The sequence below is a fragment of the Scyliorhinus canicula genome, chromosome 1 (assembly GCF_902713615.1).
Source record: "Scyliorhinus canicula chromosome 1, sScyCan1.1, whole genome shotgun sequence".
Taxonomy (NCBI): Eukaryota; Metazoa; Chordata; class Chondrichthyes; order Carcharhiniformes; family Scyliorhinidae; genus Scyliorhinus; species Scyliorhinus canicula.
The window spans coordinates 152,408,233-152,480,053 of NC_052146.1; the positions used below are offsets into that span (position 1 = coordinate 152,408,233).

The 71,821-nt window shown below is 45.0% G+C and overlaps 2 protein-coding genes across 5 annotated transcripts; one reads left to right on the forward strand and one right to left on the reverse strand.

The window, feature by feature from the left end:
- Window positions 1-8,884: 8,884 nt before the first annotated feature.
- c19h1orf109 (c19h1orf109 homolog (H. sapiens)) lies at window positions 8,885-19,508 on the reverse strand. The gene is made up of 5 exons (XM_038801233.1): window positions 19,428-19,508; window positions 15,663-15,953; window positions 14,322-14,501; window positions 12,404-12,522; window positions 8,885-10,121 (listed from the first exon to the last, which is right to left on the reverse strand). Exons 2-5 carry the CDS (start codon window positions 15,932-15,934, stop codon window positions 10,072-10,074), a joined length of 621 nt encoding a protein of 206 aa, XP_038657161.1. The 5' UTR covers window positions 15,935-15,953; window positions 19,428-19,508; the 3' UTR covers window positions 8,885-10,071.
- Window positions 19,509-19,780: 272 nt separating this feature from the next.
- cdca8 (cell division cycle associated 8) lies at window positions 19,781-58,922 on the forward strand. Of its 4 annotated transcripts, none has more exons than XM_038801241.1 (11): window positions 19,781-19,945; window positions 27,016-27,121; window positions 28,845-28,973; window positions 31,378-31,418; window positions 38,839-38,935; window positions 40,128-40,210; window positions 43,237-43,289; window positions 52,637-52,720; window positions 53,053-53,170; window positions 56,065-56,151; window positions 58,758-58,922. In XM_038801241.1, exons 2-11 carry the CDS (start codon window positions 27,022-27,024, stop codon window positions 58,791-58,793), a joined length of 828 nt encoding a protein of 275 aa, XP_038657169.1. In that variant the 5' UTR covers window positions 19,781-19,945; window positions 27,016-27,021; the 3' UTR covers window positions 58,794-58,922. The 4 variants fall into 4 exon arrangements, with proteins under 4 accessions (XP_038657169.1, XP_038657180.1, XP_038657164.1 ...); XM_038801252.1 differs by lacking the exon at window positions 19,781-19,945 and adding an exon at window positions 23,214-23,369; XM_038801236.1 differs by lacking the exon at window positions 19,781-19,945 and adding an exon at window positions 23,812-23,875.
- Window positions 58,923-71,821: the final 12,899 nt, after the last annotated feature.

Sequence of the window (71,821 nt, forward strand, 5' to 3'; positions counted from 1 at the left end):
AAAGTCTAATGATTTGTTGACTGTCCTAAAAAATCAACTGGTTCACAAATGTATTTTAAGGAAAGAAATCTGCCGTCCGTAGCTGGTCTGGCCTACATGAGTTCAGATACACAGCAATATGTGGTTGACTCTTAAATGCCCTCTGAAATGCCAGTTCAAGGAAAATTAAGGATGGGCAATAAATGTTGGCCCAGCCAGCGACACCCATATTCCATGAATGAAAAAAGCTGTTTTTTTCCAAGTTACTTAAGTAGTGATTTAAAGTTAGATGACAGTCAATATACTCAGATTAGAGAGAGGGGAGTGGCAGGCTAAGAACCCGAGAGACTAGTGTGGAACTATAGTGCTGAGGAGAGTGGAGGAAGAAAAACCCTCCAGAATGAACGACACAATGATTTATCACAAGATAAATATGGATGAGGAAAGATGGTTGACCCATCCTGGCTTGTCCACCCAGAAGGACCCTACAATTCCAGCCAATGTTTCTCGAAAGATTCCAGGGTTTTCACCTCTACCACTCAGAATTCTGCCCCATATGTTTAGCACATTTCTTTGTGGAGCGTACTGCTGTTAGCTCCAAATTAGCCTTTTTGGGTTGTATTTTGCCTTTCATAGCCTCACGGCTTCAGCCTTAGTTATGGTTATAGATTATAGAACAGTACAGCACAGAACAGGCCCTTCGGCCCTCGATGTTGTGCCGAGCAATGATCACCCTACTCAAACCCACGTATCCACCCTATACCCGTAACCCAACAACCCCCTTAACCTTACTTTTTAGGACACTACGGGCAATTTAGCATGGCCAATCCACCTAACCCGCACATCTTTGGAATGTGGGAGGAAACCGGAGCACCCGGAGGAAACCCACGCAAACACAGGGAGGACGTGCAGACTCCGCACAGACAGTGACCCAAGCCGGAATCGAACCTGGGACCCTGGAGCTGTGAAGCATTTATGCTAACCACCATGCTGCCCTATGATGTACTTTTGATGACAGTCAGAGTTGTGCTGAAGGTAACCTTCTATTCTCTCTGGGGACTGTCATTAGCACTCTTTTCCCTTGCTTTCTGTGGCTTTGAATCATCTTTCATTCCCTCACCCCACAGTATAAATATTTCCCACTTTCTATGTCTTTTAGCTTTGACAAAGTCTCATTTGGACTCGAAACGTTAGCTCTTTTCTCTCCCTACAGATGCTGCAGACCTGCTGAGATTTTCCAGCATTTTCTCTTTTGGTTTGTACTGACGGTAGCATGGCTGCAGATTTTCAGACACTAAGTTCCCATAAGTATTAATGTGATAATGACCAGATACTCCACTTCAGTGATGCTGTGTAAATATTGGCCAGGAAATGAGGGAGAACGCCCCTGATCAACCTCCAGTGCCATCTGATCTTTTATATCCAACCAGAGGGACATTTCATCTAAAAGACAGGACCATCAGCTGCATAGTAGCCCCTGAGTACTGTGACAATGTGTCACCCTAGACTTTGTATTCAAATTCCATTGCAGAAGGATGGGAAGCCACGAATTTCTAACTCAAGAGACAAGAGTGCTGTCAATGAGCCTGTGGATGCAGTACTAAAGATGGAGTCTGACCAGAGCACTCTTTAGTTGGTGTATCACTTCCTCAGCATTTACACACCTTGCTGTCTGTGGCTGTACATCATTGGCTATGCTGATTGTTCGCCTTCAAGACTGGCTTATCACTCCACCTCCGCAACATTACTTTTGGACGATGCCCTGTCCATCTGCATGCTGTTCCCTTGGTGATATTGTCCAGCTTCCACACATATGCTGGTGGCAGCCCACTCTTATCATCTCTCTCTGCTCCTCCACTGCTTCTGCACCGTGAAACTGCTTGCCCAACAGCCATCCCATGGTATGAACGCTTCCTTGTCTGATTAGATGATTCTTGAAGGTCAACAGCCTCCCCTGCCCCAACATTCAATAGTTTTTAACTCCATAATGGAAGCATTCAAATAAAATGAAGAAACAATTTTTTTTCCATACCCTTCAAATTTTCTCTAAGTTACTTGCAAGACCCCAGATTAAACACAAATTCCAAAAGACCCCAGGCCAACTCTGACTGGTTTGCATTTGTAAAAGCAGTGGTTAAGCAGTAAGTAACTACGAGCAGAGTAGCAATCCGACTTAACTGCCACTCCACCTGAAGTTACGGACATTTTTATTTTTCATTTTTGTTCAGTAAATAATTTCTAACGCCATGTTCTAAGATTTTCTCAGCAAAGGCCTTGTACCTGCTAAATCAATCATGTACCCAATGGATTATCTGTGAATTTGGTGATCCTCTTGGCTTCTGCACCATTAAAACTATTGTTATCTCTTGGTGCAACTGTTCACTGGTTTACCAGTGTTCAGCCATAGCTTGCCTTTCTGTCTTTTCTGAACTTAATCAAGGTGCTTGGATGTGGGAGTGAGTAAACTGCTGAGTATAGACATGGGACATAGAAAAACTTACAGAATCAGGAACCCCAACCTATTTTTTATCTATCTACAACATATAATTATATAGCGCCTTTAACATTGTAAAACTTTCTCTGGCATAGAAACATAGAAAATAGGAGCTGGAGGAGGCCATTCGGGCCATGCACTTTAATTTTACATGCTCATCTCTTGTGGGACTTTGTCGAAAGCCTTCTGAAAGTCTAAATAAACCACATCCACTGGCTCCCCTTCATCAACTCTATTAGTTACATCCTCGAAGAATTCCAGTAGATTTGTCAAGGATGATTTCCCTTTCATAAATCCATGCAAACTCTGTCTGATCCTGTCACTGTTTTCCAAGTGTTCTGCTATTAAATCTTTGTTAATGGATTCTAGAATCTTCCCCACTACCGACATCAGGCTTGGTCTATAATTACCCATTTTCTCTCTACCCCCTTTTTAAATAGTGGGGTTACTTTAGCTGCCCTCCCAGAGTCGATAGAATCTTGGAAGATGACCACCAATACATCCACTATTTCTAGATGCACTTCTTTAAGTGCTGGGATGTAGATTATCAGGCTCTGGGAATTTATTGGCCTTCAATTCCATCAATACCATTTCTCTACTAATTCTGATCTCCTTTAGTTGCTCCCAGTCACTAAGCCGTGTTCCCCAACATTTCTTGGATGTTATTTGTGTCCTCCTTTGTGAAGACTGAACCAAGGTATGTATTTAATTGGTCAGCCATTTATTTGGTCCCCATCATTGAATGGGTGTAAATTGAAGAGGTGGATACTCAGTGAGACCTTGGTGTCCTCGTTCTTCAGTCGCTGAAAGTAAGCGTGCAATACAGCAGACAGTAAAGAAGGCAAAAGGTATGTTGGCCTTCACAGCGAAAGGATTTGAGTATAGGAATCGAGATGTTTTACTGCAATTGTGTAGCACATTGATGAAGCCACACCTTGAGTTTTGGTGTCCTTATTGGAGGATGGATATTCTTGCCATGGAGGGTGTGCAGTGAAGGTTTACCAGGCTGATTCCGAAGATGGCAGGACTGTCATATATAACAGGAAGAAGTCTTACAACACCAGGTTAAAGTCCAACAGGTTTGTTTCAAACACGAGCTTTCGGAGCACGGCTCCTTCTTCAGGTGATCCACCTGATCACCTGATGATCCACATCATATATAACAGGATTAGACAGGGTAGATTCAGAAAGAATGTTCTCGATGTAGTCCAGAACCAGGGACCATAGTTTGAAGATAAGGGGTAAACATTTTAGTACTGAGGTGAGGAGACATTTCTTCACCCACAGAGTGGTGAATCTGTGGAATTCACAATAAGTAGTTGAGGCAAAAATGTTGGCCTGTAATTTCCTGCTAGCGGCAGAAAGCCACTGGCCGCCAATTTTAAAAGAGAAATCTGCGCACTTACCTGCGCTCCGATGATGTGATGAAACTTCTTTTCTCTGTGGCAGCCTAGGGCCTCCAACGTAGGAGTGCAGCCCCATCCCCTTATGAACCAGCCAGCTTGGGAACGCCCATTGAGGGCAGGCATTTAAACAGAAGATTTAAATGCAAAACAGGTAACTTTTTTTTAACAAGAGTGAAAACCTAGCCCATGGTTGTCCCTGGATGTTAGAATTCCTGATTGAGAACAAGTGGCCACTAAGCCCCTTGGACACCTCCACCCTTCAATTGGTTCAGTTTTTCTGTCCCTTTATTCACCTTTGCCCATGTCCCTCAAAACCTTTACTTGACTACAATGTACCTATCGCAATCTTGAAAGCTCCAGTTTTTAATTGCCCCCACCTGTCCATCTAAATGAGAGGACAGACAGGTAATGCTTCCAAGAGATGGCAAGTCAGTAACAAGCTGCTGGCGGGGCCCCATCCTATCTCTGTAACCTCCTCCAGCTCCAGTCCTCTAGCTCTGATAGTAGGTTGTACCCAATATTATTTGCATTTCTCAGAAAGCACTGCTAACAAACCCGTAGAACATGACACACTGAATCATTGCTGTAAGAAGGTTTGAAGCTTTAGAGGTGACATTTCTCAAGAGTCTCACATGCCAGGAACGTCCCCGATATCGTGATCTCTCGATATTTCAGATGGTTTACCTTGCACCAGGGATCATTTCTGTCAGCTAGGCCCCACTGACATCATTAACCAAAGTGTGAACTCTGCATCTGGCAATGTAACATTGCTCAGGGGTAGAACCAAACACATTTCTTAGTCACATACGGTGACGATTCTAAATGGGAAATTGACGTTAAGGAGAAACAGACAGACAAACGAGATGTTAAGCAACAAGATATTAACAGATATTATGCTTATTCCCCTAGGAAGATACAAAGCTATTTCCAGACGAAGAAAAGCCTGAACAAGGTGAAGATGACCCTGATGATCGGCATCATGATCGTCACTGGAACAGTACAGTTACACGCGTCACCTACCCCTACCTCCCTCACCACACAGGCCCCGAACACAACTACCCAACACAACACCCCCCAGCCTGGACACTACACTACACATAGACCCAGCCATCGATACCCACATGGTGTGAGAATCTCATTAAATGGTATTGCCTGTCCTACACAATGGAAGCCTTACTGGTGATAGCCATATTGTGCAGTGTCATCCAGACAATCAGATTGTGGAAATGGAGGAGAGCCTCCCGCCCTCCAGTATACACATTTAGAGCACCTTTCCTCGGACTCCAGCAAACCCCACACTCTTTCTGAACCTTTCTCTTTAGTAAAATTCCATGGTTGTTGTTTCGTCAATAAAGCTTATTTTTCTGTATATGAATGTTAGTGATAAGAAGAAATGTGTTGCTGCTATTGGATTTTTTGCATAGTAAGATAAGTTCTTTGATTGTTAAATTGCAGCATGAGTGTAGTCTAGTAAGAGACAGTTTTTATTTATAAGGAGAATGGAATATAGGATTGAATGTTAAGTGGCTCCTTAGGAATTTTTAGATATGTGTTGTATTAGGGAAATTTAGGTAAATGTTTTTGACCCATAGGAAAGAATAGGGTAGAACCTGTCCTTGATTGAGGGTATCCGGCATTCAGAAAACAGGAGAAGACCCAGTATTATGATCCTTCACGCTTCGCGTTGAGGATCAAGAGGATGGAGTGGAGCCATCTGGGACAGAGAAACTCGCAAAGCTTAGAGGGTAAAATGGACAAGGCAAGACTCAGGCAGGCTCGGAGCCTGAAATGTACATTTGCAAGCCAGAAGTCCAGACGGTATCAAAATCCGACCAATTAGTATTTTAATGGGGCTGATTAGCATTTGATTGCCCATCTCCACCAAGACAGAGGACTGGTACTCAAGCGACCAGTACAGTCGCAGACATTTCGGCACCACTCCCTGTCCAAGGGAAACACAAACAACGGGGTCAGTGAACGCTTGGAACACACTAAGCCATCCAGATCCCCGCCCACTTCTCGGTTAGGCATTGAACAGAGTGAGCAGGGATCACCCAATTAGTGGGGTGCAAACTGAAGGACCGCCCAAAGAGTGCAAAAACCCCCAAGTATAAGAAGAAGAGTTCGCCATATGTTTGTTCTCTCTTGGACCTGGTGCCCCGGCCACTTCCAAGTGCAGCAACACCAGAAGCAAGTCCAAGTTCAACGCTCGCTACCAGACGGATGAGCCTAGCTGAGCAGCAGTTACTTCTCCAGACTCGACAGTTCCAGAATCGGACAGCGGCCACTGTTCCTCTGACCCAAGCCGGGTGCCTGAAGTTAAGTACAGGTTGTCTTAGTCGATAGGTATAGTTAACTAATAGTATTTATGTTGCATGACTAATTGTGTGTAAATAAAGTACCCGTGACCTTGAACTAACTGGTGTTTGGTTCTTTGATCGATAGCCGGTTGAACCTTGTGGTGGTATCATTAGATACCTGGCGAGTCTGAGCATTAGAACATAGATATCAAAAGAAAGGAGGGCAAACTCACTGATTGCCCTAAATGGAACAGAGCCATAGAAAAGACAGAGGAAAAGAAAGCACCATAGTATCTGGCAATGTCACATTGCTCAGGGGTAGAACCAAACACATTTCTTCCTGCAGTTTATTTACTGTAATTGACAGAGCCATCTACAAGCCTTCCAGGAGCAGGAGAATCAACACAAACTATGTGAATCGGACTGTAAATTTGAAGTCAGGTTTATTAAAAGGCAAAAATTAAACTGGCAGAAAATCAGTACCATGGGTTTCACTTGATCACTGCACTTTTCAATTACCGTATATACTCGCGTATCCTTCGATCTCGCGTATCATGCGACCCCTAAATTTTCGTCCCCAAAACATGATTTTATGGTATACCTCATGTATCATGCGAGTCACTTTTTTGGAAATCTGAAGAGTAGTATTCTGATGGGAAGATTGGTTTCTGCTGTGAAAGCTGTTTGCGATTCGAACAGCTGTCCAGCTGGCTTTACTAGCGTCGTTCAGCCACTTGCCGTTTCCATTCATAAAAACATGAATGGAAACGTCAAGTGGCTGAACATCTTCCCATCAGAATGCTGTGGTCAAAATCTGAAGAGTAGTATTCTGATGGGAAGATGTTCAGCCACTTGACGTTTCCATTCGTGTTTTTATGAATGGAAACGGCAAGTGGCTGAACGACGCTAGTAAAGCCAGCTGGACAGCTGTTCGAATCGCGAACAGCTTTCACAGCAGAATCCACTCTTCCCATCAGAATACTACTCTTCAGATTTTGACCACAGCATTCTGATGGGAAGATGTTCAGCCACTTTACGTTTCCATTCATTTTTTTATGAATGGAAACGGCAAGTGGCTAAACGACGCGAGTAAAGCCAGCTGGAAGCTATGTGACTTATCTTGGCCAGCATTTCACACCGGCGATTTTTGTACCTCGCGTATCATGCGACCCCCGAAATTTAGGCTTCAAATTAGGTGCTCAAAAGTCGCATGTTACGCGAGTATATACGGTAAATTTCCACTTTGGAATAAAAATAATGGAAGAGTCTTCGCATAACTCTGGAGAAACCTGCAACATGTACACACACAAGCTTTGGTCTATTGTCATCGAGTCTCCAGCTGCTCGTCTCTATCTCATATAAAACAAAAGCAAAATACTGTGCCTCTGGGAAAGCTGAAATAAAACCAGAAAATGCTGGATAAATTCAGCAGGTTGGCAGCACCTGTGGAGAGAGAGAAGCAGAGATTTTTAAAAATAAATTTAAGAGTACCCAATTTTTTTCTTCCAATTACGGAGCAACTTAGTGTGGCCAATGCACCTACCTGGCATGTCTTTGGGGAGTGGAGGTGAGACCCATGTAGACATGGGGAAAATGAGAGAGAAGCAGAGTTAACCTTTCATGTCTGTATGACTCTTCAAGAAGAGTCAGATGCTGATTTTATCCAGCATTTGGTGTTTTATTTCAGGTCCCTATCTCAATGAACCTAGACAGTCAAGGGAGCTGCAGTAGCTAAGTTTCAAATTTGTCCCCTTTCCTTTCTGTGAAAAGTGTTACGCAGCGAATATTGATTTAGAATCCCTACAGTGTAGAAGGAGGCCATTCGGCACACTGGGTCCGCACCGACCCTCTGAAAGAGCACCCTGCCTGCCTAACCGTGCAACCCCACTTAACCTGCGCATTCCTGGAGATTAAGGGGCAACTTTATCATGGCCAATCCAACGAATCATTGGACTGTGGGAGGGAGCTGGAGTACCCGGAGGAGATCCCACACAGATACTGGGAGATTGTGAAAAATCCACAGTCACCCCAGGCCGGAATTGAACCCGGGTCCCTGGCGCTGTGAGGCAGCGGTGCGAGCCACTGTGGCGCCCCATTCGTTATGCATCTTGAGAAGAGTTGGCTCCATTTCTGGCTGGGGCGATGGATATTGTATGAGAAACAGACATCCTGGAATACAAATCAGGGTCAATGTGGTTCTCCTGGTCTGGTTTACCATTGCCTAAAAGGAGCACAGAAAGAAATTTAACAGAATATGCACCCCCACAAGCTCTTCCACTCTAATTGGCCTCGATTCGTGTCTGTTAATTCACCTCTCCGAGAGATTACCTGGCTCCGGGGTAAGGGCCGCCTGTCTCATGAGTCACAAGATAGTATGGCTATGGGGCACAGGCTGAATAGACCAGCTGGTCTTTTCCAGCCCGGCAGCAAGCTGTCAAACCAAAGCACTAACTTCCTAAAACTCACCAAGACATATTTCTATTTACAGTAAATAGATGATTTACAAAACACAAATGCCAGTAGCCTCTTTTAAGCGGTTTCTACCTGGTTTCCAATCAAAACAAATTCACTCAATAATAGATGCCTCCTTGACCTAATGTCCCAAATATTTGCCCGTGATGATTGTGTACTCTAGCCAGATTAACTGCTGCAATAAATAAAAGTGATAGTCAGGATCCCATACATATATAGTAAAACATACAGAATTATAATTTATGTTGATTTTATTGCAGACTAAGATTCACTTTTTAAAAAAACTTCTCCCTAGCCATGTATACACTGCACCATGCAACCATTTTCGTGTAATTCATTTGGTATCTCCTGTTTTCTCTATTATGTCAAGGATATTGCCTCAACAATTCTTAAAATCTGGAGTTTGGTTTTCCAAGTTGCAATGGCAGACTGAGGGGGTGTTTGGGTCAGGGCCTGAAATCACAAAAAGATTCTCTCCCTTTACAAAACCCCGTGCCCTCTCCACAAATCCTGCCACCCTGAGGGGTTGGTGTCTAAAGTGTCCATTCGCAATGGACAGCTGTATCAGAATGTCATGTGTACAAGCACTACACGTCATCCAGTTTCCTCATTCAGGCCCTGAGCAATGTTGTGGGGCAGGTGCTTGTGCCCCCTTGGTGTTGGGTATTCCTAGGGCTTTGGGAGCAGGGGGTTGAGGAATTTAAAATTTCTGGTACTGGTTCTAACTAGCGCAATCAGCTGTATTACCAAAATTGCAGATATAAAGAAACTGGGCCTCGGATCGCTAGCAGGACTCCTTTATTATGCGGCCGCAATCTACTACCCCAGTCAGGCAGGTGTCCCAGTTGCACTATCAGCAGTGTCAACGCCCACCACACATCTTTGGATGGGTTAGGGTCAGAGGCAATGGGCAGATGTGAGTGCCACTCCAATTCGAACCGTGTCCTCCTGACCCCCTACCCGCGACTCACTGCCAAGCTCTGCCAGTATTTTCAGGAAACTTTCTTCCGTTTCTTTCACCGCCATTTCAACTAATCTCTCTGGGGCACAATGTGAGGCAACTTTCCACTCCAAATGTTGCAGGACACTCCTCATCAGAGCAGTACGGCTGAGATGTCGAGTTGGAAATCATGGGCAGACCGCTGCTGTATTGGACTGGAGTTCAAACTATTCAAACATAGTGCTGCCTGTACTTTAATTGAAAAGGGATATTTTTACAGGGGCTGAAAAAGAGATAAAAATACCAACTAAGCCTGCTCTTGAGGATTAGTTCAGCCACGTTCATAGTACATACGGGGCCGAGGAAATCACCTCTGAACCATCTTCCACATCGGGATGTGCTGAATTGTCCCTTTTCAGAACAACTGGCTTCAAGTAGAAGTCGAAGTACTGGCAGCTCCAGCAAAGGGTTGTGGCCAAGCTAGAAGCCTTCAGGCGTTTCTATGAAGTATGTCACCTTTAGTAGAGTATCTGCATGAGTAAAACAAAGAGGCAACATCAGTGATCCTTTGAGTGGCAGAGGCGAACAAAACACTCATGCGAGTTCGAGCAATTCAGATTTGATAATATGGTTTTGTGCTGCTGATTTTGTTTTCATTTTCAAGGTGTGGACATCATTGCAAGGATTGCATTTATTGCCAATTCCTATTATTATAACTGAGTGGCTTGTCAGGTCACTTGAGAGGACAGATAAGAGTTAACCACATTGTGACAAACAAGAGTTTTTACAGGTTCAACATAACTTTCTTTTTTTGCACTAATAGCTCTATTTATGGAGCCCAAGGTCATGTATGCTTTGCTGACACTCATTCAATATACCCTGCCATCAAAGATCTAATCACCTGAACCCCAAGTCTCTCTGATCTTGCACACTTTTTAGAATTGTGCCATAAAGTCTCTAGCGCCTCTCCCTACCCCATCCATCTGCCATTTGGCTACCAATTCTGCTAGCCTGTGTCCTTTTGCAGTTGATTGATATCGTCCCCAGACCTTCTATGTTTTGCTATTTTTTGTTGTTGAAAATTTTGAAATTTTACCTTGCATTCTAATATTAAAGCCAAAGCTATTTTGATATAGCAACAAAAGTAGTGTTCTCAGCACTGACCCTTGGGGAACACCAGGTTCTATCATCCTCTGGTTTGATAAGCAACCATTCACCATGAATTGCAGTTTTCATTCTTTGTGCCAATTTTTTTATCCAAGCTGATACTAACCCTCCTTTCTCACAAACCTCAGTTTTGTTAAGTAATAATAATCTTTATTAGTATCACAAGTAGGCTTACATTAACACTGCAATGGGGCTGGTTTAGCTCACTGGGCTAAATCGCTGGCTTTTAAAGCAGACCAAGCAGGCCAGCAGCACGGTTCGATTCCCGTACCAGCCACCCCGGACAGGCGCCGGAATGTGGCGACTAGGGGCTTTTCACAGTAACTTCATTTGAAGCCTACTCGTGACAATAAGCGATTTTCATTTTTCAATGAAGTTACTGTGAAAATCCCCTAATCGCCACATTCCGGCGTCTGTTCGGGTACACAGCGGGACTTGTTGGAGGAAACCGGAGCACCCGACGGAAACCCACGCAAACACGGGGAAAATTTGCAGACTCCACACAGATAGTGACCCAAGCTGGGAATCGAACCCAGGTCTCAGGTGCTGTAAAGCAGCAGTGCTAGCCACCCAGGGCCGATTCCCGGCTTGAGTCACTGTCTGTGCGGAGTCTGCACGTTCTCCCCATGCTTGCGTGGGTTTCCTCCGGGTGCTCCGCTTTCCTCCCACAAGTCCCAAAAGACATGCTTGTTAGGCGAATTGGATATTCTGAATTTCCCCCCAGTGTAGCCTTTTATGTGATACTTTGTCAATCATTTTTTTAAAAATCCATACGGACATCATCAATTTCATTCTCTTCATGAACCTTCGCTGTTACTTTATCAAAAAATGCAATTGGATTAATCCAGGATAATTGCCTTTTACAAATGCTGTAAAAACTCCTTAATTTTTTGTTTTGATTCTAATTTTCTAGCAGTTGAGGACTCTGGGTCTGTTCTCATTGGAGTTTAGAAGGATGAGGGTGGATCTTATTGAAACTTACAGCATACTGAGAGACCTAGATAAAGTGGATGTGGAGAGGATGTTTCCACCAGTAGGACAAACTAGAACCCAAGGGCACCGCCTCAGACTGAAGGGGCGATCCTTTAAAACAGATGAGGAGGAATTACTTCAGGAGGGTAGTGAATCTGTGCCGCAGAAGGCTGTGGAGGCCAAATCACTGAGTGTCTTTAAGACAGAGATAGATAGGTTTTTGACTGATAAGGGGTTCAGGGGTTATAGGGAGAAGGCAGGAGAATGAGGATGAGAAACATATCAGCCATGATTGAATGGCAGAGTGGTTTAATCTGCTTCTCCAAGTGCCTGCTGATTTTATTTTGCTGATTATTGTTTCTAAAAACTTTACCATTACTGAAAGACCTGTCGTAATTTTATTTCCAGATATTTTGTAAAATGACATCTTTCTTCAACTGACTCCAGTAAAATCATTACTTTTGCTCCAGGTTTCAGATTTAAATATTTTTTTCCCTCCTCTTAGACCCCTCTCAATTTTGCTCCCCATCTCTTTTTGCCCCTCAAAAGGTGCTTAACCGGGTTAGAGTTCCACAGCTTCCGGAAGCTTCCAACTTGCCATTTTTTAAATCTGCTGGAGAAAATTGTCGAGGCAAGGTGTGAACAGGAAACCAAACAAGTGACTACAAATTACCTCGAACCAAGTCCTGATCCATTTGTTCTGACACACGGCTCCAGGATTGGGGAAGAGCCTGAATACTTGGCAGATTATCAGGGCTGATGTCTTGAAGTAAGAGTTTCCTGGATAGATATCTGCCATGGTTGTTAATGAAAGCACAGTAGTAGAGTGACAAGCAGTTCAAAGGTGAGATGGATGTCATTCACTGTCAGTGCCCTTAATCTTTAATAACCAAGAACTTACATTTATACATCCATCAATACATCCATAGGTACCAGCAGTTGGAGATCAGAAACTCAACTGGACTAGCCATACTAATACTGTGGCTATCAGTGCAGGTTAAAGGCGAGGAATCCTACGGAGAGTAACTCACCTCCTGACCCCCACTACAAGGCACAAGTCAGGACTGTAATGGAATACTCTCCACATGCCTGGATTAGTTCAGCTCCAACACTCAAGAAGCGCGACACCATCCAGGACAAAGCAGCCTGCTTGATTGCTCCTCCTTCCACATTCAAACCTTCCACCACTGACCAACAGTGGCAGCCATGTGTACCATCTACAAGATGCACTGCAGTAACTCGCCAAGATTCCTTAGACAGCACTTTCCAAACCACAACTATTACCATCTAGAAGGACAACAGCAGTAGACACCTGGGACTCCACCATCTGGAGGTTCCCAAGTCACTCACCACCCTGACTTGGAAATATATCGCTGGGCCAAAATCTTGGAACTCCCTTCCTACCAGCACTGTGGGTGTACCTACACCTCAGGGACTGCAGCGGTTCACAGCAACTCATGACCCCTTCTGAAGGGCAACTAGGGATGAGCAATAGATGCTGGCAGAACAAGCAATGCCCACATCCCGTAAATGAATAGAGAAAAGATTCAACACTGATATTATGGAAAAGCAAGGGTGATGGCTGCAAGTGTGGCTTTAAGGGTGATTGACTGGAGGTGGGGGACATATCGCAAGGGGAGGAGTTTCAAAAAAGAGGGGTTCATTTTCAGGCCTCCGTCCTGGAGAAAACACTGAACTGCCTGGAAAACCGGGGCAATGGAGCAATAAGATACAGCCCCGTTACCACAGTCATCGTGGCGACAGCACATTCACCCGGCCCTACCGCTGCAAGGCCAGTGGGCTGTGCATCACGTGAGCCCTTCTAAAATACTCATCTGAGGTCCTCTAACAACATAGGACTCCAGTTGCCACCCTGGAGTGCCTGCATTATCCATCCCAAAAACTGGATTTGGTTGCAAGACAGCTGAATGCTCTGTCACCAACAGTAGAGCAGAAAGGGGGAAAATAACTTAGAACATACAGTGCAGAAGGAGGCCATTAGGCCCATCGAGTCTGCACTGACCCACTTAAACCCTCACTTCCACCCTATCCCCGTAACCCAATAACCCCCCCTAACCTTTTTGGATACTAAGGGCAATTTAGCATGGCCAATCCACCTAACCTGCATGTCTTTGGACTGTGGGAGGAAACCGGAGCACCCGGAGGAAACCCACGCAGACATGGGGAGAACGTGCAGACTCCGCACAGACAGTGACCCAGCGGGGAATCGAACCTGGGACCATGGCGCTGTGAAGCCACAGTGCTATCCAATTGTGCTACCGCGTTGCCCTAGCAGGATCAATGGTTCACACCTGCCTGTCCATGGTGGGGAGCTGTTGGCTCAAAAGCATTACCATTCTCACCACCATCCCATTTGACTGTACCCTCCTCCTGCACCCCAGCCTTTACCCCTACCCCTACCACCACCCACCCAATCCTCTGCAATGACACTTGTTTTCGGAAACCCTCTTCCATCTTAAGAAAGAGTCTGGAATCGCCACATCACTTGTCCTACATCTCCTGTGAAGTTATAGGAGGACAACACCAGCCAGGAAGAGTCCGTGGGAACAAGGGCCAACATTAAAGGATACTGGCTTCTGTAAAACCGTTGAACATCTTGAAGCCATTCCAGCATATCTGCTATTGAAGGGCAGAGACATGAACGTTCAAGGACTGCAGTCAAACCAATGACATCAGCATGTCGTTCGTACATTTGGAAGCACGTTGCCACTTGATGATTCGTTGTGTTCCGCACCATTTTTAAAACACTCCTTGACAGATGTTAGAAAAAGACATCATTAGTTCAATCAAGATTAGTTACCAAACAAATCAGAGTTAAAGCCACATGGGCATTCCTCCCTGGCTCTCTGTGAAATTACCAGTCGAAATGTTACAGTTGAAGTCTGATTCCACAGGATTGCAGGTTCATCTTAGTATTCTAGAATCACTCATAAAAGAATATGGATTTTTCATTCAGCTTTAACATTGTTTTCATGCAGTGAACTTATATACTGTAGTCAAATCATTTATCCTAGTTGCTCTGACAGGTAAGCAAGCTTGGCTCCCTTGTTGGCACTCTTACCTTGGAGTCAGAAGATTGTGGGTTCAAGTCCCACTTCAGTACTTGAATGCCGTCTTGACTGACACTAAGAGAATGCTGCATTATCATAGGGTGCTGTCTTCCAGATCAGATGTTCAAAAATTTCATACAAACCACAGTGAGCTTTACCAGTTCTCAAACCCACCAGACCGACAGATTGCTGGTCAGATAATCTGTGACACACGGCCTAGTGCATCCATTTGGTTGGCCACCACTGCACTTCAGAAGTAACTTATTCAATATGGAGCACTTATGGACACCCCAAAGATGTGATAAAGCACCAAATAGATGAAAGCTACTTCTCAAGATGCCTTAATATTAGACTAAGTTTTACTTTCTTTGCTTCTACTGTCCACTACTCTCTGAACCTCACAAAATCACCCAAAGTCGATGTTAATATGCATCAGAACTGACAAGAATAGGAAGTACAGTCTCCTGAAGTGGGACATAGGCCCATCTCTGCCACAAAGTAGAGGATTTAGTTTGCATTTAAGTGCGCAATAATGACCTGGCATTATTCAATCCAGAGAATATGTGAACTGACACATGTTCCATTCTTCAAAACCAACATGTCAATTTTATGAACACAGATTTCAATAGAGAGCCCAGGTGTAATTTTGTTCATATTCTGCAGAAATGTGGACTCACTAACCCCCTTTAGGCCAGCCTTCCTGCAGATGCCATCCGCATTCCCCTAAAAATGAAACACCCATAAATGTATCCAATATCAGATCTAGCCTGATTTCAGCAATAAGTCAATGCTTGTATCGGTTAATGTCCCGATATGGTACTCTAGGCTTAAGTATCAATAGGCAAATGATGTGGAGCCTACATTTTTTCACCAAGTTGTTCCAAGCTGATTTCGATAGCCTGGGTGAGTTTGTACTTCAGACGGAGTTGCAGATCAGTGAATTCTCGAAAGGCAGTATTCTTGAACACAACTTTGTTGCACGCCTGGAGTTGCTCCACCAGGTTACTCAGTGAGCTCAGGATGGGGAGACATTCTGTCAATGTACTTTGCCATGAATTGTGTTGCTGCTCAATGACCTGGAAACATTTCTCCAGGGCTTGAAGAACAGCTAGCAATGCTTGTCTTGGAGCCATTACTTTCTGTTCCAGGGACCTGTCATTTAGAGAATCACAAGATATTAAATCCAATCAACAAGAAAAAATTATCCTTGTACAAGTGATTAAACTATTTAAATATATTTTACCAAATGTAATAATTGGCAAGCTAGGGTCTTTTAAAACTACAGATTGTAAACTGCTGCAAATGCCTGGACATTCAGCGTCAGTGATGAAACTTAAATGGGTCAAACTTGAAACATTGAGCGCGATTCTCCAGAAAAGTTCTAAATTGATTTGTGGCGGGTTTTTCAGAGAGTTTCCTGTCGGCTCAGCTGGCAAGTTCCCCAACACTATTCATTGACACTTATTCACATTTTTGGACCCTGGAGAGTTTCTCACCGGTTTAGCCCACACTTGGCACTGGAGAGTTGAATGCCAAGATCGGACCACCATTTTGAAAGGGTGTCCTGATCTCTAAGTGAGCTTATGGGTCCTCCATCCGTGGGCAATGTCACCCCCACACACACATGGGCACTATCCCATACCCCCCAAGTGAGGGCACCCGGCTATGTGGTCCCTGGTGTCCCCCGTCCCCCCCCCCTCCCAAGCCCCTTTAGAGCTACCCTTCCTTCCAGGGCTCCCATCCGTGACCACCCCCTCCCCCCCCTTCAACTTCCTGGAGGCCCCTACTTACCTGCTCTGCACACCCCCTCCTTTCATGCACATGGCCTCCTTGGCTCCTGGCAGTGTCACTCTGACACTGCTCCAGCCAACTTGGCAGTACCATCTGGGCACCTTGACAGTGCCAGGGTGGCAGTGACAAGGTGACCTGCTCCAGGGGGCCGGCCACCATGAACTGACCATGACCACTCAGGCGTCGCGAATGTTCTGGGAGACCCTCCGGGTGCCATTCCGCCTGGTCCACGTTTGTGTGGACCAGCACTGATCGGCGCCCAGCTGCAGCCTGCCTTGGGGGGCCGGTGAATGGATGGAGGCCGGTGTATCCGGGTGAGTAGGTCTCAAGTAGGTTTAAGACCGACTTCCAGGAGCACTGTTTGGTCTCATCCCTTTTGAGCGGCATTCTGACTCCGACATCTCGCGGGACATAGGTGAATCCCGTGTGGTGCAGAGGCTGCCAGGCGGCCCATGAAACAGCTCTCCTAAAATTCTCCAGCCGTGTTGTGCTCTTGCTTGAGCGCGACATGGCAAGAAAATCACGCCCATTAATTCCTTTGTTCACTTCTCTGGTGCTGACTGAGCTGTTGACTGTTTCCATTTTCGGTTCTTTAGTGGGTGTTAGCTCTCACCAGTTTGGTGAGGCCTTTCTAATCAAAGCATTGAATTAATTAATTATAGGATCTGGGCAAATATTGCACAAATTGACACAAGAATGCTGTATACAAAGGACACCACATTAGTGTCTACATCCATAAATCACTTCGGGAAAGTAAGTTCTCACAGACTAATAAAGCCTTTCTAACTCAGCCACACCAGATTATATTCTTCCGATGTATTAAGTGACTTGATGTCAGCCGCAGTTCACCCGAGTCAGAAGATTGTGGGTTGAAGTCCTACTCCAGGATATCAGCACACAATTCAAGGCTGACACTCCAGTGCAGTATTGAGGGAGTGCTGCACTGTCGGGGGGGCATTTTCTTTTAGCTAGAATGTTAAACCGAGGTCTTATCTGCCTGCTCAGGGGATGCAGAAGACCCCAATGGCACTACTTCAACACAAAGCAGGGTTAAGCTGCTTCCTGGTCAACATTTATTGTTGAATCAATATAACAAAAATACAATATCTGATTATCACATTACTGTTTGTAGGAATTTGCACGTGTGAAAAATGGCTACTGCATTTCTTGCGATCCATTTCAAAAGTACTTAATTGGCTGTTAGGGGTTCAAGACATCTGGTGATTGTGAACGGTGTTATACAAATGCAGATCTGACTACGGTTATAGTCAGACTGTTTTGTACATCGCTGAAAAATGAATTTTGCTTCTCAACAAAGTATGCAGTGTAGTTCTGGAGCATGATTAATGTTCGGACTCTGCAAATAGGATGCACAATGGCTTTAAATCTCTTTCCCAGTTTAGAGGCAGCAGTGCATAATTAGGTTACAACACAGGAAACCACTTGGCTCACTATGCCAGCTCTCTGAAATTCCAGCTCATCTCTGCAGCAACACCATAAGGCATGCTGACAGGTTCTACATGTATGCTGAGGAAATCCAGCTCGACATCACCAATATCGGCCCTCAACCTCACAACTGCCTTGGAGTTCTCAGCCTACTTGCCTGATATCCAGTCATGGATGAGTTGCAATCTACTCCAATTAAATACTGGAAGTACCAAACCAATTCTATTCTGTAGCCATCAAACACAACTCATCCATGTTGATTCCTTCACCCTCCCTGGCCACTGTCTCAGACTGAACTGGACTGTTCGCAATGGTGTCCTAACTTATGCCAAGCTGAGCTTCATACCTCATGTCAAGCTGAGCTTCATACCTCATGTCTACTGCACCGTCAAGACAGCTTATTTACAACTCTGCAATATCACCTAGTTCACCTGATTGTTGCTGAAAACCTCAAAACATGCTTCAATTACCTCTAAACTGGGCGATTTCAATGCTCAAAAGCTACATGAATGCGGTTCTTTCTGAGTAAAGTGTACTTGAGCATTCAATCACCATTCAGATCCTGCAGAATCCACTTCCTAACCACTAACTCTAGTGGACATGGTAGCACAATGGTTAGCACTGCTACTTCACAGCTCCAGGGACCCGGGTTCTATTCCCAGCTTAGGTCACTGACTGTATGCAGTCAGCACGTTCTCCCAGTGTCTGCATGGGTTTCCTCCGGGTGCTCCAAGTCCTGAAAGACATACTGTGAGATAATTTGGACATTCAGAATTCTCCCTCTGTATTCCTGAACAGGCGCCGGAATGTGGCAACTGGGGGCTTTTCACAGTAACATCATTGCAGTGTTAATGTAAGCCTACTTGCTTACTAAATATTATTATTATAAAATGGGGTCATCTTATAATTGACAAAGGGTCATACGGACTCAAAACGTTGGCACTTTTCTCTCCCCACAGATGCTGCCAGACCTGCTGAGATTTTCCAGCATTTTCTCTTTGGTCCCGGATGCCAGCATCCCCAGTAATTTGATTTTATTATTATAATAAAATGTGCAGGTTAGGTGGGATTATAGTGATAGGGCGGGCGAGTGGGCCTAGGAGTAGGGTGCTCTTTCAGACGACTGCTCTTTCAGAGGACCAGCGCAGACTAGATGGGCCGAATGGCCTCCTTCTGCACTGTAGGGATTCTGTCAGGTGCACCGCTTTGCTCTATGGGCCTCACGTCGAGGGTCTGCAACGTGTCCCTCCCTTGCACTGAACCGGAGATACCGAAAAATAGGAGGCTTATTCAGGCTCTGCATAGGCTTAACCCTGGCCAGTGCCAACCGGCTCCAGAGCTCGGCTCTGAACCCCCCGCAATTTCTGTTGATGACTACAGTATCAGTACCTGCGCCGCCAGAACGAGGACCCCACTCCGCGGCACGCCGCCCACTAGATTGTGTGCGTGTGCGTGCGTGCGTGCGCGCCCCACTCCGCCCACCAAAGTGTGCGCGTGCGCCCTCCGCACAAACCCCGGGTTGGGTGGTGGTTGTTTACTCAGTCCGCTTCACGGTGATTGGCTGGCCTCTCAGCCGACCGCGCTGATGATTGGTTGTGCTCCCGGCCTATCGCAGGCCTCCCCGGCCAGCAGCAGTTTGATTGGCTCCGCTTGAAGCGGCCCTGGTGTGATTAGCGACAACTTGCCCGGCCTGTGTTTGATTGGCTGGTTTTCTGTATTTGAGTTTTCAACCGTCCTGGCACCTTTACTATCCACCCAGCATCTTCCCCGTGAAGGAGCGCAACCCAGATTGAATACTTGGGTCCATTTGCACTATTTATTTTGGAACTTCTGTACCATCACCTATATACACTACAGAGTAACTCATCTCTTTATATCTATCCCATCGTGTGAAGTCAACAGCACCGGTAAAGTGAATTATGTAGTATTGGTTTTCAGGCTGCTCAAGTAATACCTCATTGGACTTTAATTCTGGACTCTGAACCCACGTGAAATAATATTTTGTTTTTTCGTGGTCTCTGTACTGTAAAATCTTTCTTTTCTCCATCCCTCTTTTACTGTAAAAATGCAAAGGACACAATTTTCTGATCTGCAATCTGCATTGAGGGTGTGCAAATAAAATAATCATTCTGAGTTCATCCTATCTCGAGTATGCTGTTGGGTGAATAGAAATTGGATCACAAATACCGAGGGGTTTGTGACGGCGGGTCGGGGGGCGAGAAGAGACATTTATGCTATTTAAATTTACCTCCGTATTGTTCATACCATGGGACATAACAGGTGCATTCACTATTATATTCCAAAGTTGTCTTGATTCTGAAGTTATTTCTTTAGATTGGAAAATTGCATATCATTGTTCTATTTAAGAAAGGATGAGGGAGAAGCCCAGGAATTGTAGATAAGTTAGCCTAACATAGAATTAGAATTTACAGTGCAGAAGGAGGTCATTTGGCTAATCGAGTCTGCACCCTACCTAAGCCCATGCCTCCACCTTATCCTCATAACCCGACCTATACTTTTAACATAGGGGCCAATTGATTATGGCCAACCCACCTAACCTGGTTATTTTAATAATCTTTTATTGTCACAAGTATGAAGTTATGGTGAAATGCCCCCAGTCGCCACATTCTGGTGCCTGTTCGGGTAAGCTGCCTAACCCACTGAGCTAAACCAGCCCTTTGGACACTGGGAGAAAGTGCAAACTCCACACATCTGTTGTCAGAGTGGTTAGCACTGTTGCGTCACAGCGCCAGGGACCCTGCTTCAACTCCTGGCTTGGGTCACGGCCTGTGCAGAGTCTGCACGTCCTCCCCATGTCTGCGTGGGTTTCCTCCGGCTGATCCAGTTTCCTTCCACAAGTCCTAAAAGACTTGTGCTTGTTAGTTGAATTGGACACTCTGAATTCTCCCTCTCTGTACCCAAACATGCGCAGGAGTGTGGTGACTAGGGGATTTTCATAGTAACTTCATCGCAGTGTTAATGTAAGCCTACTTGTGACAATAATAAAGATTATTGTCAGGAAATTTCTACAGTTTATAATTAAGGATAGCATAACTAAATGCCTTGAAAGTTTTTAGTTGATCAGAGATAGCCAACAGAGATTTGTAAAAGTTAGGTGATGTGGTAACGTGCATGAAGCAATTTTGTATATAATGTTACGCACAACCTCCGACCGCTAGATGGCAGTGTAAACCCCCTGTGGCCAGGAAGTTGGGAATCGGTCATGCTAGAGGACAACCATATTTTGCAGTAGTTCTACAATAGTTCATTACTGTTAGTAGTTTAGTATTTTATTTATCACAGTTGTTCTACAATACATTATTTAATCTGAAAAATGAAATGTAAATCGCTTATTGTCACAAGTAGGCTTCAAATGAAGTTACTGTGAAAAGCCCCTAGTCACCACATTCCGGCACCTGTTTGGGGAGGCTGGTACGGGAATTGAACCGTGCTGCTGGCCTGCCTTGGTCTGCTTTAAAAGCCAGCGATTTAGCCCTGTGTGCTAAACCAGCCCCTAGATGTTCTGTAGTTAGAACATAGAAAAATACAGCACACAACAGGCTCTTCGGCCCACGATGCTGTGCTGAACTTTTGTCCTAGATTAAGAACAAATTGATCTACACCCCATCATAGAACATAGAACAGTACAGCACAGAACAGGCCCTTCGGCCCTCAATGTTGTGCCGAGCCATGATCACCCCACTCAAACCCACGTATCCACCCTATACCCGCAACCCAACAACCCCCCCCTTAACCTTACTTTTTTTATTAGGACACTATGGGCAATTTAGCATGGCCAATCCACCTAACCCGCACATCTTTGGACTGTGGGAGGAAACCGGAGCACCCGGAGGAAACCCACGCACACAGGGGGAGGACGTGCAGACTCCACACAGACAGTGACCCAGCCGGGAATTGAACCTGGGACCCTGGAGCTGTGAAGCATTTATGCTAACCACCATGCTACCCTGCTGCCCCTATTCTACCATCATTCTACCGTTATCCATGTACCTATCCAATAGCCACTTGAAGGTCCCTAATGCTTCCGGCTCAATTACTTCCACAGGCAGTGCATTCCATGCCCCACTACTCTGGGTAAAGAACCTACCTCTGACATTCCCCCTTATATCTTCCACCATTCACCTTAAATTTATGTCCCCTTGTAATGGTTTGTTCCACTTGGGGGAAAAAAGTCTCAGTCTCTGTCTATCTAATCCCCTGATTCATCTTATAAACCTCTATCAAGTCGCCCCTCATCCTTTCTGTTCTAATGAGAAAAGGCCTAGCACCCTCAACCTTCCCTCATAAGACCTACTCTCCATTCCAGGCAACATCCTGATAAATCTCCTTTGCATCTTTTCCAAAGCTTCCACATCCTTCCTAAAATGAGGCGACCAGAACTGCACACAGTACTCCAAATGTGTCCTTACCAAGGTTTTGTACAGCTGCATCATCACCTCACAGTCTTAAATTCAATCCCTCTGCTAATGAACGCGAGAACACCATAGGCCTTCCTCACAGCTCTATCCACTTCAGTGGCAACTTTCAAAGATCTATGAACATAGACCCACAAGATCTCTCTGCTCCTCCACATTACCAAGAACCCTACTGTTAACCCTGTATTCCGCATTCATATTTCTTCTTCCAAAATGGACAACCTCACACTTTTCAGGGTTAAATTCCATCTGCCACTTCTCAGCCCAGCTCTCCATCCTATCTATGTCTCTTTGCAGCCGACAACAGCCCTCCTCACTATCCACAACTCCATCAATCTTCATATCGTCTGCAAATTTACTGACCCACCCTTCAACTCCCTCATCCAAGTCATTAATGAAAATCACAAACAGCAGAGGACCCAGAACTGATCACTGCGGTACGCCACTGGTAACTGGGCTCCAGGCTGAATATTTGCCATCCACCACCACTCTGACTTCTATCGGTTAGCCAGTTCGTTATCCAACTGGCCAGATTGCCCACTATCCCATGCCTCCTTACTTTCTGCATAAACCTATCATGGGGAACCTTATCAAATGCGCTACTAAAATCCATGTACACCACGTCCACTGCTTTACTTTCATCCACGTGCTTGGTCACCTCCTCAAAGAATTCAGTAAGACTTGTGAGGCAACACCTACCCCTCACAAATTCGTGCTGACTATCCAGAGGACAAAGGTGAACGGCGTTAGGGAGGCCCGGCCAACCACGTGTTCTGGGCATGCCCCAGATTTGTTGGATTCTGGCCAGCCTTCTCCGAGGCAATGTCCAAGGTGAGGGTGGAACTGTGACCAAGAGTGGCAGTCCTCGGAGTAGCGGAGCAAGCAGAGGAAATTGGTATGTACATTGTAATCGGCACAGTTACCCTAACTGCTTGTATACTGTACAATATGTACTCCAATAAAAACATTTTTTTAAAAATCATTAAACTTTTAATGCCAGATATTTATTTTATGGAGTTTGAACCTGTTGTGGTGGGATTCGAAAATCTGTCGCTATAGATCATTACGAGTCCGGCGGCGATTACCCTCCGCCATTGACGCTGCGAGGTGCCGCCGCCGCTAAGAACGCCAGGCCCTGACTGGCCGCCCAGCGAGGTGGCGGGGCTGTGATTGGCCGGCCGGCGTGGCTCTGATTGGCCGCACACCGAGGCTGTGATTGGTCGTTCCCAATATTACCCGGTGATTGGCCGTTCCCAATATTACCCGGTGATTGGCCGTCGCTAGGGCCGCCGCGCCCTGATTGGTTGCGGATCGGTGCTGTCTGGTTGGTTGATTCGGCTGAATTTGAAATCCAAACCGTTGTTGGCGCGCAGTTGCTGAGAGGAGAGGTGTTGCGCTGCGGTGAGTAACCGGGGAACGGGTATCGGTGCGTTAATGTGAGTAGTTCGGTGTATGGGTTTTTTAATCCCCCGGGTTGGGTGGTGGGTTTCTGGTTGCTCTGAGGGAGACTGTTGAAGCCGGGGAGCCAGCCGGAGTGAGGCTGTCCTTTCCACTCGGGCTCTGTCGCCATCACAATTCCTCAATCCGTCAACGTGAATGAATGTGGTTCAGAGCTGCAAAGATGGACAATGCTGAACAATCTCGGCGTGTCTGACAGCACCTGTGGAGAGAGCCTGGAAAATAGAATAGAAAACCCGCAGCACAGGAGGGGCCCATTCAGCCCATCTTTTTCAAAGAGCAATCCCAGTGACTCCTACCATGAACATCCTTGATCACCCTCTCCCCGGACAACTATGTATCCAATATTTGCTTTGCTCGTTTTTGGAAGCCCATAATTGAATCCACCAAATTGACAGTCATGATCCTAAGCGTAAAAATAAAATGATCTGAAAATGGGTCTTGGAGATTTCCAGCGATGGTGTTATTGACTTTTTTCCTTCAGTTTGTTCCACTGTGGTGGGGCTGTCCTTGGGGAAGGAAGATTGTTGATGCACTGTCTTGGAAACCAATAATGTTTTGTGGTCTGTGTGGGTGTCTGTCCTTGCCAGTGCTAGCGAAGCACCCTGGGTGCTTGTTTCTGGCAATTCTTGCCTGTGTGATTGTAACCTAGAGTTTGTTATAGTTCTTCAGATCAGCCTTGGGGTGGAGACAGTGGAGGAATGATATTTGATGGAGAGTTCTTTGTTAGTGGGGGACAGTAGTTGTTCGTTTAGAAGGTCACATGGGATATAAGGAACTGGATGAAACTTGGAAAGGACATGCTCAGGATGGGCAGGGAGGCAATGCTCGATACAGATTGCCCTGCACTGCAAAGCTTACTGCTGGCTTTTCTCCACTACCAATCTCCTTAAATTCCCTGATCCTCTGGCCTCCAACCAGGAGCTGGTGGACCTGTTTATTTATGAGCTAGATTGAAGTCCTCTGTTCAGCTGCCCTCTTCTGCTCTCCCCCCCCCCCCCCCCCCCCCCCCGTGTTTACAGTTCACTTTCCTCCAAAACTCTCCTTAAAACTTACTGCTTTGATCAAGCTTTTTGTGACCTGTTTTACTGTTTCTGTTGACATCACTGGCCCATTCCTGTCTCTTAACGTTCCTGTGAAGTGCTCTGGGAGATTTTCCTACCCTTACGGCACTGTATAAGTGCACTTGCAGAGAGAATCGTATCATTTTCTATTTCTAAAAATTAGGATAGGTGGTAACTAAATAGCAAAATTAAACCATAACTGGGTAGAAAAACAGCACTGTGCTAGTTTGCACATCTACCCTGGTGTTTCTTCTGGTTCTTGGTATTCATCTGCCATTGGTGGGCTGCAACTGACTGTCCTTGTACCAAATAAAGTACTCGGCTGTTACTCGGCTGTTAACAATTCCATGGTATCGATAAAGGAATGTATAAAAATGATTTTCTACTACAGAGCCAACAAACTATTTTATTGACTGTATAAAGCTGTCATAACTCTTTTTGTTCACGTTTCTTTGGGCAAGCTAACTACACAGTTGTCTGCTTCATATTGAATGAATGTTTTGATTAACAATATGAAGTAGGTATTTTGAGATGGTCTTTCCAAGGTGGTTCAGTTAGTTTGAAATGACTGTCAGGAACACTGTATCCCTTCCGTCTATGTTATTGCAGCACTAAGCTTCTAGTTTAAGTTGTCACGCACTGGATGGGCCTGAGCTGCTGGATGCCCTGGCCACCTCTTGAATGACTTGAGAGAAAATCTAGAATATGGGCTGAAGTTTTTGCTACTGCCTGTGAGCCCAGAAAGAGCAATGATGACTTTGGGAGCCAGAACGCCCTGGACAATCCAAACGTATAGGGCACTAGTCTGATCCATATTGTAAACCACATCTTGCCCTGTATGATCAAGGATGGCGAAGTCCACATTAGTCTAGAACATCTGGACTTGGGAAGTGCCTGTCCTATCCAGGATGGATTGCAGACGAAGTGAAAATGGTGGAATAGGCTGACCAAAGTGGAGAATGAGCTCTTAAGCTTTAATGTGCAAGGCCAGTTCCCAGATAAGTTGGTGGATAAGCAAGGTGGTTACACCCTGATCTAGACCAGGGAAAGTTGAAAGGCAGACCTTGGAGGGTAGTTGGGACAGGAGAGCACACCCGTGGTTGTTAGTTTAGCAATGATGGTGCTGCAGTTGTGTTCTCTTCTCAGCTAGGTCTGCCCTTGGTACAGCAGTAAGAGATTATGTCCAGAGTAATGAAATGAAAATCGCTTATTGTCACGAGTAGGCTTCAATTAAGTTACTGTGAAAAGCCCCTAGTCACCACATTTCGGCGCCTGTCCGGGGAGGCTGGTACAGGAATCGAACCATGCTGCTGGCCTGCTTGGTCGGCTGTAAAAGCCAGCGATTTAGCAAAGTGTGCATGCTGGGCAGAGTGCTGACTGGCTAATGTCACAGCGGCAATTAATGCTTCCTGGTGTTACGTACAGCACTCTAGATCTGGGCTCAACAAAATGGATCCACAGTCTGATCAGCCATGGGGCAATGTCTAGGAAGGCAACACTGTCTCTGCTGACTGAATCTGATGCAGGCCATCAGGATCTCCATCCCATGCTCCTAGAAACTGGAATGAGTAATGCAACAGGGAGTTGGCAAGAGACGCTTGGGACTGGGAAGACCAAACCATGTCTGCAGATGCATTGGAGATTTGCAATAATTGAAATGTCCTCCAGCCATTTCACAAGTCAAAAATTTGGTTGATGGCTATATCAGTGATGTCCTTTTGTATTAGGGTGGATCCAGTCCTGTAAGGCTCAGGTCGAAAGGAAGAAACTTGTATAGCCCTAATTTCAAAAAACATATGATGGGATGAAGTTGAGTGATATAAAGTTAGTGAACTGTAGTAACTGTTTGGCAACATCTTTCCAAACAGTGGTTTAAAACAGATGGCATACTCTGACATCTGAATTCTAAAAGGAGGAAAGGTAAATCTAAACACTTGTTCCAAGCACGTTTTATTTGGCAGCAATCCCTTTCAGCACTGACTATCTTGCATCATACAATGTCCAATTCCTCTCTTTCAGGAAACAATGCCTTGCAGACGGAAAGCAACTGGTCGCAAAAAGAATGCCATGGAATTAAAGAAGTATGAAAAGCTTCAAGCTTTCCTGAATGATTTTGACATTGAAGGTAGTGAGTTCAGTTAACTATAGGACAATATTTGACAAAGAAGTTTGTGCAGAAGGGTTTTTTTTTTAGTTTTCCCTGATTCTGTTTTGTTGAAACTAGTTAATCCTGTATCCACTCTTGCAGAGGTATCTTTTTGTCTCCCCAACTTTGCCCTATCTTCCTGTTCCTCTTTGCTTATCGAAGGGAGATGATGCCAATGTGAATTTGACTTTCAGCCTTCCGACCGCATAGTATTTACAATCTAGCCTTCCGACCACATAGAACTTACAATCTATCTGACAGTTCGCTATTCACCTCAACGAAGATCTGGAGTTTGAAATACCACCAAGATGGAAAACCCTAACTTTACTTGTCTCCATGCCAAAATTAAACTGACCACCATAGACATACATGATCCACTATTTGAGGATGACTGCAGTGTCATCACCCACTTTGAACGATTTGCAAGCCAGTCCCAATTTCTTCAATTTTGCATGCAAGAAACTCCGTCTGTCCAATGGTGAGCAAAATATTCCACTTTCTATATAAGCTGAAGGAGGGACTCTGGAATATGTTAAACACTTCCCATATCTCGACAGCCACCAGTGAAAAGGCGATCCAACCCCAGCTCGGTTTTCTACAAACTACGGCCACAACTGACAACAAAGACCTCTGCAAGTCAACAAAAATCCTAATGTACAAAGCAGTTGTTGTCACCAAATTTCTGTACTGCAGTGAGATCTGGACAGTGATGTCAGTCAGTATAAGACCATTGGAGAAATTCCATTTGCAATGCCTCTGCTGCATCCTCAGGATTCAATGGGAGGGTTGTCAAATATATCCTAGTGTCCATCTCGAAACATTCAGACAAAACGCCTGCAAAACCAACTTTAGTGGACTCATCGAAAAACATTTCCTCTCCAGCTCCTGTTTTCTTAATTCTCACATGGCCAGCATTCCAGGGAAGGACAAAGGGAAAACTCTGAAGCTCTCCTTGAAACATGAGAGAATTGGGTGCAAACCCCCTCCATCATTATTGTCCATGATTCAGTCAAGCTGCATCATGCTTTAAGTATAAATGCCTTAACAATGAGGCTGAGTGGTGACAGAGAAGGAAAGAAAAGGACACCAATCCTGCACATTGGTCCCACTGCCTCTTGGGTGTGTGGCCCCATGTGCTCAAAGGAGTGCGCGTTGAGAATCTGCCTATTAAATCACATGAAGACCCATAGCAGGAATTCATGAACCTGAGTTGGCTTTATCCTTGAATTGATGGACAGCTGACTAATTTGACTTTTAGCCCCCTGGTGAAAGATAAATAACCAGCAATATTAATGTTGTTTCTCTCCACAATGCTGCCTGATGGTGTTTCCACAATTTTCTATTTTTATTTCTGTTTGTGTGATTTAAAAAAAAAAAATACATTTTCTGGTCAGACAATCTTTGAACAATATTTTTGTTTCCATTCTCCATCCTGCACCCTCCCCCCCCCCCCTCCAAATATTATCATTGGTATAGTTATAGTTTTATTTTGAGTTTGGGTGATTGATATTTTGCCGAAGTGCTTTAGTTTCAATGGTTGCAATGAGCTGGTGGAAAATGCTGCTGCTTTTTTCTCTCTCCAGTAATTCCCTCTCCTCGAACAGTAAATTCTGAATGAAGGTGAACATTAGTTAATCTGTCAATCAGTAATTGCGCTTGATGTTTGCTGGTGTGAACTGTGGCTTTTTTTTCCTTTATGTAGTTGAACGGCGAAAGAAAGAGATGGAAAACGCGTTCAACGATCTTCTCCTCACAGTTGATAATTCCTACAGCCGTGCAATTATGAAACTTCCACTTGCTGTGAGAAAAATGCCTTTCCAGGATTACCTTGGTAAGCATTGCTCCCCTTGTATCTGCTATGCACTGTTACAAGGTTACATTGCTGCTATATTCTTCTAATTCACCTTTGAGGACCTGAATTGATAGCACATTAAGCCCCAAGGGACTTTGGACAGCACAGTGGTTAGCACAGTTGCTTCACAGCTCCAGGGTCCCAGGTTTGATTCCTGGCTTGGGTCCCTGTCTGTGCCGTTCTCCCCACGTCTGCGTGGGTTTACTACGGGTGCTCCGGTGATGTGCAGGTTAGGTAGATTGGCCATGCTAAATTGCCCTTAGTGCCCAAAATGGGTGGGGTTACTGTGTTACGAGAATAAGGTGGAGGTGTGGGCTTGGGTAGGGTGATCTTTCCAAGGGCCGCTGCAGACTCGATGGGGCGACTGGCCTCCTTCTGCACTGTAAATGCTATGATTCTATGACTTGCATCAGGTATTGTTATTTCAAATTATCATTGTATGTGCTGTAAGCTATTTAAGCATTTTATTCCAAGATCAGTTGTGCCCTCTGCAGCTTTTCTCCTCTTTTTTTTTCATGCCCTCATAAGATTGTGCTTAATTCTGCATAAATGCCAGCAAGATGTGACTTCAGGTTATTTCCTTAGCTCATTATCCTTTTCTATTGAGGAAGGGATGTCTTGATCTTAGGATCTGCCATGTTTTTTTTAATAGATTTAGAGAAGGCCGCCCACCCCACTTTATTTTTACACAACTTTGGACCCATTACTTCATTCACTGGAAAATTCATGTCTTGAGTGTATGGATCAAAAATAATGGCACCTCCAAGAATTTCACACCACTGGCATGTACATTATTAAGTGATTCCTGTGTTGGGGGTAATTAAAAAGAAAAAATTATTATTTTAGAGTCATTCTTCAAAAAGTGTTGAAATCCGTGTAAAAGAAATTGCTGGGATCCATAAGTGATGTTTTCCTTATGCAAACTCAGGAAGAAATGGACCTTGGGTAACAAGTATATGAAATATATAACCCTAGAAGAGCTTTTGTTAAAATTTAGAGTACCCAATTATTCTTTTTCCAATTAAGGGGCAATTTAGCGTGGCCAATCCATCTACCCTGCACATCTTTGGGTTGTGAGGGTTAGACCCACGCAGACACGGCCCTGGAAGAGATGACCATGCTCATGATGCTTCATTGGTTTGACCTGGGTGCAGACTCAGAAAAGTAAACAAAAGCTGTAAAAAGAGCTGGAAACCAGAGCTCATGGATTGGTTTGAAGCTTTAAAGCAGCTATTATACACATAGGAACTACAGTAGTGTCATCTTTGCATAGCTCTGAGAGAACAGGTATCCAAATCTGACCAAACTGAACAGAATGGTAGTCAGGGAAATTCTACATGTACCCAGTGACATCTCTGGCTGACAGTTTTGTTCAAGAAACAGATGCAGAGATGGCTGATTGACCATACCCAAGTTGGAAGTCCAGATAATAGCTTATAATTAGGAAATTTGAAGCCTTGGTCATCTGACTTCTCCATAATAAGAGCATATTTTGGGCTTTGTGGAACATAAAACTTCTAAAAACCCTCTGGTAAGGGGGGGAACTGAAAAATACTATTCCTGAGGAATGACGAAGGCAAAAGTAGACTAAGTGAAATGATGACTCAATGAAAATGGGCAAATCTGCAATACCCAGGACTGTCCTACTATCACAAGAACAAAACTGCAAACAATTGGGTCAGCGTAATCAGCAATATGAAACCACAAACTTTGCAAATGCTCTATTATTAAGATCAAATGTAAAAGCCACCAGATACCAATATCATTGGAAATGTGTAGATCAACAAAGCCACAATTTTGGCAATGAAATCCTGCCCCATGTAGCAGAGGTGTAATATTAATGACCAAATGTTGTCTCTAACTAGTGGCACATTTAAATTAACAACGTCCTTCGATGCTACCTAGTGGAATCACACAGTATCCGGCTTAGCAGAATTAGCAGAGGAAGAAATCTGAGTGGGGCCGAATGCCACCAGTGAAATACCACTTTTCCCCTGTAACCCTCTTGTGATTTCAGGATTCCAATGACCATTCCAGAAGTTTGTATTTTGCCGATCTCTCTTATCCAGTTTCCACAACAGCTAAGAAACCCCATTATCCCCAAGATCAAGCTATGCAAATAGTCCAGAGAAGGAGTGGTTTATTGGCTGTTGAGCATATTGGGTAGAGAAATATCTGATGTAAAGATTAGTTCACCTCTCACATCATACTTTCCTGCATTGCCAATTGTTTTATGTTGTGAATGTACTTGATGCATATCTGTCTGCCATTTAAAATTTGCAAGGGTCTGGTATTGGGCATTTGGTAATGTTATTGGGACTATCAGCAAGTATTGCTTTGTACAGTTTCACTATATTGTTAAAATTTCTTTTCTTTTTTAAAGCTATGGGCGGAGGTTCAAAGGCAGTAGCAGAAGTTGAACAAGTAAGTTTTTCTCCTCATATTCTACTTTATTCATGGGATATAGGTGTCGCTGGTAAGGCCAGCATCATTGTCTGTGATATTGCCATTGTCGCAAACCTTTGAGTGCTAGGTGTAGTAAAATCTTAGTGCAACGTTATGTGCTCCCAATACGGTAAGGTGCCAGTCCCAGCTCACTTTTTCAAAATTCATTTGTGGATGTTGCTGGCTAGACCAACATTTATTGCCCACCCCTTGTTATCCTACAGAAGGTGATGGTGAGTTGCCTCTTTGAACGGTTGCAGTCCTGAGATGTAGGTACGCCCACTGTGCATTTGGGAGGGGATTCCAGGATTTTGACCAGCGAAGAAACCGTGGAATAGTTCCAAGTCAGGATGGTGAATGACTTGGAGGGCCTCCAGGTGGTAGTGTTCCCAGGAATCTGCTGCTCTTGTCTCTTTCTAGATAGTAGTGGTTGTGGATTTGGAAGGTACTGCCTAAGGAATCTTGGTGAGTTCCTGCAGTGCATCTTGTAGATGGTACACACGACTGTTACTAACGAATGTCCAGAGGGGATTTTTAGATCCTTTTATTGGAGATGGTCATTGTGTGGCGTGAATGTTACTTGCCAGCCCAAGCCTGGATATTGTCCTTCTCTACATTTAGACATGGACTGCTTCATTATCTGAGGACTTGCAATCAGCGAACATCCCCACTTCAGACCTTATGATGGAAAGAAGATCATTGATGAAGCAGCTGAGGGTAGTTGGGCCTAGGGCGCTACACCGAGGAGCTCCCCCGTTCCAGGACAACACTGCAGATGATCGACCTCCATGAAGATCTTCCTTCTTGTGCCAGGTATGACTCCAACCAGTGGAGGGTATTTCCCCCTGATCCCATTGACTCAGATTTGGCCTTGATGTCACCTCACCAGCTCATGTCTGAATTTAAACCAATGCTGTAATGAGCTTCAGAGCTCAATAGCCCTGGCAAAACCCAGACTTCGTAGGCTATTGCTGAGTGCCGCTTAATAGCACTGTTGATGACCCTTCCATCGCTTTACTGATGATCGCGAGTAGACTGATGGATTGGATTGGCCTTGTTTCTTCAGCACAGGACGTAACCTGGGCAATTTTCCACATTGCCTGTTAGATGCCAACATTGTAGTTAAACTAGAACAGTTTGGCCAGCGGCTTGGCAAGTTCTGGAGCATTAGTCTTCAGTACAATTGCTGGAATATTGTCAGGGTCCGCAGCCTTTGCAGTGTCCAATGTCTTCAGCCTTTTCTTGATCTTGTGTGGAGTGAATCAAATTGGTTGAAGACTACATGCTGGGGAGCTCCGGTGTAGGCCGAGATGGATCAGAGTGGAAGATTGTTGCGACTGCTTCAGCCTCCTCTTTTGCATTGATGTGCTGGGTCCTTCCATCAATGAGGATGAGGATATTTGTGCAGCCTCCTCCATTGAGTTATTTCATTTTCCACCAGCATTCATGACTGGATGTGGCAGGACTGCAGAGTTTAGATCTGACTTGTTGGTTGTGGAATTGCATAGCCCTGTCTATTACTTGCTACTTATGCTGTTTGGCATGCAAGTAGTCCTATGTTTGTAGCTTGACTAGATTAATACCTTTATTTGGAGGGGGGGGGGGGGGGGGTAGTATCCTGGGGATAACAACAGCAACTAGAACAGTGGCACTGCAATTGGCTCTGCTGCTCAGCAAGGGAGGATAGTTATAGGGGACTCTATAGTCAGGGGCACAGATAGGTGCTTCTGTGTAAGTGAAAGAGATGGTGTGTTGCTTCCCTGATGCCAGGGTCAAGGCTGTCTCTCAACTAACACAGATGATCCTGACGGGGCAGGATGAACAGCCAGAGGTCGTAGTACACATAGGTACTAACAACATAGGCAGGAAGAGTGATGAGGTCCTGCAGGAGTTCAGGGAGCTAGACAGTAAGATAAAAAGCAGGACCTCTCTGGTTGTAATCTCAGGATTACGTCTGTGCCACGTGCCAGTGAGGCTAGAAATAGGATAGTGCATCTAAGCAGCTGGCTAAACCAGTGGTGTAGGGGGGAGGGTTTCAGATTTCTGGACCATTGGGCTCTCTTCCGGGGCAGGTGGAACCTGTACAAGAAGGATGGGTTGCATCTAAACTCGAGGGGCATCAATATCCTGGCTGGGAGGTTTGCTAGTGTCACTCGGGAGAATTTAAACTAGTATAGCGGGGAGGTGGGAACCAGAGCATTAGCTTAGAAGGTGTCATAGCTGAAGGGGAAATAGAGAACAAAAATAAAAGAACAACATCACCCTCAGGCAGAGCAAAAAAGGTGACAAGTGTGAGAAGGGAGGTGGTCAATGCAGGACTTAGGGTATTGTACCTTAATACGTGCAGTACACGGAATAAGGTAAATGAGGTTGTTGTGCACGTTGAAATTGGCCGGTACCGTGTTGTGGGCATCACGGAGACGTGGCTGCAAGGGGATCAGGGCTGGGATCTAAATATACAAGGATGTGTGTCTTATCGAAAGGGCAGGCATATGGGAAAGGGGGCAAGGTTACATTGTTAGTAAGCAATGAAGTTAAATCGATACCAAGGAGTGTTATACGATCAGAAGGCATAGAATCTCTGTGGGTAGAGTTAAGGAATCGCAAAGGTAAAAAGAGCCTGATGGGAGTTGCGTATAGACACCCTAGCAGTAGTCAGGATGTGGGGCAGACAATAAATCAGGGAGAAAGCATGTAAAAAAGGCAATATCCCAATAATCATGGGGGACTTCAATATGCAGGTTGCCTGGAAAATCAGGTTGGTAGTGGATCCTAAGAAAAGGGATTAGAGATTTTTTTTGGAGTAGCTTCTGGTAGAGCCCACGAGGGAACAGGCAATTCTGGATTTGGTGTTGTGTAATGAGGGAGACTTGATTAGGGAACTTAGCGTTAAGGAACCCTTGAAGAGCAGTGACCACAATATGATAGAATTTGCCCTGCAGTTTGAGAGGGAGAAGCTGGAATCAGGTGTAACGGTATTACAATTAAATAAGGGTAACTACAAAGACATAACTAAGGTTCGATTCCGGCTTGGGTCACTGTCTGTGCGGAGTCTGCACGTCCTCCCCGTGTGTGCGTGGGTTTCCTCCGGGTGCTCCGGTTTCCTCCCACAGTCCAAAGTTGTGCAAGTTAGGTGGGTTGGACTTGATAAAATTGCCCTTAGTGTCCAAAATTGCCCTTAGTGTTGGGTGGGGTTACTGGGTTATGGGGATAGGGTGGAGGTGTTAACCTTGGGTAGGGTGCTCTTTGTAGGAGCTGGTGCAGACTCGATGGGCCGAATGGCCTCTTTCTGCACTGTAAATTCTATGATCTATAATCTTTAAAAAAAAAAAAAAAAGGGGGCCTCACGGTAGCATGGTGGTTAGCATCAATGCTTCACAGCTCCAGAGTCCCAGGTTCGATTCCTGGCTGGGTCACTGTCTGTGTGGAGTCTGCACGTCCTCCCCGTGTGTGCGTGGGTTTCCTCCGGGTGCTCCGGTTTCCTCCCACAGTCCAAAGATGTGCGGGTTAGGTGGATTGGCCATGCTAAATTGCCCATAGTGTAAGGTTAATGGGGGGATTGTTGGGTTACGGGTATACGGGTTACGTGGGTTTAAGTAGGGTGATCATTGCTCGGCACAACATCAAGGGCCGAAGGGCCTGTTCTGTGCTGTACTGTTCTATGTTCTAAGGAGAAGGTTCTGGGGAAACTGAAAGGTATGAAGGTGGATAAATCACCTGAATTGGATGGACTACACCCCAGGGTTCTAAAAGAGCTAGCTGAGGAGATTGTAGAGGCATTGGTGGTGATCTTTGAGGAATCACTGGAGGCAGGAAGGGTCCCAGAGGTCTGGAAGGTGGCTAATGTAATACCACTGTTTAAGAAGGGAGGGAGGCAGAAGATCAGCAGTTATAGGCCGGTTAGCCTGACTTCGGTCATTGGTAAGATTTTAGAGTCCATTATTAAAGATGATATTGCGGAGTACTTGGAAGTGCATGATAAAATAGGACTGAGTCAGCACGGATTCGTCAAGGGGAGGTCATGTCTAACAAATCTGTTAGAGTTCTTTGAGGAAGTAACAAGGAAATTAGAAAAAGGAGAACCAGTGGACATGATTTATTTAGATTTCCGGAAGGCCTTTGACAAGGTGCCGCATAAATAAGTTTTAAGAGCCATGGGGTTCAAGGGTAAGATACTGGCATGGATAGAGGATTCTCTAACTGGCAGAAGGCAGAGAGTGGGGATAAAGGGGTCTTCAGGATGGCAGCCGGTGACTAGTGGTGTGCCTCGGGTCTGTGCTAGGACCACAACTTTTGACGATATCCATTAATGATCTGGAAGAAGGAACTGAACTGAAGGCACTGTTGCTAAGTTTGCAGATGATACAAAGATCTGTAGAGGGACAGGTAATATTGAGGAAGCAAGGGGGCTGCAGAAGGACTTGGGCAGGCTAGGAGAGTGGGCAATGAAGTGGCTGATAAAATATGATGTGGAAAATTGTGAGGTTATGCATTTTGGAAGGAGGAATTTAGGCATAAACTATTTTCTAAATGGGGAAATGCTTAGGAAATCAGAAGCACAAAGGGACTTGGGAGTCTTTGTTCATGACTCTCTTAAGGTTAACGTGCAGGTTCAGTCGGCAGTTAGGAAGACAAATGCAATGTTAGCATTCATGTCAAGAAGGCTAGAATACAAGACCAGGGATGTAGACCTGAGGCTGTGTAAGGCTCAGATCAGATTTGGAGTATTGTGAGCAGTTTTGGACCCCATATCTAAGGAAGGATGTGCTGGCCTTTGAAAGAGGAGGTTCAGAAGAATGATTCCTGGAATGAAGAGCTTGTATGAGGAACGGTTGAGGACTCTGGGTCTGTACTCAGGAGTTTTAGAAGAATATGGGGGGATCTTATTGAAACTTAAAGGGTGCTGCGAGGCCTGGATAGAGTGGATGTTTCCACTTGTAGGAAAAACTAGAACCAGAGGACACAACCTCAGACTAAAGGACGATCCTTTAAAACAGAGATGAGGAATTTCTTCAGCCAGAGGGTGGTGAATCTGTGGAACCCTTTGCCGCAGAAGGCTGTGGAGGCCAAGTCACTGAGTGTCTTTAAGAGATAGATAGGTTCTTGATTAATAAGGGGAGAAGGGGTTATGGGGAGAAGGCAGGAGAATGGGAATGAGAAAAATATCAACCATGAGTGAATGGCGGAGCAGACTTGACGGGCCGAGTAGCCTAATTCTGCTCCAATGTCTTATGGTAAGGCTTTTGACGATGTCCTGCGTGGGAGACTGATGAAGAAGGTAAAAACCCATGGGATCCAGAGTAATTGCAACCTTCTCACCTTAAAAGTGGCTGCAAAATGGAATTGTGTTCTGGTGATTAGTTAGAGGTTCTTTTTACTGTGAGGACATTAATCCAGGTTACCTTTTAGGAATCTAATTCATCCAATCTATACATAGATTAAATCACCTATAATTATTTCTGAATCTTTCTCACACGCTCTCATTTTTTTCCTACATACTCTGTCGTACGGCATAGTTACTACTGGGGAACTATATTCCCACAAGTGACTTCTTACCTTTTTATTATTTCTTCAGGGTGATTCTACATATGGGTGTTAGAATTAAATTCATCTCTCACAGTTATACTGTCATTCTTAATTATCAACTTGTCCCAACCTCAATGTTGTCCAGATCATGCTGCATATCTCAGATTGCTTCAGTATCTGAGGTGTTGTAAATGGTACTGAACATTGTGCTATCATCAGCAAACATCCACACTTCTGACCTTACAATGCAGGGTAAGTCATTGGTGAAGCAGCTGAAGATGGTTGGGCCTACCTTGCAGTGATGGCATGGAACTATGGTTGCCCTGCAACAACCATAATCCTCTTCCTTTGTGCTAGTTGTGATGCCATTTACAAGGGCCCCCCATAAGCCACACTTGATCAAATGCTCAATGTCAAGGGCAGTCGTTCTCGCATCTCCCTTGAATTTAGTTTTTTATCTAAGCTTGAACCAAGGCTGTAATGAGTTTAGGATCAGAGTGCCATGGCAGAATCTAAATTGAACATCGTAATTAGATGATTGCTGTCTAAGTGCTGCTTGATACCATTTTGGAGACCACCTTTCATCACTGTTCTGATGATTGAGAATAGGTTGATGGTTAATAATGATTGGAGGTTTATCTGGCTTTTTGTGGGCAGTACATTTCCTGGGCAATTTTCCGTATTGTCAAGTGGAAGCCAGTGTACTATTGCTAGAATGTTTTGCGGGTCCCTAACCTTTTCAGTATCCAGAGCCTTCAGCTGTTTCTTGATCCCATGAATTGGCTGAAGATTGGCATCTGTGATGCTGGGGGCCTAAGGACGAGGCTGAGATGGATCATCCACTCAACACTTCATTTTGAAGATGTTGCAAACGCTTCAGCTTTGTCTTTACATGTTTTGTTCCCCCATCATTCAGGATGGGGATATTTGTGGAGCCTCTTCTTCTCCCTCCTCCTCTTAATTGTTTAATCGTCAACCATCATTCATAACTGAAGGTGGCAGATCTTGCAGAGCTTTGATTTGATCCTTTAATGGTGGGATTGCTTAGCTCTGTCTATTGTATGTGCTTCTGCTGTTTGGCATGCATGTAGTCCTGTTATAATTTCACCAGGCTGACATCTCATTTTTGGGTATGCTTGGCGCTGCTCCTGGCAAACCATTAAAATGACTTCATGAGTGAGAGAGATGGTAGCTACGGAAACCATGTTTCTTATAATCGGGGTACCAAGAAAAAGGGGCACAATCTCAAAATTAGAGATTGTGGGAATTAAATTAGGAAACATTTTCCCACATTGTGGTGGAAACGTGGGATTATCCTCCCCATTTGTTGGGACGCTGGGATAGTTGAAATTTTTTTCAGATTGGGAGAGATTTTTATTCAGTAAAGAAATGAAGGGATAGGAATCAAAGTTGGGTGAGTGGAGTTGAGGTGCAGAGCAGCAATGATCAAAATGATTGGAGGAGCAAAATAAAGAGACTAAGTGGTTTGCTCCTATTCTTATATCACGTAATGGAAAGGAAATGAAAGGTGGGTACCTGAAGTGCCACATTTCTTGGCTGACTGCAGTTTCTACCATGTTTTCATGGACAATTGGGAAGTATAACTATTGTTAAATTCCACAATACTGAGAAGGCCATAGTGCTCTTACCTCATATACAACATACAAGAATTGGAGTACTTAAAAAAAAAAAAAATCTAATTCTACTCTTTGAAATACAAATACATCCTGCCCTATTTAATAATAGAAAACATTTTTTTTAACCTTAGAATTCTATCTTCCTGGGAGTAATTTTTTTTTTTGTAGTGTCAAATCCTTTTCTATGCACTTGAGGACTATAACCCTTCTGTATCTAATCCATTTCTGTGCTGCAGAAACATATTGTTGCTGCCCGTTTGGAAGTTGAAGCCATGGACGCTGAAGTCTTGAAAGACGCTGCACCGCTGAGGATAACCAAAAAACGCAAACTTGGTACAACCATTACAATCATATTAACATTTGGGTACTGAACTACTTTAACTGCCTGCTGTAAAATGCAGGCATTTATTGGAATGGATTAGACCTACAAATATGTCAACTCTTCTACAGGCACAGATTTTATGAATAAAATCACATGCTTTCAGTGACTGTATTTGGATGGAAGGTCTGGTGTTAAATATCAAGTTGCATTTTTCCGTAAAAACTTGCCATTTCAGACTGTTGACTTCAAGAATGTACGACTGAGCAGTATGCAAATGACTTTTCCCGTATCAATGTTTTCTTGAAGAAAGGCAAGAAAATGAATTGACAATGCCCCATTAACCTATAGTGGAAATATATTCACTTTCTTTTCACTTGCTGGGAAAGGTTTTGGTCTTCTACTTAAGTGAAAAGTTAACTGCTTGCAAGTTACCCCCATAGTCCAAAATGAAACTAATTTCCTCTGGTAGCGACTGGTTATTTGTGTAAAGCCCTTTTTGTGTAATTATAAAATCATAAGAAATAGGAGCAGGAGTAGGCCGTGCATCCCCTTAAGCCTGCTTCGCTATTCAGTAAGGACATGACTGATCTGATTGTTTCCTCAAAGCCACTTTTCTGCCTGGCCCACAAAATGTTTTAGTCCCTTGCCAATCAAAAATCTGTGTCTTTTCATTAATTACGGATCAGAGAATAGTGAACAGCGGAATCTTACAGCGCCAGTGGTCAGCAAGGTTCCAAAAGAAATGAAAAACCACCCCTTCCAAACCCGTATCATTGAATAAAAGGTGTTCAAACTTCACCACTTGGTCAAAAAAAACATATGTACTGTTGAATCTTGACGTGCCTGGTGATTCATGTACTGTATCGTGTTGCTGATCCTAATAAACCTTTGGTGGATAGGTGCGAGATCAACACACTGAGGCAAGCTGCCTTTTCCATACCTGCAGGTCCACAGTATCCTATACAACACTAATCAGAAATACAATCAAAATACAAACTAGATCAATTTGCATTGGCTTTGTAGGCTGGCCTGGATGCTTTTCTCTGCCTCCGCTAAGATTTGGCATTATTAGAGCTGCCCAACAATGCAATTCCCAATGGATAGAGTGAGCAATGATGAGGCTTGGCTAGTTTTCCCACTTTTCTCTGCGAATGAATGAATACTTGTAAATGTTTTAATTAATTTTAAAAGTATTCTCCACAGGTAAAAGTAAAGCAAGGAATTACTGTGATGAAATTGTAAGTGAAGATGAAAATCTTCCTCCTGTGACCAAAATGTTTCGAAAGGTTAGTGTGCCTATAAAAATCTTGTTTCTAGTTAGTGTTTAATGAATGAATTGTAGACAATGAGTGAGTGAAAATCTGCATGATGCAAGTGAACTATTGAATAGAGGGGCGGCACAGTAGCACAGTGGTTAGCACTGTTGCTTCACAGCACCAGGGTCCCAGGTTCGATTCCCTCTTGGATCACTATCTGCAGAGTCTGCACGTTCTCCTCGTGTCTGCGTGGGTTTCCTCCGGGTGCTCTGGTTTCCTCACAAGTCCCGAAAGACGTGCTTGTTAGGTGAATTGGACATTATGAATTCTACCTTGGTGTACCTGAACAGATGTAGGAATGAAAATGAAATGAAATGAAAATCGCTTATTGTCACAAGTAGGCTTCAATGAAGTTACTGTGAAAAGCCCCTAGTCGCCACATTCCGGCGCCTGTCCGGGGAGGCTGGTACGAGAATCGAACCGTGCTGCTGGCCTGCTTGGTCTGCTTTAAAAGCCAGCGATTTAGCCTGGTGAGCTAAATCAGCCCCTGCGTGTGGCGACTAAGGGATTTTCATAGTAACTTCATTGCAGTGTCAATTGCAGGGATGGGCTGGTTTAACACAGGGCTAAAGAGCTGGCTTTTAAAGCAAACCCAAGAAGGCCAGCAGCACGGTTCACAGATGCACTATAGAAAGCATCCTATCGGGCTGCATCACAGCCTGGTATGGCAGCTGCTCGGCCCAGGACCGCAAGGATCTTCAGAGAGTCGTGAATACCACCCAGTCCATCACACGAACCTGCCTCCCATCCATTGATTCCATCTACACCTCCCGCTGCCGGGGGAAAGCGGGCAGCATAATCAAGGATCTCTCCCACCCTACTTACTCACTTTTCCAACTTCTTCCATCGGGCAGGAGATTCAGAAGTCTGAGAACACGCACGAACAGACTCAAAAACAGCTTCTTCCCCACTGTCACCAGACTCCTAAATGACCCTCTTATTGACTGACCTCATTAACACTACACCCTGTATGCTTCAACCGATGCCAATGCTTATGTAGTTACATTGTATATCTTGTGTTGCCCTATTATGTATTCTCATGTATTTTCTTGAATTTTGTTTAACTCCCTTTTCTAATGGTCTGTTGAGCTGCTTGCAGAAAAATACTTTTCACTGTACCTCGGTACACGTGACAATAAACAAATCCAATCCAATCCAATTCCCATACCAGCCTCCCCAAACAGGTGCTGGAATGTGGCGACTAAGGGATTTTCATAGTAACTTCATTTGAAGCCTACTTGTGACAATAAGCGATTTTCATGTAAGCCTACTTGTGACAATAATAAAGATTATTATTATTTGCAGAACTACTACTGCAAATCTCATTCTTTTGTCAAATATTGTTGGTTGTTAAACACAAAACTGAAAGGAAGGGTGGGGAAGGAGATTGGGTTTCCCTTGTGCTCAATACTCGAACTGTGTTAGTACTTCTAGTTAAAGCTGAAACCCAAAGACAAAGAAATTGCAAGGTACTTTCAATCTGGTTCACGTAAACCTGTTTCTGGATTTGATTTGTTTTAAAGTAATTGTTTTTCTCTATTGTATATCAGGGATTGGTTTGTAGTTTTCTATTGTATAGACTTACTTGAGACCTTCTAACATGTACTTGTGTACACACACATGGGGTTGTTTGATCCAATATTGAGAAAAAAAGTATTTCAGGAGAGAAGTTCTTGTATTTGGTTGAGAGCAACCTATTCAATGCTTCACTAATTCCTCTCTAGGCCGTTTAAGATTCTGTTTACAATTTAAAGTAACCTGCAGGTATAATTATAAAGTAAAGTAGGATTAAAAATGGCAAACTTTCAAAATTCATCAGTCCTAAGAAGGATGCCTTCATTGTCGACTTTAGTTGTCCTCGGAAGCTGCACCCTGCAGTCCTTATGGTACCGATGCTCCCAACATAGCATTCGGTATTGAATTCCAGGCTGTTGACCCAGAAATAGACGTTTGTGTCCAAATAGAGTTGATTTGTGATGTCATTTCATGGGTGTTGCTGGTCTTGTTCTTGATGATAGAGAACATAATAAAATAATCTTTATTAGTGTCACAAATAGTCTTACGTTAACAGTGCAATGAAGTTACTGTGAAAATTGCATACTCCGGCACTTGTTCGGGTACAGTGAGGGAGAATTCAGAATGTCCAATTCACCTAACAAGCACATCTTTCGGGGAGAATGTGCAGACTCCGCACAGACAGTGACCCAAGGACAGAATCAAACCCAAGTCCATGGCACTGTGAAACAACAGTGCTAAACATTGTGCTACTGTACCGCCCTTCTGCTTGGAGCTGCTGTAATGAAAATCGCTTATTGTCACAAGTAGGCTTCATATGACATTACTGTGAAAAGCCCCTTGGTGAAAATTGTGCAGTGGTGAAAACCTTGGTGAATTGGCTGCAGTGCATCCTGTAAATGCTGCTGCAGCTGTGGTACTGGAAGGATTTAGCATTAGGTACCCAGTCAAGCTATCTGGTTTATTGAAAATAGTGATTGTTTGAATGTTTTGAGGCTGCATCCATCCCTAGTGACTAGTCAAATCAGATTCCTGATTTAAATCTTACAGATGGTTGAGTGTTTGTCTTTGGACAGGATTTTCCGGCCGTGTTCTCTCGGCGACTGGAGAATCACGCATGATGTCAATGGATTTTTCCATTGTAGGCATCTGCCCGTGGTGTTCTTGAGGTAGGCGGGGTGGGAGAATCCAGCCCTTTGAAGGAGTACAAACTGGGCTACTAACCAGTGCCCTGCTCTACTGTGTTTTCGTAACCAATGGCATTAATATGGTTGCTGCAGTTAAAGCTCTAGTTAGTGATGATCCTAATCATAGTGATGGAGTTGATAGAGAGGGAGTTGGGTTGTAGTGGAGATGATCATTGCTAACGACTTGTGTAGTGAAAATGTGCTCTGTTGCCTGATATCCCAAGTCTAAATGTCCATGTCCTAATGTAATAATGACCTGAACCAACATTTTCTTCTAAATTTTTCTTCTAATAGGCTAAAAACGGTGGAACCATCTCAGTATGTGCCACAGGTACTCGGACTAAAAGGTAAGTACTCGCCTCAAAATGTTTATTCCAATGACAGATGATAAGTCTGGTATTTAATGCCCTGGCCACTACAGCTAACGCATTCATAAATAATTTTTAATGGCAATTTTTCACATTATGTCTCAGTGTGGCTTTGCAATGGCAAAGCTGGCCATAGAATGGCAACCGAGCAAAGGAGGCCATTTGTCCCATTGAGTGTCTCAGCTCTCTGCAAGATCAATTCACCAGTTGCCACTCTTCCTCATTTTCCCCATATCTCAACCTTCCTTCCTCCAAGGAGAACGGCCTCAACTTCAATAATAATCAACATCGTAACATCATCAACACAGGTACCAAAGGCTGTCCCTGTGTGTGTGACTGGTTCCAATTCTATCTTTTCCCTACTCTATTTACATTAGCGTGTATCTTGTTGTTTCATTTAGAAGTATTCTTGTCGGGGCACTCAACATTTAGTGATACAAATTGCACACAACTTTACATGTGTATACTTCCGGCTCTGCTCCTCCCTCTCGGGTTCAGCTGGAAGATATCGCTCTCTCCCAGGTTGAGTTTGTAACCCTAAGGAGGCCTGTTATCTTTACCATGCTGGCTCGGTGCTCCAACAAGAGGAGCAGGTCATCCGCATAGAGTGAGACTCTATGCTCTCTGCCCCCTCTTTGAATGTCTGTCCACCACTCTACCGATCTAAGGGCAATGGCGATGGCCAGTGGTTCGATTTACTAGTACGAACAGAAGAGATAATGCCTGCCTCGTTCCCCTGTCCAGCCGAATAGTATTTGAAGCTGGTGATGTTTGTTTGTACGCTCACCGTGTGAAGAGTCCTGTACAGGAGCTTGACCCACGCGGTGAACCCTGCTTCAAACCAAACCGTTCAAGTACCTCCATGAGATTCCTCCATTCTACTCAATTGAAGGCTTTCTCAGTGTCCAGGGAGGCGATCACCTCTGGTGTCTTCTCCCTGGATGGGGTCATTATTACATTCGTTGGGCATCTGATGTTCACTGTTGGCTGTCTGCCCTTGGGTGGCACAGTGGTTAGCACTGCTGCCTCACAGCTCCAGGAACCCGGGTTCAATTCCAGCCTGGTACCACAGGCTTTTTGGAGTTTGCACTTTCTCCCCTTGTCTGCGTGGGTTTCCTCCAGGTGTTCCGGTTTCCTCCCACAGTCCAAAGATGTGCAGGTTAGGTGGATTGGCCATGCTAAATTGCCCCTTAGTGTCAAAAAGGTTAGATAGGGTGGAGGTGTTGGCGTAAAGTTACTCTTTCCAAAGATTGGTGCAGACTTGATGGGCCGAATAGCCTGCACTGTAGGGATTCTATGACAAACCCGGTCTGATCTTCCACCATCACTTCTGGCAGGCAGCTCTCCAGATGCCTCACCAGTGGTTTCAGTCGGACTTTTGGATCCGTGTTTGAGATAGATGGGTCTAATGTCCGTACTCTGTCGGGTCTTTGTCCTTTCTGGGGATCAGTGAGATCAAGGCCTGGGCCAGTGTGGGCGGCAAGGTTCTCTTCAACAACATTGAACATCTCCCGCAAGTGCCCATCCAGTCCTGGCGCTTTCCCTGACTGCATGGAATTAATGCATTCCACTGTTGCGCCCATCTCCAGCGCTGCTTCCTGCTCTTGTTTCCTGTCCTCTCCCACCACCGGTCGAGAAACTGTTCCATTATCAAGTCCCCCTCTGGGGGTTTGTAGGTGTATAGCACTGTGTAGAAGCTTGCAGAGGCCTTATTAACCTTGTTTGGATATCCTACCATTTCCATCCCAAACATGGGCCCCTAACGTGCGCAATCTCTTTCACAGCTGCCTGGTTTCTCAACTGGTGTGCCAGCATGGGGCTGGTCTTGTCTCAGTGTTCGTAGAAGACCCCCGTTGCCTGGTGGACTGCCCTCCCTGTGGAGAACAGATCAAATTCCATCTGCAGCTTTTTCCTCTCCACCAGCAGTTCCATGGTTGGGGCCATGGAGTTCTGGCGATCCACCTCCAGTATAGAGTCGATCAGCCGCTGCTTGGCTGCCCTTTTCTTTCCTGTCCCTAAGGGCCCCTGTAAGATATGATTTTGTCCCTAATCACCTCCCCTATCTGGTTGCAGGTTACAAATGCGTGTAGGCATGTGGGAGAAAAAGGCTAATTCTTTCTCTCAGGTGATCCTTCATGCGTCTAAACCTCATCACCTCTTCTCTTCTCTTTCCCCCCCCCCCCAAAAAAAAACTCTGCTCCAAAAAGACATTCAATTCTCATGCCATACCTGACATGGTTCCTGTCCTGGGGTTGGATCTGTTCATTGTCAGGTCCAGTACGCAGGTAAAGTGCCCGCCGCCCCCCTCCCATGATAAGTCGGCGGGTGTCTAGGTCAGGATTTCGGCCATCGTTTCCTTGACTAATTCTGTATTGTTCCAGTTCGGGGTGTATATATTTACCAAGACTACTGGGCCACTTCCAGGGTCCTGCTGACTAAATCACCCACATAGGTCCATCACTGCTGGTCACCGTGAATGAAACTGTCCTGTTAGTTGGTAGGTCCACACCTCTCATTCTGGTGTCGAAACATGAATGAAACGTTCTACCCACCCAGTCCTTCCTTACCCCAATTGGTGTCTCTTAGTGTGTCTCCTGTAGGAAGGTTATGTCAACCCTTAGACGCTTGAGATCAGCGAGGACTCTGGATCTCTTCACTGGCCCGTTGAAACCCCTCCTGTTCCATGTTATTATCTGGATTGCTGGGGGGGCGGGGTCGATCAGCTAAACTCCCTTACCAGTAATTTTCCCTATTTAATTCCTGGCTACCTCTTTTCTCCCCCCCCCCCCCCCCCCCCCCCAACCCCCTGCACTCTTGCCGCCTCTGCTTATGTTCACCCCTTTACCTGCGTTCTGGCCTCCGCTCTCTACTGTTGTTTGCCAAGTCCATTTTTCTGGACAAATTTGTTGGCTTCTTCAAGGGAGTCAAAGTAATGTCCCTTACCTTGATATGTGACCCATAGTTTGGCAGGGTAGAGCGTGCCAAACTGCACCCCACTTTTATAGAGCAAGGATGTGGCACCGTCGAATTCTGCCCAGCGCTTGGCCAGGTCTGCATCAATGTCCTGGTACAGGTGGATGGAATGTCCTTCCTACTTGCACCCTGTCGCTCTCTTTGTCCTGATACTTGTGCAGCTACACGATTATCAGTGCAGTGGCTCCCCGCCCTGGGCTTCTGCGAAAGTGACCTGTAGGCGCGATCTACCTCCAGGCACTTGGTGCAGCCCTCCTTGTCGTCCGGCAGCCCCACGATTCTAAGAGTCTGTCTACGCGGTCGGTTCTCCTGCTTTGATTTTGTCCTTCAGCCCCTACTGTGTGCTGACCAGGCTCGCTACCTCAGCCTTGAGTGCTGCAATCTGGTCCCCATGGTCTGTGGCAGTCTTTTTGAGGTCCCTAGTCGTGTCTTCTGGGCCTCTAGTCTCTGCTCTATTGCCTTCTTTATGGGGGCTGTCGCGGTTCCCACTGCCGTGTCGACAGCTGGCAGGAGGTCACTCCTCTCCTCCCTTCCTCCTCTCCTCCCTATGTCTCGCGAGCTCGGAGGTGGGGCAGCTTGTCAATTTGTCCATCAGCACCTGGATCTGCGCTGGGAGCTCTGCGGGATTGGTCCTTGTCGGTTTTGTGCCTCTAAGTGCAGTTCCCTGCCCCAAGGCTGAGGTTTCCATCCCCTCATCTCTACTGGCTTTTCGGCTGGGTGGTCTGTTCAATAGGGGTTAATCTGGGCGTTTCAAGTACTTTTGTTGCCCGCTTGTCGGGGTTAAAAGGCTATAGTCTAAGTCCTTCGAGAGCCACCTTTCATGCAACCGCTCAGTTCATGGCCGCCACCAGAAGTTGCCTTTCCTATTACCTGCTGTACTTGCATATTAGTTTTCTGTGATTCATGCACAAGGACACCCAGATCCCTCTGGCCCCAAAGCACTCTGAAAAAGTTGCCTTTCCATTTGTCTGACCAATCTTATCCATGTTAAACTCCATTTGCCAGATTTTAGCCCAGTCACCTAACCTATCTATATCCATTTGTACAGTTCTTATCTTCCTGTCCTCAGATTTGACTATAGTACCTTCTTTCTCTACATCCAAGTCATTATTATAGATTGTAAATAGTTGGCTGAAGCACTCAACCCTGTGGCACCCCACTAGTTACCTCTTGCCAACCAGAAAAATGCCCATTTATTCCGACTCTGCCTTCTGTCAGTTCGCCAGAATGGCTTTTGGAAATTCATATGCACATATCAACAGCACTGCTCTCATCGAATCTCTTGTTACCTCAACAGAAAACTCGGGCAAGTTAATTTAACACAATTTGCTGTGACAAATCTCTGCTGGTGTTCCTTAAGTAACCCACTTTTAACCAACTGACTTAATTTTGCCCCAAATGTATTGTTTCTAACAGCTTCCTGCCACTGAGGTTAAACTGACTGGTGTAGTATGCTGGGCACCCTTTTTTTGAGCAAGGATATAACATTTGCAATTTGATCCCCATAATCAAAGCTTTTTTGCAAATCTCCAAGCTGGGTTAAAAGCAATTTTGAGCAAAGGCATTGGCCTCTAGGGTTGTGACCTAATTTAAGTAACTTTTTAAAACCATTCCCTACATCTGGTTTCTCTGCCGCTTGAGCACATGAGCAACACGCTAGATGTACCCCAATGCTCTTGAAGGCAATTACTGCAAATAGAGGGCACTGTATCCTCCTCCCTCTTAAAAAATCATTAAATTCCTACGGTGTAGGAAGAGGCAATTTGGCCTATCGGGTCTGCACCGTCCCTTCAAATGAGCACTCAATTCCTGTCCATTTTTCCCTGTCCACCCTTCCCTTTCCTGTAACCCAGTAACCTAATCACATCCCTGACGCTAAGGGGAAATTTATCATGGTCCAGGCATCTTTGGACTGCACCTTCAGGGGTGATTATTTGGACTTATTAGGTCTTCCAGAAAGCATAATAATAAATGTGCCCTCCAAGCACATTTGAAAATATTGGCTGGGGTTCTCTATTCCGAAGTCGAAAACGGAGAATTTGGCCCTCAACCAAAATGCCAATCGCTACTACGGGAATATGGAATCACGCCTATTTTCTTGTCCTTCAGTTTCTTTCATGTTCAATCGCCAACTTCCTGCGAAGTATGTGACTTCTACCAGACTATTTGAATAGTAACTTGACTGTTTGGTTTACTGGGGTTTGCTGTACTCTCAAATCTAGCTATCAGGTATTTTACTTCTTCAGGAACCTCTTCAATAATAATGTACTAGTGAAAGTCTCCCAAGGACATGTCGGCATGTTTTTTGCCTCTTGCAAAAATCTTCTGACTATGTGGGACGATAAACGGATCAAGTTAATAAATTTCAGCCAGCATCCAACAGGTTTGAACTCTGCATGATGTGATTAGCTGTATAGTATTTCCTCGTAAATCCGATGTTCTGTCATGATGTGCCAGCGATAACTTGCTGGAGAAAATCAAGTTACATTTATGACTTGTATTTATGTAGCACCTTTAAGTTAATAATGCAGGGATGTTATGAAGCAATATTTGATACAAAGCTGCACAAGGAGATATTAGGACAGGTGACTGAAAGCTTGGTTGACGATGTATGTTTTAATGGTTATCTCAAAGGAAAAAAAGACATGCATTTATACTGTGCTTTTCAACACCAGTGGGCATCGTAAAATGCTTAACCAATTAATCACTTTGGAAGTATCGTCACTGTTGTTATGTGGGAAACATTAATGAAGGAGAGAGATGTAGGGAGGGAATTCCTGATTATAGGACCTTGATGACAATAAAAGACGCAACAAGCAATTGTGAAACAATCAAAATCCAGGGAACGGAGTTTGCAGTTCGTGCTGAAGGCAATGCCTTCAGGTTTCCAATATTTAATTTGAGAAAATTTCTGCTCATCCTCTATTGCACATGCAGTCTGGAGGGTTTGAGAACTGGATGTCATCAAAATACATGTGGAACTAAATCTATTTGGATGATGTAGCATGTAGGTGAACGATATGGCGGAGCCAAGGATAGATTCTTGGGGGACACTGGAAATGACAATGCAGAAGTGAGAAGAGAAAGGGCGTTCTGAATATGATTACCTAGATAAAAACAAGTACATGTAGTCTCGCCCAGCAGGACAGTAAAGAGAAACAAGAAAGAAGATTCTGTGATCCACTACGTCAGGGGCTGTGAAGGCTGCAGTGGGATAGTTTACTTTGCCAGTTTCACCCGTTGTCAGTTGTGATGAGTGCAGTTGCAGCGGTTGAATGCCTGATTGGAGGGATTGAAACATGGACTTGGGGAAGGATGGGAACGAATTTGTAGGTGACAACACATTTTGACGAGGAAATTAGTTTTCAAGGATGGAAAGTCTTGGGATTTTTTTAAGGAGACGGGTGATTGACAGATTTGAAAGAGAGGTGGATGGTGTATGAAGGGAGAATTATTCACCGTATCAGCTAGTATTGGAACCAGATTAGGGAGGTTTGGTTGGCACATTGGTGGGAAGAGGGCTGAGGAAGTAGGAGGTTGTTCTGATATGGAAGATGAGCTCTTGAGGACATGACGGGAAAAACAGGTGATGTGAGTTCAAGACTAGTTAGTGGAGGAGGAACTCTTAAGGCAGTTTGGCTGTGTGTGGAAAAAAAGGGAGGGAAATTATAAAGGCAGCTGATCAGATGTTCTTAATCTTGGTTAAGTCTGAGTTTCTTGCACCTGGTGATATAGGTGGAGAAGACCTGGGAGCGGCGATTCCGAGTATAGAGAAAAGAAGCCGGCATTATCTTTGCATTCCAAGATGATTTTGGAATAGTGAGCAGTTTAGGCAGTTGCAAGCAGGACCCAACAGTACTGTGGTCGAACCAGATCTAAAAGGTGAAACCAATTGTCCTCAATATCCATTTGTGTCCGCATCCCGTGGATTTAAGTGGGTGAAGATGAAGGCTGTACCAGATGGAATGGCCAGAGAGCAGTAGTTTTACTAGGGACAATGGCGTCAAAGGCAGAGATGCGGATGTGGTAGATTAGATCATAGAATAGAATACCTACAGTGCAGAAGGGGGCCATTTGGCCCATCGAGTCTGCACCGTCCCTCTGAAAGAGCACCCTACCCAGTCCCACTCCCGTGCCCCATCCCGGTAACCCCACCTAACCGTTGGACACTAAGGGGTAATTTAGCATAGCCAAACCATCTAAACCAGGGGTGGGAAAACTTTTCCGTGCAAGGGCCACATTCAGAAATTCACAATTTTAAAGGGCCGCATAGTATATTAAGTAAAATAATTACTTCACCCGGTTATGATTCTGGGCGCCTCATATAGAACAGCAGAGAACAGGCCCTTCGGCCCTCGACGTTGTGCCGAGCAATGATCACCCTACTCAAGTCAACGTATCCACCCTATACCAGCAAGTAACCCAAAAGCCCCCCCCCCCCCACATTAACCTTTAAAAAAAATAATTTAAAAAAAAAAAAAATTTAAATTTTTTTTTTAATGACTTGGTGGGCCGCATAAAGACCTTTGGTGGGCCGCATGCGGCCCGCGGGCCATAGTTTGCCCACCCCTGATCTAAACTATACGGGCGCGATTCTCCGCCCCCCCCCCCCCCCCCCCCCGCCCCCGCCGGGTGGAAGAATAGCGGGAGGGCCTCCCGAAATTTTTCACGCCCTCCCGCTATTCTCTCTCTCTTCTCCTCTCTCTCTCTCTCTCTCTCTCTCTCCCTCCCCCCCCCCCCCCCCCCCCCCCCCCCCCCCCCCCCATGCCATTAATCGCCGCTCGCCGTTTTTTGCAGCGATTCTCCAAGGCCGAGTGGCCGGGCCTTCACGCCCGGTTCAACACGGCAGCAAACACACCTGCTTGCTGTCGTCTTGAAACGGGCGCCAGATGTGGAGAATCTTGCCCCTCGTCTTTGAACTGTTGGAGGAAACCAGAGGAGCCCACGCAGATACGAGATGTGCAAACGCCACACAGACAGTCACCTAAGGCTGGAATTGAACCCGGGTCCTGGAGCTGTGAGGCAGCAGTGACAGCCACTGTGCCATCCAATTGTTAACTGCAGAGATTCTGTGAATGGAGAACAAGCGTTTGGAATTTTGAAACTGTATTTGTAAGTGTTGTTTTACCAAGGTGGAAACGGAATGGTTGGGAGGGAAAAGGAGGAACATTTGAACAGAGAAATGCAAGGGAATAATCAGTGATGGCCTTATCTCTGATTGATGCAATGGTCTACTGAGGCCATATGTGATGTCAAGTTCAAGGGGGTGGCCATGAATGTAGGTTGGGAGGTTTGCGGGCCTGAGGGGATTGAGGAAGGGTAGGGCAGTGTATGTAGAGAAGAGAGCACATGGTGAATTAGGATGAAGGTTGAAATCTTTTGAGGATGAGAAGTCACTCTGCTGACTGAGTAAAGCAGTGTGAATCTCTAAGAGAGAAAGTTTTTATGGTATTTGTGTGGATGGAGGAGAACTGGAATAAGGTGAGATGCTCAAAGGAGGGGAGAGTGTCAGAGGGCTAAGAACGCAAACCAAGATATGATTTGAAGGTTTTGGTCATGACCATTATGTCAGTTTACCCATTCATATTCACATTAATGTTATGTATGGATGGCAAGTGTTTTGTTCACATATCTTTTGTTGCCTTTCTGTTATTGTTTTATCCCAGGAATCAATCTAGGTTGTCCTTCATTAGAGCCTTATGAGGAGAGATTGAATCAAGTTGGTTCATATTCTCTGGGAGAATGAGATGTGATTACGTTGAAACAGAATAATCTGGGAAGGCTTTACACAGTGCATGTTGAGTGCCTGTTTCTGGAGTGTTTGGAACAAGGAGTCAGAAGAGATCAGCAATTTAGGAATGAGATGAAAAATGTCTTCAGCTTAAGGTTGTGAATCTCTGGAATTCCCCATATCCAGGGCTGTGGATACTGTGTTGCTGAGTACATCCAAGACTAAGATCGATTTGATTTTTGGACTGAAGGGAATCGAGTTTTATGAAAGGATGGGAAAGTGAAGTTGATGTAAAAGTTCAGCCATGATCACACTGAATGGCGGAGCAGGCTCATGAAATTTTCTGGCCTACTCCCATTTATGTTGAGGAATGTGGATCTTTGCAGCATTACTTGGTCATCACTAGATATTCCAGGAGGTCCGCCAAACAAAAGATGGACCTGACAGCTTTAAAAAGCTTGTGCTGTGAAGTCTGGATTAGAATGTGAAAGTACAAAAAATTCTATATGGGTCCCAGAAGCACTGGTTTTGACTCGGTATCTTGATGGGTAAGAATGCTTTTTCTTTCTGTATTGTAACTTTTGATAAGATTATTACTGATTGTGTCTCTTCAATTATACAGAACCAGTCGAACAAAGGGTCTCTATTCGAATACCAGTGATATATGGGGACCTACACCACTAATTACGCCTAAATTTGATTCACGGTCAGTTTATCAAGAGTTTATTGTATCTAACGATTAAATTGAAGCTTATACCTTTTTGCAAGTTTGTGTATTTCCTGTATATATTTTTTTCCCTCTGGTATCCAAACTGAAACAATTACTTTGGGGGGGAAAAAGACTGAGACATTGCTTTAATTGCACAATGCAATTTCCCTACCACCAACTGAAATTAACCTTGAACTTTCAACCTTGTCTCTGATAACGAAAGCTTTGAAACTTGGCTCGAGCAGCTGCAGGCGTTTGTTTTAGTTCTGTTTTTGAATGGTTTTGTTACTATATGGTTGTGATCATCTGTTTTGTAAAATGGTTTGCAGGTTGCCGAAAACATCAACTCGCTTACGAAAAGCGGGGGAGAATGTATTTAGCTTATCAGGAAGTCCGCTTGCTGAACCCAGAGAAATGACCATCAGTATCCCAATTAAGAGTGGACAGGTGAGCTGTGCTAGCTGAAGCCATTGGCCTCATTGCTGCAGCAAATTTTGTTGCAGAACTTAACGCCAGACTTACCTCTCAGGGACGTAAGAGACTGCTGTGTGCTCTGTTTCACAGAAACATGGCTCACCCCCGCCTCACCGGACTGTGCCATACAACCTGAAGGCTTCTCAATTCACCGGGCCGACCGCACCGCTTCATCAGGCAAAGCGAAGGGTGGAGGGGTTTGCCTCCTCATCAATTCCTCCTGGTGCTTGGATGTGGCGACCCTGGCTACCTACTCCTCCCCAGACCTGGAATACCTGACCATGAAGTGCTGCCCATACTATCTTCCAAGTGAGTTCACTTCCGCCATTACCACTGCGGTCAACATCCCACCCCAGGCAGAAGTGAGAAAGTCGCTGGATGAACTGTACACAGTTATAAACAACTTATGAAACAGAACACTCTGAGGCTTTGTTCATCATGGCCGGAGATTTCAACAAGGCCAACCTCAACAGTGTACTGCCAAAATTCCACCAGCACATCTCCTGTCCCACCAGGGGCGACAACACTTGACCACTGCCACTCAAAAGTCAAGGGTCCCTACCGTTCTATCCCCTGGCCGCACTTTGGGAAATCAGACAATAAGACGGTGCTCCTTCTCCTGGCAAACAAGCAGAAACTCAAGCGGGAGAATCCATCTAAGAAGGTCGTGCAGTGCTGGTCCGAGGAAACAGAAGAGCTCTTGCGTGACTGCTTCGAGACAGTGGACTGGTCCATATTTAAGAACTCAGCGACCAACTTAAATGAGTCACCACCGTCACAGACTTCATCAGCAAATATGTGGACGACTGCGTGCCAAAGAAAGCAGTACGTATGTTCCCCAACTGGAAACCATGGCTCAATCATGAGATTGACTCCCTACTGAAGGACAGATCTGAGGTGTTCAATTCAGACGACCCTGACCTATACAAGAAATCCAAGTACGATCTCCGCAAAGCCATCCGAGATGCCAAGAGAGAATTCAAGCCAAGGTAGAGTCACAGACTGTCGGCGATTGTGGCAAGGACTAAACAACATAACAGGCTACAAAGCGAAGCCGAGCAGTATCTCCGGCAGCAGCGTACCCCTCCTCGATTAACTCAACGTATTCTATGCTCAGTTCGAGCAGGTAACCAACAATCCATTGTCGAGTGCCCCAGCGGCCCATAACTCACCTATATCCACCATCGCAGCTTCCAAAGTCAGATCGACCTTCCTGAAAGTGAACCCCCGGAAGGCGACCGGCTCGGATGGGATCCCTGGTTGTGCACTCAGAGCCTGCGCGGACCAGCTGGCAGAGGTGTTCGTGGACATCTTTAACCTGTCCCTACTCCACTCCAAGGTCCCCACCTGCTTCAAGAAGACCACCATCATACCGGTGCAAAAGAACCAGGCAACGTGTCTCAATGACTACCATCCGGTGGCCCTGACTTCATTCGTAATGAAGTGCTTTAAGAGGTTGATCATGAAGCGCATCATCTCCAGACTCTCAGAACGCCTTGAGCCACTGCAATTCGCATACCGTCGCAACCAGTCCACAGCGGACGCCATTTCCCTGGCTCTACACTCATCCCTAGAGCATCTTGACAACAAGGACTGCTACATCAGACACCTATTTATTGACTACAGCTCCCCCTTCAACACCATAATCCCAGCCAAGCTCATATCAAAGCTCCAAAACCTCGGACTTGGCTCCCCATTCTGCAATGGGATCCTCGATTTTCTGACCAACAGACCACAATCAGTAAGACTGAACAACAACACCTCCTCCACAATAGCCCTTAATACTGGGGCTCCACAAGGCTGTGTACTTAGCCCCCTACTCTACTCCCTGCACACACACGACTGTGCGGCAACATTTGGTTCCAACTTCATCTACAGGTTTGCTGACGATACGACCATAGTGGGCCAAATCTCGAATAACGACGAGTCAGAATACAGGATGGGAAATTAAGAACCTAGTGGAGTTGTGTAACGACAACAATCTCTCCCTTAATGCCAGCAAAGCTAAAGAACTGGTCATTGACTTCGGGAAGCAAAGTACTGTACACACCCCTGTCAGCATCAACGGGGTCGAGGTGGAGATGGTTAGCAGTTTCAAATTCCGAGGAGTGCACATCTCCAAAAATCTGTTGTGGTCCACCCACGTCGACGCTACCATCAAGAAAGCACAACAGCGCCTATACTTCCTCAGGAAATTAAGGAAATTTGGCATGTTCACATTAAACCTTACCAACCTTTGTAGGTGCATCATAGAAAGCATCCTATCTGGCTGGCATGGCAACTACTCGGCTCCGGACTGCAAGAAACTTCAGAGAGTCGTAAACACGAACCTGCCTCCCATCCATTGACTCCATCTACACCTCCCGCTGCCTGGGGAAAGCGGGCAGCATAATCAAAGACCCCTCCCACCCGGCTTACTCACTCTTCTAACTTCTTCCATTGGGCAGGAGATACAGAAGTCTGAGAACACGCACGAACAGACTCAAAAACCGCTTCTTCCCCACTGTTACCAGACTCCTAAATGACCCTCTTATGGACTGACCTCATTAACACTACACCCTTTCTGCTTCATCCGATGCCGGTGCTTACGTAGTTACATTGTGGACCTTGTGTTGCCCTATTATGTATTTTCTTTTATTCCCTTTTCTTCCCATGTACTTAATGATCTGTTGAGCTGCTCGCAGAAAAATACTTTTCACTGTACCTCGGTACACGTGACAATAAACAAATCCAATCCAAATGCCAATTGTTTAAGGGTCTACGTTGTAAATGAGAGTTTCTAGGTTCTGTTTATTCCACAACCTGATAGGAAGTTCATCTTAAATAAAGTTGATGTAAAGACTAAATCAAATTCTCCTATGTTTTAGAATATCCAGGTTGTGGCCAGCAAAATAAATGAAACAGATTTTACTCAACTGGATGACAAGACATTTGAAAGTTTTGAGAAACTATCTGTAAGTATTTGATTATGCTGAGCATTTGCCTCTAGAATTTTTAAATATGTAACAGTGGTGATGCAGCTAATTATGAATGTAATCCTCTGACAGGCTTGTACCTCATAATATATCGAGCCTTTGTGAATGCCTGATAACCATTTTTCATATGCAGTGGTGGCTTTGGATGCCCTTGAATTCTATATGTCATAGAGTTTGCTTAGTTGTCAGACTTTTGGGTTGCGGCAGTTTGGTTTTATTGATGCAAAAAGAGACATGCGAGCACCATAAATTGTTGTTTCCTTTGGATTTGATATTCTGGTGAATCTGTCCTGACAAGTGAAAGACAGAAAACTTTGACAGCATGTTTCTTTCAGCTATACTTGCATTCTGTACTACCAACCGACTAGTTCTGTTTTAATACTAATTGTCTCTTGACTGCGTGTTGATGGCAAAGTACTTGGGGAAACATTTGTTATTCATATGGGCCTCTTGGAGAAATATTGGGATTAAATAGAACATAAGAACAAGAGTAGGAGTAGGCAATTCCACCCCTCGAGCCTGCTCCGCCATTCAGTACCATCATGACTGATCTCATCGCTACCGTTTTGCCTGCTCCCCATAACCCTTCATCCCACTACTATTTATCTCCTTCACAAAGATGTATAGTGTTCTGCTGTCCACTGACTCTGCACAGAGAATTCCAGAGTTACGACCCTTTGAATGAAAAATTTTCTCCTCTGTTCTATTTTAAATCTGCCACCCCTAGCCTCTCGTTCTAGAATGTCCAGCATGGGGAAACAATTCGCTCTATGTCTACCTTGTCAATCCCCTTTAGCATCTTTTACCCTTCAATTAGAATGCCTCTCAATCTTCTAAACTCTAGCGGGGCATTGGCCTAAACTGCTCAATCAAGTCCTTCATCCCTGGAATCAACCTAGTCAATCTTCTTTGAACTGCCTGTAATGTGTTGACATCCTTCCTCAAGAAAGGGGACCCAAACTGCACAGTACTCTAGGTGTGGTCTTACCAATGCCCCAAACAGTACTTCCCCACTTTTATTCCCTCTTATGTTTTTGTAAATGTTTTCCAAGTAAGGGGCAATTTAACATGACCAATTCACCTGCTCTGCACAACAGTGGGTTGTGGGGGTGAGACCAACACAGACATTGGGAGAATGTGTAATCTCCACACAGATAGTGACCCGGGGCTGTGTTTGAACCCGGGCCCTCGGCACCATAGATCATAGAATTTACAGTGCAGAAGGAGGCCATTCGGCCCATCAAGTCTGCACCGGCTCTTGGAAAGAGCACCCTACCCAAGGTCAACACCTCCACCCTATCCCCATAACCCCACCCAACACTAAGGGCAATTCTGGATGCTAAGGGCAATTTATCATGGCCAATCCACCTAACCTGCACATCTTTAGACTGTGGGAGGAAACCGGAGCACCCGGAGGAAACCCATGCACACACTGGGAGGATGTGCAGACTCCACACAGACAGTGACCCAAGCAGGGAATCGAATCTGGGACCCTGGAGCTGTGAAGCATTTGTGCTATCCACAATGCTACCATGTTGCCCTGCCATGAGGCAGCGGTGCTAACCATTGCATCACCGTGCTGCCCTATTCTTTATTACATTAGCAATAAATGCCAAAATTCCATTGCCTTCCTTATTACCTGCTGCTGCTACATACTAACTTTCTGCAATTCATGCAGATCCATCTGTACCAAAACATTTTGAAGTTTTTCTCCATTTAGATACGAAGTTGCCTTTTTATTCCTCCAACCAAAATGGATGACCTCTCACTTATCCATGTTAAACTCCATATGTCAAATTTAGGCCCACTCACCTAACCTATCCATTTGTAAATTTCTTATTTCCTCATTGCAACTTGCTTTCCCACTTACTTTAGTGTCATCTGTAAATTTGGCTATAGAGCCTTTTATCCCTGTATCCAAGTCATTAATACGCATTGTAAGTTGTTGAGACCCGAGGACTAAATCCTGTGACAAACCACTAGTTACAGCTTGTCAACCCGAAAAGACACATTTGTCCCCACTCTGTTTTCTATTGGTTAGCTAATTCTCTATCCAAGCTAACATATTACTGCCACAACCCCATGAGATCTTGCCTTATGTAATTAATCTTTTGAGCGGCACCTTATCAAATGCCTTTTGGAAGTCCAGATATACTACATCTTCTACAGGACTCCCGTTATACACTTTACTTGTTACATCCTCAGATCTCTAGGAAATTAGTCTAACATGATTTATCCTTCATAAAACCATGCTGACTGATGGATTGTTGGGCCCTGCTTTTATAGCCTCAGGCAACAATTTATCCAAGTGTAAAGCTTTAGATGGCTGGGAACAGACGCCATGAATATTTTCCTTTTATTTTCTTCCAACCACCCTCTGCAGATCTGCTAACCTAGGGTGCTGAGGTGTATCATAGCATCTGCCCAAAAATACACATGTTGGCTGCTGATCCCATAGTCAGAAGATGAAATTGAAATTAATTCTAATTGTAACTTTGGATGAGTGGGAAGGAGTTCGGGAAGAAGTGTGGAATAAATGTCACTTAAGTGCAGCAATATAATTTGCATTTGATTTTATCTTGCAGCGTCAGCTCAACAAAATGTTGAAGACAAGAAAATGAAAACATGGAGATATCAGCATCCTATTTGTGTGAATGCTTGTTTAAAGTATGCCATCCTTATAATGTAGTTTGATAGTGATTAAAACTGTTCTTGCTTGTGTTGTTAATAAAATAAATTTTTATAATCTGGCTGTTCTTGCCTCAGAACATAGATGCTGCATGAAATTCAAACAGGCCCACATTTCTTGAGACAAATCTTTTTTTTAACGTTCAGAGCAATTACAGGCCAGCATTTATCTAAGAATTTACAGTGCAGAAGGAGGCCACTCGGCCCATCAAGTCTGCACTGGCTCCTGGAAAGAGCACCCGACCCAAGGTCAACACCTCCACCCTATCCCCACAACCCAGTAACCCCACCCAACACTAAGGGCAATTTATCATGGCCAATCCACCTAACTTGCACATCTTTGGACTGTGGGATAAGCAGAAAATGCTTTGAAATCTGGAAGTGGCGGTAGTTGAGACTGAAAGGGTTAAATATTGATAGAAGGTATTAAAAATACTGGTTATGCTTGAATGAATAAACTCACCAGAACCAGGTGGGATGTATCCAAGAACACCGAAGAAGAAATGGGTGGAAAATGCAGAGGCACTGGCCATTAGATTACCAGGAAACAAGAATTGCAGATGGTGTACACTTGCTCAAAAAGGATGGAAGGATAAATCAAGCAACGTCTGAGCTGTCAGCACAGTGGGAAAGCATTTTTAACTGATAATCCAGGACACAATTATCAGTCACTTGTACAAACAAGTGTGAGTTAATTAAGGAAGTCAGCCCAATTTGTTAAGAGGCAAATCATGTTTGACCTGACTTTTTTTAAGTAACAAGGTTTTTTATCATAATATAGTAGTGTATGGATTACAAAAGTTGTTTGATAAAGTGCCAAATAATACCAGCAAAATGGAAGTTTGTAGAATAAAAGGAACAGTGGCAGCATGGATTGGAAGTTGTCTAAGTGTCAAGAAACCGTGTGGTGTCAAAGGCTTGCTTATCAGACTGGATGAAAGTATACATTGGAGATCTCTCGATCTGGTACCAGGACCACTGGTTTTCTTGATATACAGTAAGAAGTCTTACAACACCAGGTTAAAGTCCCAACAGGTTTGTTTCAAACACTAGCTTTCGGAGCACTGCTCCTTCCTCGGGTGAATGAAGAGGTAGGTTAGATAAATTCAAAGATGCCAGACAATGCTTCGATTGCGAGCATTAGCAGGTAATTAAGTCTTTACCGATCCAGAGATAGCGGTAACCCCAGGTTAAAGAGGTGTTAATTGTCTCAAGCCAGGACAGTTGGTAGGATTTCGCAATCACAGGCCAGATGGTGGGGGATAAATGTAATGCGACATGAATCCCAGGTCTCGGTTGAGGCCGCACTTGTGGCGGAATTTTGCTATAAGTTTCTGCTCGGCGATTCTGTGTTGTTGCGCATCCGGAAGGCCGTCTTGGAGAACGCTTACCTGGAGATTAGAGGCTGAATGCCCTTGACTGCTGAAGTGTTCCCCAACTGGAAGGGAACATTCCTGCCTGGTGATTGTCACGCGATGTCCGTTCATTCATCATTTCTTGATATATTAATGGTAGACTTGGAGAGTGCTGGGCACAATTCCAAAATTTACAGATGACCGAAAACTGAAGTACCATGAGCTTTAAATATGGTGATAAACTGGAAGAGGGCATTCGAGGGACTGATGAACACGGGGCAGAAAGTTTAATGCCGAGAAGTATGAAGTGAAATAGAAAGGCAATATAAAATGCAGGGTACAATTCTAGAGTGAGTGCTGGAACAGAGACCTGTGGGTGGATGTAGGCAAATCATTGAAGCTGGCAGGTAGTTTGAAAGGCATACAGGATCATGGGTTTTCTGAACAGGGATAAAGCACAGATATGGAAGCTATGGTGAACTTTTATAAAACTTGTTCCAACCTCCACAGGAGTATTTGTGTTCAATTGTGGCCACTGCATTTTAGGATGAATATGAAGTTTTTAGGGTGAAGTAAAAGAGACTTTAGTTAGGTGGATCAATTTGGAGAAGCTGGAGTTCTCCGTGGAGAAGATGGTTGATAGTAAATTTAATAAAATCACCAGGGAGTCCAGACAGAGTAAGTAGAAACTTTCTATTAGCATAAGCTGTGAAAATCAGAGCTCACCAATTTAAGGTTAATAGCAACCGTGGCAGTGGTGAGATAAGTAAAAACTTTGACACCATGAAAAAAAAAATGAAATGAAAATCACTTATTGTCACGAGTAGGCTTCAATGAAGTTACTGTGAAAAGCCCCTAGTCGCAACATTCCGGCGCCTGTCTGGGGAGGCTGGTACGGGAATCGAACTCTGCTGCTGGCCTGCTTGGTCTGCTTTAAAAGCCAGCGATTAGCACTGTGAGCTACACCAGCCCCTGTAGGCCAGCCCTGTAACCACCATGAGTGGTTAGGACCTGGAATACAGCCTGAGTGCAGGGGGAGACTGATTTGGTTGTGGCTTTCAAACAGGAATTTAATAAGTGCCTCAAGGTGAACAATTTTGCAGGGAAGAGCGCAAAGGATTGGATCCAACTATGTTGCCCTGAGAAACTGGATGGGCTGAATGGCCTCCTGTGATATAACCATTCCCGAACAGAAGGGTGTGCAGGAATTACCTAAAATACACTAGGAACTTCGCCATATTTATGTCCTGGGCTAAAAACTGGAAAAGTGACTTATTTTGCATAAATGGTATCCCAGTGCATGCACTAATTAAATAAAGCGAGCACCCCACACTGAATATTGCATAAGTGATCATCTCTCTGGTGTGCTTCCGAGTTACGAAACTGTTCAAGGTCCCAAATTTAATCTCAGTTGAAATGAATTGAGCTGAATGAGCCCAGAGCTAGAATGTTGCATTGTTTCACTTGTAGATGGCAGTATAGGACAATGGAAGACAGTGCAAAAAAAATTAATACACATTGAAAGGAAGCCTAAATGAAAAATAAAACCAGGAAAAAGGTAGATTAATTACTTGTAGAGATGTTTATGTTCCACCATGGAACCTCTGTGTAATGAACTCCAATTGGCTTTATTGGTTGGCCAATTGGAGTATGAGCTCCCTCAATGATAGCTCATTGAGGGGGCCCATATAATCACCTGTGTAGGCTTTGTGAGCCAGTCTTGAGTTGACTGGACTGCTAGCAGCACTGTTTGTAGCTGCTCCTGTAATATCGTTATTGTAAATAAATATTGGTGTGGTGACGGAACTCCTGCCTCCCGTGGATTACTACAGTGGCGATGCGGTAAACTACGAATTTTGCGGAGACCAGCTGCCGCACTCGGAGGGATAAGCCTTGCCATTTTTAAAATGCCGTTTTTTGGGAGGTTGGAGGCATTCGACCCGGCTATTGAGGACTGGTCCCAGTATGTGGAGAGAATGTTACTTCTTCCGGGCAAATGATATACTGACGGACGAAAGGAGACGGCTTATCCTGCTGTCGGTGTGCGGACCCTCCGCTTTCGCCATTATACGTAGTCTGGCTTATCCCGATGCGCCGGACACGAAAACTTTCCAAGAAGTAACGGAATTGGTGAAAGAGCACTACGACCCAAAACCACCCCTTATTCTGCGTAGGTACAGATTCTACACAACAAAGCGGGAAGACAGGGAGTCAGTCACGAATTTCTTGAACCGCCTGAGAAGGCTGGCGGAAAAATGTGAGTTCGGCCCGACACTAAATGAAATGCTTCGGGACCGGTTAGTGTGTGGTAAAACGACCTCACAATACAAAAACGCCTGTTGACGGAAACGGAGCTAGACTGCAGGCAGGCGTTACAGCTCGCACTGTCCCTAGAGAAGGCAGCAAGTGGGGCGCAGGAACTACAGGGCACGCCAATGGAGGTAGATACCTGTGAGAGGGACTACCACAACGGGTCCTGCTACCAGATAGCCGCTCACAGGAAAAACCTGAGGAATAGAGGGAAAAAGGAAAACCCCAGAACTGCCCCCAAGTCTGCCAGGACTAACTGGAGACAGAGGGAAGTACCGGCTGAGGCTCCCCCAACCGAGAAGGACCGTTTCTGGCACCAGACAGAGTGGGGTAACAACGACAGAAACCCTAAAAGGAGGTAGCAAAAGAGAAATAGCAGGTGGGGATGCAGGGAAGTACACAACCTAGACGCCCCATCCTCCTCCGAAGGGGAACAATTATATAATATTACAACGAAGAATGCAGAACCCATTAGGATTACCCCACGGGTGAACGGGCGGCCGACAATAATGGAAATAGACACGGGTGCGGCCGTATCAGTAATGGGAGTGGCAGCATTTAGAAAAATCAAAGATGGACTCCAGCCACTAACCCTAACAAAAACATCGACGAAACTTAAAACCTACACGGGGAAACCCCTGGAAGTTGTAGGCACGACTCATGTACCTGTGGAATATGAGAAACAATTGCTCAGATTACCGTTGACGATAGTAGAGGGCTCCGGACCGAGCTTAATTGGACAGAACTGGCTGAAAGACCTAAAATTAGATTGGATGAAAATTTTCCAGAGTGGAAGCGGGCAGTTGAGTGGAGTACTCCAAAAATACCCAGAGGTCTTCCAGGAAGGTTTGGGGGAAATCATAGGTGCCAAAGCAACTTTGCACGTGGACCCAGAAGCCCTTCCAGAATTTTGTAAGGCCAGGCCGGTACCTTTTGCATGAAGGAAGAAAGTAGATGATGAAATAGAAAGGTTACGGTGCGACGGTATTATCAGACCAGTACAATTCTCGGAATGGGCAGCGCCGGTGGTACCAATTTTGAAGCCAGACGGCTCGATACGTCTCTGGAGATTTCAAACAGACAGTAAACAAATACGCACTGCTGGACAAATACCCAATCCCGAAAATAGACGACCTATATGCCAAATTGGCAGGTGGGCTTTTGTTCACGAAACTAGACATGAGCCACGCCTACCTGCAGTTAAAACTGGACAAGGGCTCCCAGAAGTTTGCTACGATCAACACCCTGAAGGGCCTTTTTCGTTATACTAGGCTCCCTTTTGGAGTGTCATCAGCCTGCGCTATATTCCAGCGTACGATGGAAAATATTCTGCAGGGACTATCGCAGGTGGCGATTTATTTGGACAATGTCTTAATCACGGGTAGGACAAACAGGGAACACTTAAGGAACCTGGAGGAAGTGCTCAGGCGTTTCGCAAAGGCAGGCGTACGGCTAAAAAGGGAAAATTGTGTTTTTCTGGCCCCACAAGTGACGTACCTGGGATATAAAGTAGACGAATCAGGCTTACATCCATTAGAAGACAGAGTAAGGGCAATAAAAGAAGCCCCAGCTCCCACCACGATCCAAGAGTTACGATCATTTCTAGGGTTGGTAACCTATTATGGAAAATTTATTGAAAATAGGGCGTCCATCCTAGAACCCCTCCACCAGCTACTAAAAAAGGGGCAAGAATGGAAATGGTCCACCCGCCAAAACCGAGCATTTAGGGACATGAAGGAACAGCTGTCATCCGAAAATGTCCTAGAGCATTATGACCCAAGGAAGGAGTTGGTGGTGACTTGTGATGCATCCTCCTACGGGGTAGGAGCCGTCTTAGCCCATAGAGAAAGGAATGGGGAAGAACAGCCAATAGCCTGTGCTTCGAGGACCTTGGCGATGGCTGAGAGGAAGTATGCCCAAATCGAGAAGGAAGGACTGGCGGTGATATTCGCAGTAAAAAAATTTCACCAGTATCTGTACGGGCGGAAATTCACCATAGTGACGGACCATAAGCCGTTATTAGGGTTATTAAAAGAAGACAAGTCAATACCCCCGATTGCATCAGCTGGAATCCAACGCTGGGCGTTGCTACTGGCGGCATATAGATACGTTCTGGAGTACAGACCGGGAACGCGAGTAGCACATGCAGATGCTTTGAGCAGACTTCCCCTCCTGGACACTCTGCCGCAAATGCCAAAAGTAGAGGAGACAGTAATGACTCTAAATTTTTTGGACACCCTACCAGTAGACGCACAACATATTCGGTTGTGGACGCAAAAAGACCCAGTTTTGGCCAAGATGAAGCATTTACTGCTAACAGGGGAACTGGAAAGACCAGTGGAGCCCCAGATGCACCCATACTGGAGCAGAAGGGACCAAATAACCGTAGAAGACGGTATCCTATTATGGGGAGCCCGGGTAATCGTCCCAGCTCATGGCCGTCAGGCAATCTTAACTGAGTTACATCACGGACACCCAGGGGTATCTAAAATGAAGATGCTAGCTCAAAGCTACATTTGGTGGCCAGGTTTGGACACAGACATAGCAGCCTTGGTACGCTGGTGCCAGGAGTGCCAACAGTGGCGCCATAGCACCCGTGGGAATGGCCAGGCAGACCGTGGACCCGCCTGCATATTGACCACGCCGGCCCTTTCATGGGCTCAATGTTTTTGGTGATAGTGGACGCCCACTCCAAATGGTTGAACGTCCACCGGGTAAACACGGCAAGCACAGCATCGACAATTGAAAAGCTCAGGGCCTCGTTTGCAACACATGGACTGCCGGAGGTATTGGTGTCGGACAACGGAACGGTATTCACAAGTGGGGAATTTGGAAAATTCCTGAAGGAAAACGGAGTCCGTCACATCAAAACGGCCCCTTACCATCCAGCGACCAACGGCCTGGCAGAGAGAGCGGTCCAGACACTTAAAGCGGGACTCAAGAAGCAGCCGGCAGCGTCAATAGACACAAAGCTCTTCCGCTGGCTGTTTGATTACAGGACAACACCGCATTCCACAACGGGCATACCGCCAGCTGAACGCTTAATGGGAAGGCAGCTGCGAACGAGGCTGAGTCTCCTTTTCCCAAATTTCTCCCGACCCTGTCATCGAGTCATCAGAGTCGGAGATGGATACACTCGACGAGGCCGTCGCGACACCTCTGCCCGAAGAGGAGGACGAACAGCTTCCAAGGAGGTCGTGAAGGAAAAGATGGGCACCTATAAGGTACACCACGCCCACTTCGGAGAACGACCCGGTGGACGACACAGAGGTGACAGACCCAGACATGAGGAGCAGGAAGAAGCACTGAGGAATGCCAGCTGGCAGGAATTCCTCGGACCTTGGGGGGGAGGGGTGTAATGAACTCCAATTGGCTTTATTGGTTGGCCAATTGGAGTATGAGCTCATTGAGGGGGCCCATATAAGCACCTGTGTAGGCTTTGTGAGCCAGTCTTGAGTTAACTGGACTGCTAGCAGCACTGTTTGTAGCTGCTCCTGTAATATCGTTATTGTAAATAAATATTGGTGTGGTGACGGAACTCCTGCCTCCCGTGGATTACTACACTCTGCCTTTAGATTTGGACTCTTGTTCTCTCTTTCCAATATATGTCACCCTTGGTAACTTGGATTCTCCTGTGTCCCTTTGAAAGTGCATTTTGTCTGCTACTCTGAGCCCAGACATTTTATTTTAACTTGCTCTTCTTGGGGCGTCTCCTTTGTCTTGCCTTCCTGTTGCACTCTTGTGCCTCAGTTAAGGAAGTAACATGAAGTGTGCAAAGGGCTTGATTATGGGAATTTGGTAAGCGAGGGAATATTAGGGTTGATTCTTTCTCAAATCTAATCAAATTTGGGTGTACACAGTGGCTAGCAATGCTGTCTCAGCACCATGGACCCAGGTTCAATTCAGCCTTGGGTGACTGGAATGTACACATTCTCCGTGTCTGCATGGGCTTCCACTTGGTCTTCCTGCAGTCCAAAGATCTGCAAGGTTAGGTAGACGGGCCATGTTAAATTTCCCCATAGTTTCCAATGGTTAGGTGAGGTTACAGGGTTAGGGTGGGGTAGATAGAATCATAGAATTTATAGTGCAGAATGAGGCTATTCAGCTCATCGAGTCTGCACCAGCCCTTGGAAAGAGCATACTACTTAAGGCCACGTTTCCACCCTATCCCAGTAACCCCACCTAACCTTTTGGACACTAGGGCAATTTAACATAACCAATCCACCTCGCCTGCATATCTTTGGACTTTGGGAGGAAACCGGAGCACCCACACAGACACAGGGAGAATGTGCAAACTCCACACTGTCACCCGAGGCCGAAATTGTACCCGGGTCCCTGAAACTGTGAAGCAACGGTGGTGGCCACTGTGCTGCACAGAGCCATAGAGTGCTCTTTCGGATTTTCGGTGCAGAATTAATAGACCGAATGGCCTCCTACATTGCAGGGATTCTATGATATTTGCGGTTAGCAATTAACTTTAATAATAACTTGTACTTTCTTTCAGACTTAGTGACAAATAAGCTCTCCTGCTAAGAGACAGCTGAAGAGTTAGTTAATTAGGTAGCTAGTTTAGCACTGGTTTCGTCGCCAGCAGGAACAGACTCGGGTTACTGGAATCTCTGCTAATATAAACGTAGGAGGTTTAGCGGATGGAAACAGTCTCAGAAAGGCACAGCTTTGACTGAGGCTGAGTGCTTTACCCTAGCAATTTGGTACAGTGAAGAATGAGGGGCTGTTTCATCTTCAGAGTGGCCTATGAGAGGGAGCCAAAGACAAGAGACATTAATTAGGTGAGTAGGTGGGTAATTGTTCAACTTTCATGTTTGTTTTTTTTTTCTTTTTCAAAACTAGGATAGTAGTATAAACTGTAGATACAGAATTTATTAAGTTGGTAATTGGCCATAAGATAACTATGGAAAACCTTTGTGATATTTCTAAACTTGAAACCTAATGAGTTAAATGAACCAAAATAGTGATGGCAGCTGTGTTGCAGCTGCAGCATGTGGTAGTTGATGTACACGTGTGATCTACAGCAACTACATAGAATTATAGAACCCCTGAAGTGCAGAAAGAGGTGATTTGGCCCATCAAATCTGCACCGACCCTCTGAAAGAACATTCCACCCAAGCTCACTGCCCTGCCCTATCCCAATAATCCCTTAACATACACTGTATTTTTGGACACTGAGGGATAATTTGACATAGCCAATCCACCTAACCTACACATCTTTGGACTGTGGGAGGAAATGCACGCAGACACGGGGAGAATGCAAACTCCACACAGACAGTAACCCAAGGCTGAAATTGAACCCGTGTCCCTGGCGCTGTAAGTGCTAGCCAACGTGCCGCCCATCTGCAGTATGGAGAACTTTGGCTTGGAGATGATGAGTTGGAGTCCAGGCTTTGGACACATATCAGGGAGGGGGGGGGGGGGGCAGTTATCTGGACCTGTTGTCCATAAGAGGTAGTGACACCTCTTGGGCTGGAGTGTAAAAAGGAATGTAGTTGTAATAGGGACAGGAGAGTTAGGGGGATAAATACTGTTCTGTGCAGCTGAGCGTGAGAGTCTTGGGGGTGGAAGTGGTGTGGAGGGAAGGGTCAAGTTGTCATGGTGTACATAGGTACAAGCAACATAGTAAAATTAGGAAAGAGATTCTACTGAAGGATTATGAGCAACTTAGGGCAGCAGGGTAGCATGGTGGTTAGCATAAATGCTTCACAGCTCCAGGGTCCCAGGTTCGATTCCCGGCTGGGTCACTGTCTGTGTGGAGTCTGCACGTCCTCCCCCTGTGTGCGTGGGTTTCCTCCGGGTGCTCCGGTTTCCTCCCACAGCCCAAAGATGTGCGGGTTAGGTGGATTGGCCATGCTAAATTGCCCGTAGTGTCCTAATAAAAGTAAGGTTAGGGGGGGGGGGGGGGTTGTTGGGTTACGGGTATAGGGTGGATACGTGGGTGTGAGTAGGGTGATCATGGCTCGGCACAACATTGAGGGCCGAAGGGCCTGTTCTGTGCTGTACTGTTCTATGTTCTATGGGAGTGAAATTAAAAAGCAGAACCACAAAGGTGATATGTCTGGATCACTGCGCCACAAGCAGATTGACACAGGGTAAATAAGATTTGAACTTTTAAAAAAAATTTTGAGTACCCAATTCTTATTTTCCAATCCTCGCACATCTTTTTGGGTTGTGGGGGCGAAACCCATGCAGATACGGGGAGAACGTGCAAACTCCACACAGACAGTAACCCAGGACCAGGATCAAACCAGTGTCTTCAGCACCGTGCTCCGCCAAGATTTGGAGAGGTGAATATGTGGCTCAAAGATTGGTGTGGGAGAAATAAGTTTTGATTGATTCAGGCATTGTAACCAATATTGGGGGAAAGCGAGCTGTAGCATTTGCATGGCCTTCTGCTAAACTTTGCACTGACCAGTGTCCTGGTGAATCATATCTGGGACTGTAGATGGCTTTAAACTAAATAATGGCCGGGTTGCTTCATGTGAAGGGACATTTGGAAAGTTGAAGGGAAAGGACAAGTCAATAATGCAAGTTGGCAATACAGTAATGATGACTAGAATGTGAGAGTGCACCAGCAAATGTGAAATGGAAAATAGTAAGACAATAGAATTAAAGACTGTCTATCTGAATGCCCACAGCATTTGTAACCAGATGTATATAAATTGATAGCACAAATAGGAATGAGTATGATGTCATAGCCATTGCAGCAACATGATTGCAAAGTGACCACGGCTCGGACATGAATATTCCAGAGTATTTGACATTTCAGGACAGGAAGAAAGGAAATTGAGGTGGGGTAGCACTGTTAAGGGAAATGATCTTGGTTTAAAGACTGGAGATGAGGAAAGGGAAGTCACTATTGGGAGATTTTAATCTTCATATAGATAGCAGGAATTAAATTGGCAAAGGAGCCTGGAGAATGAGTTTATAAGCGTGTATTTAGGGCAGTTTCTTAGAATGATCATTTCTGGAATCAATCACGGAAGAGGCTATTTTAGTGCTGCTAATGTGTAATGAGGCAAGATTCATTAATAATCTCACAGTATAGGATGCTCTTGGTAAGAGTGTTTATGATGTGATAGAATTGCAAATTCAGTTTAAGGTTGAAAATGTGGTATGAAGATAGTTTTAAATTTAAATAAAGGCAATTACAGGGTCCTGAGGACAGTTGGCTGAAGTGGACTCCCAGAATTTTTCATGCGCAGAAGTATTTGGCCTGACGTAGCAGTGCTGGTTCTCTGAATGGAAAATTCACCCCATGCCACTCCCCCCAACGTCTTATCAGATACTAATCAAGTTCCTTCTTGAAAGCCACAATTGAATCTGCCTCCACTACATCCCAGATCCTAACCACTCGCTGCATAAAAGATTTGTCCTCAAGTCTCCATTGCTTGTTTCATCAAATTAAATCTGTGCCCTCTTGTTCTTAATCCTTCGATTAAGGAGAAAAAACTTTTCCCATCTAATCTGTCCAAACCCCTTATGATTTTGAATACTTCTATTAAGCTGTGAGAAGTATACAAAAAGTCTGCAAAGTAATATAGATAGGATGAGTGAATAGGCAAAATCTGGAAGATGGAGTCTAACTTGGAAAGATTTGCACGTTGATACTCAGCTGGTGTTGTGGTCTTCTGGAGCAGTAAGTAGCACCCCTGCCTCTAAGCCAGAATCTCTAGGTTTGAAACAGACCTAGATCTTGATAACAAAGGAAGGCGCATTGATAAGGTCACCTGAGTATCAACTTGGAAATCCTTCCAACACATGTCAATGGCTGTGACACGAGTAGGAGAGATTAGTGATCAGCCATGTGATGAAAAGAATGGCATCACCAACCAGTGTCAGGCCCTGTACTGACATGTTGTACTACATCTTTCAGATTATATTTTTAAACATTGGACACCAACAAGTTATTAAAATTGCTGTCACATGTCACGTGACCTTTAGTATTTGGACTACAGACCATATCAAGCCTCTGGCAAAAACCTAATTAAATTTTGGACATGGTAATGGGACTTCAAAACCATCTGTGGAATTCACACATCTCTTGGTTTATGATGGACCAATACATATGACTGGAGTTTCTAAACTGCCTATCCCCATGTCTCCCTGAAGAAAAGGAAAGATTGAAGTTCAATTTGTGGCAGATGGAAGTGAATGGCCACTATCAACCTTGAATTGTATCATAATGGTCTCTCACATAGAAACTAGACTCAGAAGTATTAATTGACAATACAGAAAGTGGAATAAACATGACACCACAAATTATTTGAAAAATACTTTGAACTTGTGAAAAATCAGGTAGTGGGATGGTTATGTTTTCTTTATCTGTTTAACAGTAGTTTGCTGATCAGAGCCATCAGTTCAGCCAATCTGTGAATTGGATGGAAACTAGCTACAACACATCAAGCAATCGAAGTACGTCACCTGTACAGGTTTTTCACGTTCACCTGAGAACTAACTTCCTAGATATTAAACTACAAGAAACCTCACAAGTTGCTGTGAACCCTTCACTTTACAAGCCCCTCAATTCAATTCTAAATCATTGGAACTATTCAAGGAATCACAGACCCGCCATGTGGAAATCATCAATCAGAGACTGAATTAACTGTAATCTGTAAACTAATGAAAGCCTGCTGCTGTATCATTTATAGATATAGAAACCCTACAGTGCAGAAGAAGGCTATACGTCCCATCAAGTCTGCAATGACCTTGCGATAGAGCACCTAGGCTCCCCCACCCCCCCCCCCCTGCCCTATCCCTGTAACCCTCCCTAATCTTTGGACACTAAGGGGCAATTTGGCGTGGCCAATCTACCTAACCTGCACATCTTCGGACTGTGGGATAACCAGAGCACCCGGAGGAAACCAAAGCAGACACAGGGAGAATGTGCAAACTCAACCCTTACAATCAGCCAAGGCCAGAATTGAACCCGGGTCCCTAGTGCTGTGAGGTAGCAGTGCTAACCACCGTGCCGAATACGCACTCCAAGGGTAGGAAAAGACACTTCTCCCCATACAAAAGACACACTTCTTCCATACAAAACATACTGTTTGTGTGCAGTAAGAAAGAATGCATTCTGTCTGGGACAATAGCATCAGAGTCCAACATGCATGTTAAAGTACATGTTGTCACAGCAACTCTGAATTGCTGAGTGAAGCTTAGCTGCCACCATTCAACCTGCCTGGTCGGTTATAGAACATAGAACAGTACAGCACATGGCGCATCAGCTCCGCAGGCGAGATGCGGCTAGGGAAATTGGTGGAGTGACGGATAGGGGTGGGAAT

Bases quoted from the DNA above. Each gene is read 5' to 3' on its own strand.
- c19h1orf109 (XM_038801233.1), bottom strand. From the start codon at position 15,934: ATGGCTCCAAGACAAGCATTGCTAGCTGTTCTTCAAGCCCTGGAGAAA. The intron at 14,502-15,662 runs GTAGGCTCCACA...ACATCTGTCAAG, and splicing joins GAACAACTTGGTGAAAAAAT to GAGTGTTTTAAAAATGGTGC. The intron at 10,122-12,403 runs GTAATTTGTAGT...TTACTCATGCAG, and splicing joins GGATCAGGACTTGGTTCGAG to ATACTCTACTAAAGGTGACA.
- cdca8 (XM_038801241.1), top strand. From the start codon at position 27,022: ATGCCTTGCAGACGGAAAGCAACTGGTCGCAAAAAGAATGCCATGGAA. The intron at 28,974-31,377 runs GTAAGCATTGCT...TCTTTTTTAAAG, and splicing joins GCCTTTCCAGGATTACCTTG to CTATGGGCGGAGGTTCAAAG. The intron at 31,419-38,838 runs GTAAGTTTTTCT...TCTGTGCTGCAG, and splicing joins CAGTAGCAGAAGTTGAACAA to AAACATATTGTTGCTGCCCG.